Consider the following 72,089-nt stretch of genomic DNA (forward strand, 5'->3'; position numbering starts at 1 on the left):
GATATTTACAGATAATTGCACCATTGATTTGGATAAAAATATTGTGAAAAAGATGGTTTTATATGCTTTCCAATGAACGTCTAGATTGGGGTGTCAAACTCACGTCATCATGGCAGCATCATGAGGCGTATAAGAATATTTTTCCCTTTGCTAAACTGGGCATGAGTGTGGCAGTTTGACAGCCCTGCTCTAGATGGTAAGATTATTTTCACAATGCACAAATCCCAGAATGGCACAACGAACACTGCCATCATATGGTGCATATATATGTGATATTATAACATTTTTCCCTCAAAAACATTATTTTACCTTGCTAACATTTTGTTACTTTCCCCTACTTGTAGATATCTTCTGAAGTTCTGCAGACTCAACTTTTGTTTAACCATTTAAAATACTCTGGTGCCTTTAATATAATTATTAACTTAGACCATTTGTACACACATTTTAAAAAGTCAGTTCTAAAAAGATATTTGTGAAATCTAGATCTATCCATTGTAAGGACGTAGTATTTTAGATATTTTTATTGCAAGAGTGAGTTTGGAGGGGACCCACTTCTTTTTTTTTTAATTATTAAATGTTTTTTAGTTTTAGTTTAAAACTGGTACAACATCTTTCTTAATATATCAATCAATTACAGATAATACAAAAAAAGACAAAAACAACAATCAGGAAAACAAAACAAAACACAGGTGTCTATTATAAAAAAATAAGAAGTATATCAACTGGTTACAACATGTTTTGGTGCTTCTCTTCCGTTGACTCCTATTAATTCAAATATCTTAGCTCGAATATTTACCATATCAACATCATTATACCTCCGGTTTTAATTATTATAGTTATTTAAACATCCTTCATCCTTAGCTATGCTAAGGAATTAGTCCATAACACATGCTGGCAGTTCATTTACTTATTTGTAAAATCCTCTATTATCATCAAATCCTCATATTCTATTTTAACTAAACATCCATAATATTCAATTATATCATTTATCATAACATTTTCCCAATATTGATTAACATTTAATTATATGGATTTTATTTAGTTTTTTAATAGTGCTAATTATTATAGTTAATACTCTTTATGTATAACCTAAAGGTATTTTCTCATATCCAATTGTTAGTTATCATATCAACTCCACATTATATACATTACTATCAATATCAATTATTATTCAGCAATATCTGTTACACGAAAAAGCAATTAGGTTTAGCTAGTTTTCAATTGTATTCATCAATCTATCAACCAATTCCAAATTATATGTATTGCTATCTATATCAGTCATTATTCAGCTATATCTATTACAAATTGAAGTAATCCGATCTAGATTCTATTTTAGCTAAACATCCATAATATTCAATTATATCATATATCATAACATTTTCCCAGTATTGATTAACATTTGATTGTATGGATTTTATTTAGTTTTTTAATAGTGCTAATTATTATAGTTAATACTCTTTATGTATAATCTAAAGGTATTTTCTCATATCCAATTGTTAGTTATCATATCAACTCCACATTATATACATTGCTATCAATATCAATTATTATTCAGCAATATTTGTTACACAAAAAAGCAATTAGATTTAACTAGTTTTCAATTGTATTCATCAATCTATCAGCCAGTTCCAAATTATATATATTGCTATCCATATCAGTCATTATTCAGCTATATCTATTACAAATTGAAGTAATCCGATCTAGCTAATTTTAAATTGTATTATCCCATCTGTCAGCCTGTGTCCCTCCAACTGCAAGATTTCCTCCGTCCAGTAGCCATTCGTTGGATAAATTTACCAAATGTTTCCATAAGCAAGTCCAAACAAAAGTATTTCGGCACCTTTGGATTCTGAATGTCGGTGATGAAATAATAAAGTTGTCCTAGGCTTATAAAATTTCCCAATTTAACTTTAATTCTCAAGGGTGGATTCTCCATTCCTTCTGCACACTGTCTCTTTAAATGAGTCGTCTTTATAGCTTCCCCCCTCCTCTCTTCCTCTGAGATAGACCAGACACCATTTCTCACATTTTCCGTTTGTGTTTCAGGAACATTTAAGCATTCAATGATCTCAGTTTTAACTTCATATTTTAGAATCAATTGATCCAGTTTTCTTTCCAGTTTTTGGTAAGAATGAAAAAGTCCTCTACACGCAGAGAAAAGAGTCTGAAATGAAATCTTAGAGGTATCTTGGGACGCCATGATGTGTCGTAGTTAAAATAGAAGCTCTCTTTTTTTTCCCCACAGGCTTCGAAGCACTTTTTACTTTTTTTTTTTAGTCTCTTACCGGCTGTCAATCTTATCTAGTTGTAAACAGAACTAGATAGTAAAGTAATAAAAATGTCGAATCGTGACGGGCTAATTAGTAGGAGATAAGTTTTACGATCCACTTAGGGAGATTCAGAGGGGGGAGGGTGTCGCGGAGTTTCTTGTAGCATTTAAGAAGTAAAGTAACCACCAGTCATAAATCCATTAGAAAAGCCATTTCGCCGCTAAATCTTCTTGTTGTTTGGTTTTCAATTAGCTTAATTTTTAATACGAACAGTCTCTCTTGGATAATAAAATCAGCTTACCAGATGACATCACTTCTTCCATTCTTAGGGGCAACCTGCAGTTTCAGTTAGCACACAGCTAATCCAAAAAGGAATTGGCACGAGGAGTTAATACCCCCCCCAGAGATTTGCGAATATCTCTGGGGTCCTGGGTCCCTCCCCACCTTCACTGTCGTCTCCGGGACAGCTAGGGTTCAAAGAACCCGTCCAAAAATCCTTTGGTATAGAGGAATTTCAGGAGTAGCCTAAAACTCCATCTTCTCACTGCTAAGCCCCGCCTTCTTCCTGGAGGGGACCCACTTCTTACATGTGTTATTAAAAGATGCATCTTCTTTAGCACTTATTCTGTGTTTTCTTAGTTTACTTTGGTATACATTTTGATTAAAGAACATGCAAAAAATACCTCTCATAAGCATGCCAATTGGCACCCTCAAGGAACTTAGATCTTTGCAGAAAGTACAGTATCTGGTTTGTTAATATCTCTCCTGTTATATAACTTATAATTTTGTACCTAATAATATTTACCTCCCATTTACCCAACCTGTTTTCTATGAACTCCCCTTGTCTTTTCTGAAATATTGCATTACATTGGCTATTTTCCAATCCTTTACTGTAGGGGCCAGTTCTACAGATAACGTGCATATTTTTATTCAAAGATCAACACGTTCACATTAGAGTTCCTTAAGATCTCTCAGCTGGGCTGCCTACTCATTGCCAATGCTGTCAGCAATCATATCTCCTTTACATAAAAGGTAACTAATGATTAATTAATCTTGGTTGGTCAGTTTTTAACAAGCTCCATAAAAGTTCAGGTAGAATCAGCTAGTAATATACAAATTAATAAAAGGCTTATGTGCCTTCTAAAGTACCCTTCCTGTGCTGTTTCTTGAGTAATTGACTTGTTGCTTGTTCACATGATACTAACATGAGAAGAATAATTACATAATTATGAAGTGTTTTTCAATCATGTTATTATTAAACAGCAAGAACACAATCAAGAAAAGAGTGGGATTATTTGTTTGTGAAATTAACTTCCTGTAGCATAGTTGCATTTCCCTGGTTGTGTGTAATTGCTTTAAGGTCTATGAGTGACATTCTGACATTCCCCCTATCTTCAGCCATTAAAAAAAAAACAGACAATATTCCTCAAAATAAACAGTGGCCTTTCCCTTGAAGTTCAGAAATATGCTTCATTGTTAAGGTTTGCAACTGGCCATCTCTGCTTTTTCCTTCAAAAAGCCATACCATATATTGAATGATCATGGTTTGTTTAAACATACTTTATTGAATAAATTATGACATGCACTACAAACCATTGTTTAAGAATAAGCAATAGACTAAGCAATAGACTAAGTCTAATTCATACAAACCACAATGTGACTTAATGTTATGTTATTCTATTTACACTTTAAATAGAGATACCTAAGGGAGTCAAAAAAGTCAAGGTGGCAGGCTCAACTGTGCAATGGAAACCCCATCTCCTTTTTGATATGTGTGCGATGACATACATACAGTATAAGATGGCTGACACTTCCCTGATTCTGATTTATTGTTTTACTTTATGGTATTCTGCTACTACCATAAAATCAAGCTTTTAGTGTATTATATTTATTTTTTTTCTATCTCTATTTCTACAGAAAAATAATGTATTTAACAATTACAGTTATCCAAAGGAAATATGAAAAAGATATGTTTATATATGTGTGAAAGTCAGTTTGGCTTACTGGTTAGAACAGCAGGCTAGAAACCAAGAGACTTGGAGTTCCAGTTCCACCTTATGAATGAAAGCCCATTGGATGACTTTGAGCCAGTCACACACCCTAATCCCATAACATCAGGCTCAGGCCTCAAGCCATTGGATCAATTCCTGTTGCAACCAATGGATTGGTACTTGATTAGGGTAACCAGACGTCCCGCATTTGGCGGGACAGGCACGCCTTTTCATAAATTTTCCCGCATCATGCGCCGTTCTTAAAAAAACGTGCTTTTTTCGGCGCTCGCAGCTCCCTCGCTCCCCCGCCCATCAGCTGCTAGCTCGCTGGGCTGGCTCATCATTCCGTTCTATCCTACAAATTTAAGCGAGCCCAGCCTGCCACTTACTGATTGGATTGGCCTGGACTCCAGCCAATCAGCGAGCTGGCTGGGATGGAAAATTTTCAGCACGCCGCATGCTGAAAATTTTGCATCCCAACCAGCTCACTGATTGGCTGGACTCCGCTTAGCTTAGCACACCTGCGTAAGTCTCCATTTCATTTCGTCTTTTGTTTTGGTTGCAGCTGCGCTTACTCACTGGTGAGTAATCATGGAATGGATTGGTACTGGTGGGAATCGGGAGGCGCTGGGGGGAGGAGACAGCCCTCCTCTCCTCCTTCTCCCCCTTTGCGGAGTTCATTTCACCTCCTCGCGTCACAGCCAGCCCCTGTGCTGCGCAGCCACAGGCGGCAGAAGATCCGGAACCGAGTGGAAGTTCTCTGCACGAGTGAAACAGCCCCCGCCGCTCGCGCAGAGAACTTCCACTCAGTCACGGACTCATGGAGCTTCTGCCGGTGTGGCGGCACCTGTGCTGCGTGGTTCCCAGTGACCACGCCGCGAGTCCACGAGGCGTGGTCGCATCCCGCCACCCTCCCCTGCGGCTCTCCTGCGACGGCATCCGTTTCAGTCGCGCAGAGAACTTCCACTCGGTTCCAGGGCTTCTGCCGCCGGACAGAAGCCCCGGAACCGAGTGGAAGTTCTCTGCACAAGGTGAAACAGCCGGCAGCCACCTCACTCTCCTGCGGCCGGCGGCCGTTTCAGTCGCGCAGAGAACTTCCACTCAGTTCCAGGGCTCCTGCCGCTGGGCAGAAGCCCCGGAACCGAGTGGAAGTTCTCTGAGCGAGGTGAAACGGCCGGCAGCCGCCTTGCTCTCCTGTGGCCAGCGTCTGTTTCAGTCGCACAGAAAACTTCCACTCAGTTCCGGGGCTTCTGCCGCCGGTCAGAAGCCCCGGAACCGAGTGGAAGTTCTCTGAGCGAGGTGAAACGGCCGGCAGCCGCCTTGCTCTCCTGTGGCCGGCAGCCGTTTCAGTCACTTCCCTCCTCCATCTCGATTGCTGGAAGCAGTAACAAATGGCGCGTCCGCTCCGCCGTCCCTGGCGACTACCGGGCCTTGCTGGAGTCAATTGCAAAACCGCATTCAGCGCTTTGAGGACCTGAGGCATCTTGGAAAATGTAGTTCCCTATTGGAAAGAATGGAGTAACTGCGAATTTGTAACAACAACAGAAGATAATAACTTGGTGCTTCGCAGGTTACGAAAATCTTGTTTGATTTGCACACTGTTTTTTAAAAGTTAGATAAAGAAATTATGCTGTGAAAGCGACTAGAAAGCCCCCCCTCCCCTTCCTGTGTGTGAGAAAGGGAAGGAGAGGAAGGAAGGAGGGAGGGGAGAGGAAAAGCAGAAGGGAGGGGGGTAAGATGGAAGGAGAAAAGATGGATGAAAGGAGAAAGAATGGAAGGAGAAGGAGGAAGATGGAAGAAGAAAGGCAGAAAAAGAAGAAGGGAGGGAGAAAAGAGGGAAGGAGGTAGGAAGAAAAGGGGAAGAGAAGGAAAGAGCAGAAAGACATAGAGGATGAAGTTGATAGGCAAGAGGAAGGAGGAAGGAAGGAAAAAAGAAAAAGGGAGGGAGAGAGGAAAGAAGAAAAGATGGAACTAGAAAGGAAAGAAGGGAGGGAGGAAAGGGGAAGACAGGGAAAGAGCAGAAAGACAGAGAAGGTAAAGGTAGATAGTCAGAACGAAGGAAGAAGGAAGAAATAGGAGAGGAGGGAAGGAGGAAGGAACAGAAGCGAAGAGGAAGAGAGAAATGGAAAGAGCAGAAAGACAGAGAAGGTAGATAGGCAAAAGAAATGAAGCTGAAAGAATGGAAGGAGGAAGGAAGAGAAAAGGAGGAAGGGAGTGAGTGAGGAAAGAAGAGAGGATGGAAGGAGAAAGGAAGGAAGAGAGGGAAAGAGCAGAAGACGGATCAGGTGAAGGTAGATAAGCAAGAGGAATGAAGGAAGAAGTGAGGTGTCTCGAGGAGGGGGAAAACATTTAGTGACCAAAGTTACAGTGGCATTGAAAAAAAGTGACTGATGACCATTTTTCACACTTAGCGACCGTTGCAACCATTTTTCACACTTAGCGACCGTTGCAGCATCCTCATGGTCACGTGATCAAAATTTTGTTTGGCAACAGATTCGTATTTATGCTGGTTTCAGTGTCCTGGGGTGACCTTTTGACAAAAATAAAATTTTTAATCAAGCCCCCTCCCCCCCCCTGGTCAATGGTGTCCCTCTTTACCAATCTGAAAATCTGGTCACCTTCTACTTGATTGATTCTGAGGGTGGGAATGCAGATTTTCCATTTGTGGGAAAATGTTGGATATTTGGATGTTTATTATACTTGTATGCCGCCCTATTCCCGAGGGACTCAGGGCGGCTAACAAACAAGTGGGGAAGGGGAAAATACAAAAAACAAACAAGACAGAAACAAGATACACAAAACAGATTAAAAACAACACAACAGTCACAGCAATTCAAGTGGGGCTGGGAACTCATCAGCCCCAGGCCTGCCGGAATAGCCAGGTCTTCACAGCTTTGCGGAAAGCCAGAAGGGTGGTGAGGGTCCGAATCTCCACGGGAAGATCGTTCCAAAGGGCCGGAGCAGCCACAGAGAAGGCCCTCCCCCGAGGGGCTGACAGTCGACATTGGCTAGCTGATGGAATTCGGAGGAGGCCTAATCTGTGGGATATAATTGGTCATAGGGAGGTAATTGGCAGGAGGCGGTCTCTCAAGTACCCAGGTCCGACACCAAAACACTAGGAAGGGGGAAAATATGTTTATGTTTATGCCTTATTTTCATTAATCCTTATTTCTTTACTTGTCCTGAACATGCATGAACCTGAGCATACATAGAATTGTGCTGACTGATATATGAGAAGTGTAAATTTGCTCTAAATTTGCTCTAAATATTAGAATTGAACAGAGGCTAAGAATATAGTTAACAATTCAAGATAGGTGAGATTCAGGGGTGGGTTGCATTACGGCATTTGTACCTAAAAAGTTCTGTGCATGCGCACAACATTAGAAAAGGGGAAAAAATTGTGATGAAGATTGTTCTGCTCATGCATAGAACCAAAAATCAAGATGGCGCCCCTGCAGTTAGTATCGGTTCAGGGGCATGGCTAGCCAAGTTACTACCTATTCGGCCGGACCAGACCGAACCAATCCGAACCGGTAGGAACCCACCTCTGGTGAGATTTTACATCATGTTTTTTATTAAGCCATATTGATTTGTTACATTCAGCCATAAATAGGTTTACACATCATGCTGGGTACAAACAACATGCTAAATCAAAATTGAATAAACTACATTGTAACACTGTAGTTTACTACATTGAAGTACACTATCAAACCATGCTACCATTCTTGGTCATGAATCATTACCTAGCTCTGCAAAGCTCTAGATCTACGTTCTGCCTATTTCTTCCCCAGGACACTCCCAGACATAAATCCAAGTCTACAGTTCTTTCAGAAGTTCTTAAATCATTATGAAACAATATCCTTTCCCATTCATTTATAACAATGTGTAGAAATGTGGGCTGCCTCCCCAAATTGTAGAATGGGTGGTTTCATTGTTCCACAAGCTCTTGATGCTCATAGGTAAGTATTAATCGTCATCTGTCAAATTTCACAAGCTTGGAGTTTTACAGTTTTGAGTTGGAGAATGACTGCTCAGAGAGACACAGGAAAGTGGAGCAATGATCTTAGTGTAAGGACTGTCGGTGTGAGTCAGATAAACATCAAGAGAGAACACCCAGCTTAACTGGATGTTGCTGCTGACTGGGTAGGACCCTAGTTACAGCTCTGCCAGCAGGAAAGGTGTCTGTTTCTTTAAATACTTTTGTGGGATTAAGTCTACAGCTATGTCCACGGTTAACCGTACTTCTTCCAATAGCTACCAGAATCCAGGATTTGAGGTAAGTCTAAAATGTTTTTGTTGCTGTTGTTGTGGTTCTAGAAAGAGTTTAAATATGTTAACACAGTTTCTGGGAAGCATACGGTCACCTGTTTCTTAACAAGCAACTATTATTTACCGTAATAACAAATAAAGTTGCTAAGAAAAACCCTGTCAGTGCAAGTTTTCTCTTTTCTCAAAGACTGGATACAATTACGCCATTGTGAAGAGATTTGCCATTTACTGTTTGTTTTTTTCCGCCTTCCTGGATTATTATATCAGTAGAACAAATTACTCCTACACCTGTTTGACTTGGGAATTGAATTAGTTGCAAATACAACTTTTAGATACATTCTGAACTTATTTAACTTATTTGGGGGATCAGACTGCCAGTCTAGATCACATTGCACATTGTAATGATTGTGGTAGCAGTGTTTGTTGCACAGCGCGATTGTTTTGCAACACGTATTTATGTGTAATTGCATCTTTAAGCATCATGTGCCATTGCAGCTATGTTATCAACACTAATTAGTATTTCCTACAATAGTACCCGTAGGGACAGAAAATATTTACATCTAAAATAGTGAGGAATAGTGAGGTTGAGGAAGTAGTGTAACTTCCTCAACCTGGCACTTTCCAGGTTGGTTAAGATTACAACACCCCAAATTTCCCAAATAGCACAATCAAAAGAATTCTTTGAGTTGCAGCTCATCACATTTGGATGACACCTGAATGGGAGAGTCTGATTGATTAAATAACTCCAATAGGTTAAAAAAAAACAGTCTTCCTTACTTTGAAGGCACACTGTCATAGCTGAGGACATTATTTTTAGATTTAGCATATCTACAACATACACACAGTTGGGGGGAAACCTATATCGGAATTTCAGTTAAATATTTGTATCTATATTTGCTACCATCTAATGGTTACCTGGAGTTTTGCAACTCAGATATACTAGCTCAACTTTTTTTTTTACTCTTTCTAAATTTCAGACTTGAGTTGTCAAAAGCTGGCTGCTATGGGTTATAAAATGCTCTGTTATTTTATATAGCACTTTATAACCCACAACAGTTCAACTTTTTGAATTAATTCACACATGCACCCAATCCTTGGTTTTTCCTCCAACAGAAAGGCAATCTTTATGAGAAAGTCCTTCTCTGTGTAAATTTTTCCTCTTTAAAATGCATTCTTAGTGCATCCATAAAGATCAGTGTTCAGTCTCAACATTTAATCTCAACTCGATCTTGATAGATTTAATCAATCTATGTGTGATTTTAAATGAATATTCAAGTTGTATGAATGCTTCTCAAAATTATTAGCAGCTCTAGAGGGGCCATCATAGTCAGCACTGTAGCTTGCAGGTGTAAAGGTTCATTCACAGTTTTAGCAAACTGATACTTGATTTGGGGCAGAAGCTCTCAGGGGTTTCTTAAGACCAACTATTGTCCTGAGTGTGAAAAATTGGCACATGCACGTTCCCACCCATGTACCATATGCAGATAAATTTTCTTTGGCTACAATGAACCTATAGGTTCTCACTTTATACATGATTGCTTTCTAAGTGGCTGTCAGTACTTTATAATTGTTACTTAATTATCTGTAGCAACTTGCATCTTGGGAAATCTTGGGAAGCTCTCACACTATGTATCTCCATGCCAATATTTTCTTATATATCATTATTTTAACCAAAAAAAAAAGTTTGATTCAAAACCCAGTTTATACTTACCATTTCTTAGAATAACTTCAAATATTTTTTAACTTTTTTTGTCAATGGAAAGAAAGAAAAAGTAGCGCACACTAGACACTATTGAAATTGTAAAATAATTGTGATTTGAAAATACTCCTAAAGTATAGCCTGATGAATTAACTAGAATATATGTCAAAATTAATTTTTAAACAACTTGTAGAAAATCAAGAGGCTCAGATTTTGATGGGAACAAGTGCATTTAGGAAGGAAGTTTTCTCCTGAAATCTCATTCAAATCTAAATTGCCTTTCCCCCCCCCCCCCACTCCCCACTCTTCACTCCCAGCCTGACTGGTTCCTACATCTAGTAAGAGTTTGGAGTTAGGATACTTCCTAAATGTTTCGACTGCAATTCCAATCAGCTAGAATTCTGGCTGTTTTATTTCACAATATCTGGAAGAGATGAGGCCAGATGGGAGAAGACTGAAATAACCCCATCATAAGAAAGTGGGAGGGGGAAGCAAAGATACCCATATTATGCTTCAATTTAAATCATGCTCGTTAAAAAGAAGAAAAATAATAGGTTAGCATCCCAGCTTGATAGAACCTTTACTCTGAAGTAAGGGAAAATGTTTTCCTTAGATCTCCCATATCCTTTTGGCACCAAGTTAATTTCTTTGATTTTCAGAGACGCATAGATTAATCATTAAACTTAAAACAAAGAACACAAATATAAATGTCTTCCAATTTATTTATTTATTCTAAAAAATAAGTAAAAGATTTCTCAATCTATATCAATCATCCAGTGGCACTTAGCTGTTTTCTCGTGGTCAAAATATCATATTAACAGCCCCTGGCAGAGGTGGTATTCTACCAGTTCGGACCGGTTCACCCAAACCCATAGTGGAGGCAATTGCGAGGGGCACATCCACCTGCCCTGGCTCTACGGCATCCCATTAAGGCCCCATTTTTGCCAAAAGTGCATGCACTAAAGCTGTGCACAAGTGCTCTTTAACAATATTTATAAACTGAGCCAGCCTACAATACCCCAAAAGCAAGATTGGGAGGTTTCCTTGGGAGGAAAATCTTGTTGAAAGAGCAGGCTGTATTTGTTTATGAAATAGCAGCAGGGTTGAGGTCACACTCAGGGAGAGTCTGTTGCAAAGAGAAGGTGCTTTCACAAGGAACATGTTTTTGATGGGCCCTCCTTAGATGATTAATAGGATGATGTTGTACGTGGCAAGATGTTGCTGGATATATTCATTTTCTTCTTTTTTTAGTATTTTGAGTAAAATGTATGTCATCCTTAGGTTCCTCCATGTTCTGATATATTCCTTTTCTGTGCTGTAAATGTATTTAAAGATGATTTCAGCTTTAGGTAGCCCAACACAGAATACCCTGCAACCAGACAGAGGTAATCAAAAGTATGAGTCATGGTAAAGAGCCCTGGTGGTGTAGTGGTTAGAATGCAGTATTGCAAGCTAACTCTGCCCACGGCCCTGACAGGGATCACAGTTGACTCAGCCTTCCATCCTTCCGAGATTGGTAAATGAGAACCCAGATTGTTAGGAGCAATATGCTGACATTTGTATATAAGTCTAAGTGCTATAATTATTGCTCTTGCTTACTGCTCTTGCTCTTGCTATGAGCGGCTGATATCATGGCATCCTGGTCCAGCTATAGTTATTCTTCTTTTAAAGCAGCGTCTAACAGGATGACCCTCATTTTATCTTCACAACCCTGTTGAAATATGCCTAAAGGTAAACTGAGAGGTCCACAGTGAAATGATTACTTAACCTGACCCCATTCCATTTCTCTAACCATTATACCACAGTGCAATTTCTATAGCACCCTTGGATGGTACCCAGGTGGGATACATCATTCTCTGCCTAATTGACCTGTTTCCAAATGTAGAACCTAACTTTAAGATAAAGCTATTATAGAAAGCACTCACACATGCATATATCACTTAAATCAAATAACCAACAACACAGCAAACTAGATATGGGTCTTCAGCCCTCATGTCATAACTTTTAACTAAGAGAGAATGCTTAAAAGAAAGTATTTACTAACGCGAGCACAAGATTGGAATAAAACTCTTACGATTTTCTAAGAGGCACTTTTGTGGCAAACAAAACTTTGATGGGATAATGGGAACAAACCATCTATTAACAAAAAAAAATCTCCTCCCATTCTGCTCAGTAAGGTCAGATGAGGATAAGAAAGTAGAAAAGATCTTGAGGAAGCAGCAGAATTTTCCCCAGAATGCAAGAGGAAAACGCTCTTTGCAATCTCTTTTGCAAGATGTCCAATTTCACCTCTTTCCTCTGCAAGATTTGTAGGAAGTCTTTCACTTGTAGGAAGCTTTTTTTTTTTTAAAGGAAAAAGAAACTCTTTTACAACAAAAACTTAAGAGCTTGCAGACAACAGGTGTTGTTTAAACAAACAAAATGAAAACTTTATGGAATTAAGGAATTGAAAGAGGCTTTGCCTCTTTCTTCTATTCCTTCAGGAAGCAGAATTTGTGTTTGTGTGTGTTTAGATCTCTATTTGTGTATCTCCTGCATTTTGTCTTCACATTATCCTCCCTGAAATGAGTTACATGAGTATCTAAGGACCAGTGGTGGGTTTCAAAAATTGTTTGAACCTACTCTGTGGGTGTGGCCTCCTTTGTGGGAGTGGCTTGTCGCTCATGTGACCGAATGGGAGTGGCTTGCCACCCATGTGACCGGATATGAAGATGCCGACGACACTTGTCAGAACCACCTTAAGTTACCTCACACACAGCACTGGCATGCATAAGAATATGATGTAAACTTATTTTTTAAAAGGCATCTTTGGTTTGCGTTAAAACAACTTCAACACACGCAATGTTCTGATTGCACCACAAACGCAGTAGTCATCCTTACCTTTCACAGAGGCACTGAGTTTTATAAATATGAGCGTGATAGTGTAGAATAATCATATCCAAGGACCAGTGGTGGGTTTCAAAATTTTTGGAACCTCTTCTGTAGGTGTGGCCTGCTTTCCGGGTCCACTGGTGGAACCTCTTCTAACCGGTTCGGTAGATTTGACAAACCGGTTCTACCGAATAGGTGCGAACTGGTAGGAACCCAACTCTGCCAAGGACACTCAAAAACCTTCATGCCTTTGCAGACATTTGAATCTGGATTTCCCTCAATGCTTAAGTAATATATGTATATCAAGAAGTTAAATATTTGACTGAGACTGAGAGTGAATAATTGGCCCAAAGTCATATAGATGGGTTCATAAGACAGGGCTGGAACGAATGGTGGTATTCAGCCAGATTGGACCGGTTCAGGCGAACCGGTAGTGGCGACCTTCAGGTGGACCTGCCCACCTGCCATGGCTCTATGACATCCTATTTAGCCATGTTTTCCTAGCTTCCTGCAAGTGTGCGTTGTGATACACCGGCAGCCTATGGAGCCGGCAGCAGAGTCAGACAGTGAGGAGTTTGGGGAGGAATATGGCCCAGTCCTGGAGTCAGGGGAAGGTTCTGATGAGGGTTCTACATTGGAAGCAGAGATGGGGCCAAGGCCATCTGGTAGTTATGTGCTGCCTCAGAAGCCTTCAAAGCCTGACATCAGTAAGGCAGAAGAACAGCAGGAGCCTGTTCCCAGGGTGTGCATGCGCAGAGATGCCAAAAGGCAAGAACAATTAAGAAAACAGAGTAATAGGGTCGACTCGGAAGTAAGGCTTGGATTGGCCCCTCCCATAAGACAAATGGGATGTGAGCTTTTGCAGGAAGCAATTAGTTCATCTGGTCGGTTCACACTTTGAAAAGTTCTGTTTGACTCTGTGCTAAGTTTGGCCTTGCTCTGCGTTTGGCAATTAGATCTCTGGCAGCATTCTAAGGGAGATAAGGTGGGTGTTTATCAACGTGCCCCTGAAAGACTGTGGCAACTCAAGTGGACATCTGTTGGAATCTTCACAGACTGTTTGTGAAGCCTTGTGGCCTGGGAATGACTATAATTCACAGCCGTTTAAATAAAAGTTGGTTTTTGGGACTAAGATTGTGATTTCTGCTTTCTCAGGAAGCCTAGGTCAGAACAGAGTGCAAGCCACACATGCAAGCAAAGCGCATGCAGAGAAGTGTGCATTCGTGGAAGGTGCACATGATCACATTTTTGGTGCATAGTGAACTGGTGGTAAAATTATGTGAAACCCACCTCTGACTAGAACTCATGGTTTCTTCATTTCTGACCTTTTACTTTAACCACTACACCAAACTGGTTCTCCTTATTATATTATTAAGATTTAAATTTGTCCATTTGTTGTTTGAGAAGTAAGTTTAACAAAGGACTATCATTATCATATGGAAGATAAATTTACAGTCCACAAGATTTCTCACATTTTAATACTCTTACATAAAGATACTTGATTCTATTTAATACAGATACAAAAAAATGTGGCTTTTAATAGCTTTAAAATGTGCCTCTTTGGATTTAGCTAAATAATTTATTAAGCTTAAAAGCCATCCTTTTTTAAAATTTTAAAATGCCAATGGGACCATTTGTAGTCAGTAGAGGTCAGCTAAAAAGCAGCATGTGGCCTCCAGTTTTAGCAGAAGCTCCCAACACATCTTAAAGTGGAAGAAGCACCCTACAATCCTCATAGCACCCCAAGATCCCATTACAAATATTCAGTGGCAAAATGGCAAAATGTCAACCCCTAATCACAGATGTCAAAGTTGTACGCACTGTGGGCCGGATCATGACATATCACGACTTCTTTGCCTTTGCGGAGCCTGGGTGGGTGTGGCCTGCATGTGATGTATCCGGCCCCATGAGCCACCAGTTTGACCTGCATGAGATCATCTTTTGGATCCAATGTTGGATTCTTTAGGGAAGAAATAAAGGGTGGGAATGGAGAAGGAAGATTCTGGAAGGCAAGGTATTTCCAATTCCACTTCTAAAATTTCAAAGAATCTACTACCAAGGCCCCAAACCAGTTGTGGGTTGCAGGTGGTTCGCCCTGGTCCATAATTATTATATGACTCAATGACTAAGACACCGAGCTTGTCAATCAGAAAGGTTGGCAGTTTGGTGGTTCAAATCCCTAGTGCTGTGTAAGTGAGTGAGCTCCTGTTATTTGTCCCAGCTTTTGCCAACCTAACAGTTCGAAAGCACGTAAAATGCAAGTAGAAAAAATAGGAACCACCTTTGATGGGGAGGTAACAGCATTCCGTGCCCCTTCAGCATTTAGTCATGGTGGTCACATGACCACAGAGATGTCTTAGGACAGCGCTGGCTCTTCGGCTTTGAAACGGAGATGAGCACCGCCACCTAGAGTCGGGAACAACTAGCACAAATGTGCAAGGGGAACCTTTACCTTTTCCCTTATTATGCATTTCTCTACAGTTTCCAGGGGATGAAAAAAATCTAAAGTCCAGGACAATGAGATAACATTCAGAAATGGCTCAGGCAAAGATGCCTGCCTAATTCGCTAAATGATAAGGAAGATGAGCTCAATCAGATTTGCAAGATTTTGGTATTACAGGCAGTCTCAGGAAAAGTATTTGTAACCTGCAGGTGGAATTTTCTTTATTGGATTGATCTACCTAGCAGGATGAACATCACCCCTGTTGTCCCATGTGCTAACTAAAGTCTATTCATCTCAAGTCATGTCATCTTCAACTGTTGTGTCTTGCAGGAAGATACTGATATTTCAAAGACAAGCGGTACTGAATTACGAAACAGGAACTTAGAAAGAAGTAACTCCCTTCCACATGATGAGGTAAGAGGAAAATGAGTAGGTTCATAGGTCGCACTCAGTCATGATAAGTTTTGTTTATGTTGGCTTTGTGTGCTGATTTAATACACTGTGGTTTACTCTGGCTGGTAGTGTTCATGCCACAGGTGTTTTAAATAAGCAGTTTTGGGAACTGGGAAGAAGCCAGAATATGATTATGGCATGGGGAAGTAAAGTTATAAGCTTTGGGTAACAATACCCCACCCTTTCAATTAAACATACTTAAAGATTATTAAGATAACTGAGGTAATGTTAGTTGGTTAATAAAGAACAGACAGCTTGAGAGTCACTGAGAACTAGAAGGAGAGTTTTCTTTGTACCTGGCCTTTGAAAGAGAATCAAGGAAATAAAAACAGAGGATTAATAACCCATTTTGCTTTATTTTCTCCTAGCATGAGACAAACATTGATATTGACAGCGAGCCACATGGAAGCCAACCTGAATCAGAAGAAAATAAGAATCTTGGGTGCAAGGGGTAATAATTTCATTTGGAATTCTCCACCAATTAATTTCTCCATCAAGTGAAATTTTAGTGCATTCAGAAACACTGAGTTCAGTTTTTGGTTACAGGGTTCTTTTCAATACATAAATAGCAAAGACTTGCTCTTCAGGTCACTCTGTCATACTTCGCTCCTTTTCTAATAAAAGAGCAGGGGTCTCCAAACTTGGCAACTTTAACACTTGTGGAATTCAACTCCCAGAGTGTGGGAGTTAAGGTTCACAAGTCTTAAAGTTGCCAAGGTTGGAGACCCCTGCTATAGACCCCTGTTCTAACTTATTGGCATTTAATTATTATTTATTGAAATCACATCCCATTTTTCTTCTAAGAACTCAAGTTGTCTTACATAAGATTCTCTCCCCTATTCTTTTCCCATAGCAACAGCCTTTTGGGGTAGTTTGGATTAAGAGATACCTTTTAGAACATCTAATCCCTCCAGGGTAAAATCTCCTCCTATCCTCCTGACCTTCTGAAAACCTGATTCTGCCACTTGGCTTGTGGCCCCAGTGGGGGAGTGTCACCCTGGAGGTAGTTGATGGACTAAAATCAGATCCCATCACATCCCCTGCACACCTTGTTCCCACTCGCCCCACATTTTTACCATAACGTATGGTTTCATTATATATATATATATATATATATATATATATATATATATATATATATATATATATATATATATATATATATATATATATATATATATATATATATATATATATATATATATATATATATATATATATATATATATATATATATATATATATATACTTAAAGTCACAACCCCTGGTATGCCCAAGTGTGGGAGGAAGGTCACACTTCCACTCTCTGTCATTAGGCTCGTCACAAGAGTCCATCCAGACAGAAACCCAATATTTTTACTGTTGCCTTTGTTATATTTGTGTTTTTATTTGTGCTGATAAATAAATAAAGGAAGATTAGTATAGATCTATTTCAAGCTATTTAGCTCTCATCAGCTAGCCATATCCTTCGAATCCCAGTAAGGATATGGCTAGCTGATGAGAGCTAAATAGCTTGAAATAGATCTATACTAGTCTTCCTTTATTTATTTATCAGCACAAATAAAAACATATATATATATATATATATATATATATATATATATATATATATATATATATATATATATATATATATATATATATATATATATATATATATATATATATATATATATATTTGTGTTGTTGATTGCTTTTAACTTTGTAAGCCACCTAGATTCACCTGGGGATGAGATTAATTAATTAATTAAATTGGCCCAAAACTTACTCACTTAGGTAGCCAAGGATGCACTAGAACCTGGGTCTCCTTGATTTCCAACTACTACACAAAGTCTAATCACATCACATTGAATCTTAGGCTTGCTTCACACATGTCACTAAGATCATGAGGTTTGGTGACACAGTGGTTAGAATGCAGTACTACAGGCTAATTCACTGCTAGGAATTCAGTTCTGACCTGCACAGGGTTGACTCAGCCTTCCATTCTTCTGGGGTTGGTAAACTGAGGACCCAGATTGTTGGGATCCATAATGCTGTAAAATGCTTAGAGAGGACCGTAAAACACTGTGAAGTGGTATATACCACTAATAAGTCTCAGTGCTATTGCTATCATGAGGATTGTTTGCTATTTGGCTTCATATGATATCTAAAATAAAATTACTATAGTTTTCTCCTTTAAACATGATTGTAAAAATCTTTATTGACATGAGGAAGACATGTGAAAACATGTTAAATTCTTGTATAATTAACATGTACTGTTCATTTTAATTATAATATGTTGGATAATGCATACTTATCTACTTACACTACAAAATAGTCTGTTTTTAAATTATCCTGTTTATTTATTTATCCTTCTAGGAAACTTGCAAGGAAATATGATATGGTCCTTCAATTTTGCAGGAAACATAAAACTACAATACAATACATAATTTATGGAATACTAATTACAGGTATGTATTATACATTCTGAAAAATAGCAATTTTATGTAGAATTTGGGGTCTATAAGTGTGAGACTAATAGCATAAAATAAAATCCATCTCTTGGTTATATTCCAGTCTAATTACTGCAATCTTCTCCTGCCATAAGGCTATCTTTGCAAAAAGCCTGTAAGCTCTAATTTATGTAAAACATGTCCGCTAAGGTGTAGAACAGTAGAACAGATATTGGAATTATACAGTGGCTATTTTGAAAGTTCTGTTCAACAAATTGCTTCTTGGGACAATTTAATATGTTAGTGTTCAAGTTCTTAAATGAATTACAACCTGACTACCTGAATATACAGCCAATGTTAATGTGCTTACCTCCAGTCTTATGTTAATAGAAAAGTAAGGCTGCATAAATTGTACTGTCCTGACTGCTGAGCCTTATGTTGTCTCTGGAATGGAGCTCAAAAAGCTGTACTCTTCTTATAGTTTTAACTAGCTGATAACCCGCTGTTGCCCGGGTATTTATTTATAGGGAGGAAATGTCTGGACCAAACATAATTTCTAATGTTGGATTTTCCTCCTTACCAGAGGGAGACCCATTGTGGAGTACTGAGAAGCCATTACAATGGCAACTCCACTACATAGAAGTCATTTTATGGCAGTACAGTAGAAACCATTTTAAGGCACAACAGGCTGTATCTTAACAGAACACCCCACAAGGGGTTTTAGGGGTGCCTTACCCTCACAGTATTTGTTTCCAGAAAGAAGGTCATCTGTGTACCAAGTTTGGTTGAAATTGCTTCATTCATTTCATTTTCATTTTATTTGTCTTGTATGCCGCCCACTCCCGGAGGACTCCGGGCGGCTCACAACAGACAAGGGAAAGGGGATAAATAGACAAGACAACACTTTAAAAAAAGATGCAACATTCACAATTTCCATGGGGCTGGGTGTTTCACAAGCCCCCCGGCCTGCTGGAGCAGCCAGGACTTGGTGGCTTTGCGGAAGGCCAGGAGGGTAGTAAGGGTCTGGATCTCCACGGGGAGGTCATTCCAGAGGGCTGGAGCTGCAACAGAGAAGGCTCTCCCCTGGGGAGTTGCCAGCCAACATTGGCTGGCAGATGGAATCCGGAGGAGACCTAACCTGTGAGATCTTATCGGTCTGAGGGAGGTAATCGGCAGGAGGCGGTCTCTCAGGTGCCCAGATCCGATGCCATGTAGGGCTTTATAGGTAGCGACCAGCACCTTGAAGCGGATTCGGAGACTAATGGGTAGCCAGTGCAGCTTGCGGAGGATAGGTGAGACGTGGGTGTACCTAGGTGCACCCACAATCGCTCGCACGGCTGCATTCTGGACTAACTGAAGTCTTCGAACACTCTTCAAGGGCAGCCCCATGTAGAGTGCGTTACAATAATCCAGTCTTGAGGTCACAAGGGCGTGAGTGACTGTCTGAAGAGCCTCCCGATCCAGGTAGGGTCGCAATTGGTGCACCAGGCAAACCTGGGCAAAGGTCTCCCTGGTCACAGCTGACAGATGGTGTTCTAAAGTCAGCTGGGGATCCAGGGGGACTCCCAAATTGCAAACCCTCTCTGAGGGGCGTATAATTTCACCCCCCAGCCTGAGAGATGGAATAGTTGGACAATCTTTGGGAGGGAACATCAGAAGCCACTCGGTCTTGTCTGGATTGAGTGCCAACTGGTTTGCTCCCATCCAGATCCTAACAGCCTCCAGGCACTGGCACATCACTTCTACTGCTTCGCTGAGTTGGCACGGGACGGACAGATACAGCTGCGTATCGTCCGCGTATTGGTGGTATTTAATCCCGTGCCGGCGTATGATCTCACCCAGTGGCTTCATGTAGATGTTAAATAGGAGGGGGGGACAGGACCAAACCCTGCAGCACCCCATAATTGAGGGGCCTTAGGGTCGACCTCTGCCCTCCGACCAACACCGACTGCGACCTGCCCGAGAGGTAGGAGGAGAACCACCAGAGGACGGTGCCTCCCACTCCCACCTCTCACATCCGTCGCAGAAGGATACCATGGTCGATGGTATCGAAGGTCGCTGAGAGGTCAAGGAGCACAAGGATAGAGGGGTGACCCCCATCCCTGGCTCGCCAGAGATCATCGATCAGCGCGACCAAAGCAGTTTCCATGCTGTAACCAGGCCTGAAACCCGACTGATAGGAATCTAGATAATCGGTTTCATCCAAGGACCATCGGAGTTGAGAGGCCACCACTTTCTCAACAACCTTCCCAATGAAGGGAAGGTTGGAGACTGGATGATAGTTGCTCAAAATGGCTGGGTCCAGAGACGGTTTCTTCAGGAGGGGTCTCATCACCGCATCCTTTAGGAGGGGCAGGAAGATTCCCTCCTGGAGAGAGGTGTTAACTATCATCTGGATCCAGCCGCGTGTCACCTCTCTGCTGGTCGAGACCAGCCAGGAGGGGCACGGGTCCAGTATACAAGTGGAGGCACTCACCGCTCCCATGGCCATGTCCACTTCCTCAGGAGAAGCAAGTTGAAACTAAATCCATAAAGTATGCTCAAGACCTTCCCCCGGTACCTCGGCTGGTACCGTGCAATTGGAGTCCAGCTCTGTCCGAATCCGAGCGACTTTATCCGTTAAATACTGAACAAATTCCTCAGCTCTACCTTGTAAAGGGTCATCCACATCCCTCCCTTTCAAGAGGGAGCGGGTTATTCTAAACAAGGTGGCTGGGCGCAATTCAGAGGATGCAATAAGGGCGGCAAAATGCGAACATTTCGCCGCCCGTATTGCCACAAGATAGGCTCTGATAAAGGCTCTCATCAGTGCTCGGTCTGACTCAGATTTACTGGCCCTCCAGCGGCGCTCTAGGCGTCTCTTTTGGCGCTTCATCTCCCGGAGTTCCTCGGTGAACCAAGGGGCCCTCCTTGATCCGCTGCCTCGGAGAGGTCGCAAAGGCGCAATCCGGTTTAGAGCCCCTGCCACTGCTGCATTCCAGGCAGCGACTAAGGACTCCACCGGATTGTGGACTATAGTGTCAGGTATTTCCCCAAGTGCCGTCTGAAATCCCATAGGGTCCATCAGGCGCCTGGGGCGGAACCACCTAATCGGTTCCCCCTCCCTACAGTGGGGGATTGGTGTCCGAAAGTCGAGCCTCAGTTGGAAGTGATCAGACCATGACAAGGACAAGGTTTTAATGCCCTTCAACTCTAGATCACATCTCCACTGCTCCGAAAGGAATACGAGGTCAAGCGTGTGACCTGCTGAATGAGTCGAACCCTGAATTACTTGGGTCAAGTCCATGGCTGTCATGGAAGCCATGAACTCCTGCGCCCCGTCAGAGCGTTCGCCAAGTGTAGGCAGGTTGAAATCCCCCAGAACCATAAGCCTGGGGAACTCTACCGCCAACTCGGCTACTGACTCGAGGAGCGAGGGGACGGCTGTTGCAACGCTGTTGGGAGGTAGGTATGTTAGCAACAAACCCACTTGACCACCAAGGTCCAACTTCATCAACAGGGACTCACACCCGACAAGCTCCGGAGCAGGGATCCTATGAGGAACTAAAGACCTTCGGACGATGACAGCCACTCCCCCACCCCTTTTCTGGGGTCGCGGCTGATGAAGCACCTGAAATCCTTCTGGGCACATTTCAGTGAGGGGGACTCCTCCCTCTGGGCCCAGCCAGGTTTCAGTAATACATGCCAGGTCTGCCCCCTCATCTAAAATTAGATCCCGGACAAGGGGAGCTTTGTGAACCACAGACCTGGCATTTAGCAACAACAACCTGAGACCAGGGCCCTGAAAGTTCTCGCCATCTGGCCCTGGAGTGGAACTAGCGGGGCCGGAAGGAGGGATCTCTGTGATGAAGCGAACCCTCCTTCCCCGGTATTTGCTTGCTTGCATTTTACGTGCTTTCGAACTGTTAGGTTGGCAAAAGCTGGGACACACACACACACACACACACACTCACTCATGACATATTAAGAAAAGTGGTTAATAGATTCCAGATAGATAGATAGATAGATAGATAGATAGATAGATAGATAGATAGATGATAGATAGATAGATAGATAGATAGATAGATAGATAGATAGATAGATAGATAGATAGATAGATGACATATTAAGAAAAGTGATTGATAGATTCCTCTGCTTTGGTTTCTCTTCCCATTGAGCATCACTTGCTAGCAGATAAAATAATGTTTGTTCTCCTAAGCATGTGGTGGGACAGGATTAGACAAGTTACAAAGAGTTACTGTGGAAGAACTTGTCTCCTGGAGACAAGGATACTCATTAGAGGTTTCCAAGCAAAGTTTGGGCAGCATTTTTTGCCTGGATATTATGGAGATTCTTACCTCGGACAAAGAATTGAATTAGAAGACTTCCAAGATCAAGAGACACCTTCTTGTTTCAAGTTTGAATCTCTCTCTGTAAAGCTTCCATGACAAATATTAAGAGAAGAAGGGAAACATTATTTTAAAACTGGAAAAATTAGACAAACGTCTCTGCTATGGGATGGGAATGAGACAATGGTAATGTCATGAGGGCATCTTTACTTGTGATTTGAGGGACAGGTGGATAAGATCTGAGGGACCATCTCTTCTTTTAATACTCTCTCCCGCTATTACTATTGAGTGAAATCTTTGCACTTTTATTATTTACTTCTTTGATGGGGTTTTTTTTTTGTTGATTCAAATAATTAGATTGCATTGAAATAACTGACTCTTTCTTGGAATAGGTGGTGATATCAAAATTGCTTTGACCTAGTTGTGCTTAGCTTCCTGTAGCAATTATAATTTTCCCAAGGCAAAAGTAAGATTAAGTAGTCACCATATCAGTTTCATTAACCGCTGTTATGTCTGCTTGGGTAAAACATAATAATTTGCATCTTGCCCCTCCCTCTTCCAGCAGGGAGCATATAGGTATTCCGTGACTTACGACCACAGCCAAGCTCAACATTTCCACACAGGAGATGGAGATATTGGGTATGCAGTGTGGGCAGCTGACACGATCTTGCTTTTTCTCCATTACAGCTTATCTGGCAGTGGTGATTGCCGCCTGCATCTTGAATTTTCACAGAGCCTTAGCGCTCTTCATCCTCACTCTCCTCGCCATTTTTTTCATCTGTTGGGACTTTTTCATAGCCAGATATGAGAATAAAATTGCAGAGTTGCTGTCTCCTTTGGGAACATTTCTGAAAGCTCAATGGTTTTGGCTGAAATGGTAATTAATCAGGATTCCTTTTTTAAAAAGTAAAAATGAGAGTATGCAGTTGTGATTTTCAGTACTGTATAAATGCTATAAAATATGTTACATTTCCTCCTAGCTATTAAAAAAATAATGGGACTTTGGGATATTAACTCAGGATAAAATTTCAGTTTTCTGTGTCCTAAAGAAGTGCTTTTCATTCTCTTCTTAAGGGATGTACTAGTAAAACATCAAATATTGCCAGTTATTAAAGTAGTTCCCATGGCTATGTTTTTAACAAGAGTTTGGTAACAATTAGCAGATGAAAAGTTTAGCCTAATGTTAGTTAATACATCATCGAACTTATCATATAGGTATACTACCAAATCTATCTGGTTTAATTATAGCTATTAGCCTTTGTAAGGAAGGGGAGATTGAGTAGTTTTAAACATTTATTGGAGCTAAATTAACCCGATAATATATAATCATATATTATTGAAAGCTTGTCTTCAGACAAAAATCCCAGTGGTCATTTGATATGATCATACACTTGCATATTTGGGAGTAGGGCCCAAACATCTTTCAGACTTAAACAACTTAAATTGTATCAGGTTTGACTAGTTATAAGAGCCCAAAATATTGACTCTACTCTTTTAATGATATTTTAAGGGCATTTGCTTGGTTCTTTAACTTTGGGGGGTGAGGGGTGGGAATGCCTTGAAATTAAAAACTTTACAACAGAGTAATCTAATCCAAATACCAGAATTGACATATATATTTGGTAAACTTCATACCTTTTCTTGCAGAATGTTTATACCTGGTGATCCAACTTTCTTGTCACACCCACATACAGGCAGTCTTCACATAATGACAGGTCATTTAATGACTGTTCAAGATTATGACTGATCTGCCCTGAGCTACTTTTGAAGTTCCAATGACTGTAGCCTACCCCTCACCACTCCTCACTGTCATGGGATTCTATTTTGGGCACTGGCAATTGGCTTGCACTGATGGCTGTTTGCAGTGTCCCATGGTCACACTTTTAATATTTTTTTGCCATTTCTGGTGTTTACTTTCAGTTTTTGGCAAACACCCATCGGAGAAAACCGACTCACTTAATGACCATGGTATTCACTCAATATGTGGCATTCACTAAACAGTGGTTTTTGTCTAACAAATGTTACAAAATATTGAGTGCACAATATGTGTCAAAAAAAGAACTGTTCTATGTCTTTCTGGCTACCTCCCCCCCACCGCCATTCATTTTAGTATTTGAAAATTAATTTTAATCAAACTCTTGTAAAGCAGTCTCTTAATTTACATTTAATAACAATTAGATATAGAAGTAAATTCAGAAGGTTGGGTTCTCTCCATTAATGGAAGTCAAGTGATTTTCTTTTCTTTTTTTTCTTTCTTCCTTCCTTCCTTCTTTCTCTCAAGCAAAACACAATAAAAAAGAAAGAGAAAGAAAACCCGTTATTATTTGTCAGATTTATACAGCCACATTTTTGTTAAGGATACACACAAAAAGAAACAATCCAAAAATTCAAGGAAGTAGAGATTACTTAACTCTCTAATGGCTTTTACCAGAAATCATTTTTCATCATCAATTGCTGCCGCTGACAACTTCTCCAATTGAAGTCAGTACTTCCAGTTTGACAACTAAGAGTTTGACAAATGTTCTCTTTTTACAGTCCAAGGCCAACAGAAGAAGGTTATGACTTATCCAAAGGGAAGCAATATGTGGCCAGTGTGTTTTTAGCAATAAATAGATGTGAGGATGTGCGTATTGAATAGTCTGTGTGGGCGAGGGGGGGGACAAAGATACAGCCTAAAATAATGGGATGATCTTTCCCATAAGTCATTCACTGCAATGTTTGAATACCTTTTCTCTAGGGTAGTGTGGGTCATCTTAATAGTCGCTGTTCTATGTTGGTTAATTTTCGATACTGCCAAGCAAGGGACCAATCAGCTTATTTCCTTTGGTGGGCTTCTTATGTATATTCTCTTGATGCTGATCTTCTCCAAGTACCCAACTAAAGTGAGTGTGTTTACAATCTTTCATTTATATCTTTTCTGACATTTAATGTCTATTTGCAACAAATTGAAGAGATGTCCGATAACATAGCTTATTCACTGTCTTGTATTAGTATATTTGTTTTACCTGATTCAGCCATTTATTTATTTGTTTGTTTGTTGGTATCCTGCCTTTAATATTTTTATAAATAACTCATGATGATGAACATATCCAATGAACTGTTCCCCTCCAATTTCCTCCACAACAACAATCCTGCCAGATGAATTGGGCAGAGAGAGTGACTGGCCTAAGGTCATCCAGTTGTCTTTCATGGCTAAGGCAGGACGTGAATGCATCAGGGTTGTACTTGACCTTGGGGGGACACGGGGGACATGGCCAGCTCAATGTCACTCATATTGGGGGCATCTGTGGTGGCCCAAGCACTCTGCCAGTAAAAACAGGCTTCCAAATTCCATTTTTGTCTGCGACTCTCTCCTCCAACCCTCTGCCAGTGAAAACATGTGGCCCTCCCAAGTTCCTTTTGTGCAGGCAGTGGCACCATGGGCCAGTCCTTCACTTTTTCTAGGGTGGGCCCGCAGATGAGATCTAAGCACCCCACGGGCTAAATCTGGCCTGTTTGACACCCCTGTTATAAACTATAATTTAACCTCTCCATCCTTTCCAGAAGTATGGATCAGTTCCCACTATTCCTTAACCAGCCTGGTCTTTATCAATAATTTTGATATTGAACCTTGCTTGAAAATCAACCAGATTGGGGAAGGTTACTGGAAGAAATCAAACATGCATAATTTTTCTGTCTTAGTTTTAAATTTAGTGCATTATTAAAAAAAAAACCCTTCCCTTCTTTTGTAAACATTTACATACTTGGAAGAAATATGCAAATATATTTCCCACTCATTTCAGGGAAACTTATTTGGAATCACCATCTGCATTTACTACAGTATTTAGTGCAATATTGTCAAATTCGAGCTGATTTTAAATCTGATAGTTTTGTTTTTCTTTACGTACGCATAGGTTGTATGGAGGCCAGTAATCTGGGGTGTTGCAATGCAGTTTGTTCTTGGACTTATAACCTTGAGGACCAAAGTAGGATTTGATGCATTCAACTGGCTTGGTAATCAAGTGCAGGTAAGGGTTAAATAAAGGAGATCCTATTTATAATCTTTGTGACAGGTGATCTATTTATACCTGTTGGAATCAAGGAGGGGTGCCTTGGTGATGCATTTTTTAACTCGGTCATTCATGCCTCTGCTTAAAGCATCATTTAGTAAGTAGTGTTTCTTGAAATGTTGATGAATTTTGTCAGAGGTCAAGATAATTTTAAACTAGACAGATAATTAAACTCACTGAGTAAAATAGCAGCTATAATATTTTGCTAATACCTCATTCCTGTGCATGTTCACTTAACAATTAAATTTTGAATTCTGATTTCATATGGAATCACTCTCAAGAACAGCTAAGACTGCTTGTCTGCTTCAAAAAATATCAGAGAAATAGTCAGATGTCCTCACTTGTGATGAAGTTTCACTAAATTGAATGGATTTGCTTATAATTAGCCTGCAATAGGCAATTTGATTTACCTGTGCATCTTAAATTATAAAATGTTCAGGCTGCATGTAGAAAATCACTTATAAAGCAAAAAATGTGATTTTTAAAACAATCTTTTTTAATCTTAAAAAGGATAGAGATGAGCAGACTTTATCTTCATAAAGGAATACCTTAAAAGTGCAGTCCCCTTCTTTAATCAACTTAAAGCCATACAGTTTGTAAATAGCACTTTCAATCACCACTTACAGCTCAGCTTGTCTTCTAGGTAAGTGGTGGTTTACTTAAGAAACCATATTTGGCTGGGTTCACAGATAGCATTAAACTAAAACAACATAATGCAATTCTGGCAAACCAAAGAAGTACGAATCACACAGATTATATAAATGCATTCATAATATGGGTCGACAACTGTAAGAGGAGATTTGTTTCCCATGGCTCTTATATCCAGACTGTGTTATCCTTCCTATGGTTTCTCACAACTAAACTGATTGATTGGGCCACATTCACTTGAAAAAATGCACAATGTTATTATCCAAACATTGTTCTGTTTAATATTTAAAAGTCCAACCCAATGCTATTGGATTACAGTGTGATCCTCCAGTCAGTAGAAAAATATTCCAACATAAATTGTACTTCCCACATTGTTGATCTGCCACAGAAACACAGCCAGAAATTGTGCTAGTCTTAGTATTTCAAGGTGGGACATGTTAAGGAAGTCTCCCAGTTTGATATCCCCTCTTGCTAATCATTGCTAGTCAATGGGTAAACAGTCACCTATTACTTTACCTTCAGTGGGATAGGGAATGGATGAACAAATATAGGTACATGATTGGAACTGTGTGTTGAACTGCTTGTCAAGATTCCCCATCAGCAGGTCTTCAGGGCATAGTTCATAGTTCAGCTTTTTCTAAACACAGATTTGGTATTCTTCTAGTGCGGAAGTGGGGGAGGTAAATCCCTATTCAAAGAAAGCCTGATTGATAGATAACAGGTCCATACCTGTTATAGAGGGACGTGTGATGAAGCAGGAAGGAGCAATTGATAACAGATGAGCTCTATGACTTCATGGTTGATCACACCCATTGAGACCAGCAGTTTTGTTTGACTTGCACATAATAACAGCAATCCTCTTCATGGCAACCAATGCATCAACACTGGAATGGAATAGAGGAGATGGCACTGCTCCCATCAACCACCATTGCCAAAGTAAAAAAAACAATAACAATATTGCTAAGCAAAACACCTGGTCAATAGAAGCAGCAGGCATCTCTAACAAAGATTAGCAATAGAGCAATAGAATTATTTTCAAACATAAGTCTAGCACTCCTTCTGTTTTAAAAACCCTTCCTAAGACCTAACAATCGGCTTTCATAGGTGCCAGTCAAGCATTACTTGGACAAACGCCTCTATAGAAATAGGTCTTTCCTACAGCACAAAACAAAATAGCCAAGAGAGTTCCCAGTGACCAGAGAGAAGGTGTTCCTTGCAATCATATAAAATTGCTGAAATTGCTTAGCAGATCTTAAACCTTGATTCTGTCAATGGCTGCATCATCGTGAGGTGTGCCATATTTCAACCATGTCAGAAGTTGAACTGGGGTAAAAGGAAAAACTAGAAAAGCTATTGAAAACTTTAAATTGCATCAGCTGGCAATGATAGAGCGTCACACAGTCACGGAAGAATATAAAGCAGTTATTGGAAGCTATTCATGCCAAGAGTGGAGGGTGTGAGGATGAACACCAAGAGCAGAAAAATGTTCTCTTTCATGCCAATTAACAAGGAAATATTGTTGATGGTAGAAGCAGCAAAAAACTCTTGTCTTAATCATACCTAAAGCAAAACCAGAGGATTACAAAACCATATTGATTGAGCCTTAATCTAAGTCTTGCATCCTTTGAAATCATGATTCAGTCATTGTCTTCCTCTTCCCCATGTCAATACAAGTAGCAGCTGTAACTGTCAGTGAAGAATTTTTAAATATAGCCTTTTCTTTTAAATATTCTTCTACTACCATTGCTACAATGCCCAAAGTCCCTCTCTGAGGGGAGAGGGGTGGGGTGTTAAGAAATGTGATTGACAAATAAATAAATAAATAAATTTCCCAATTCTTTCCTTATAGAAGTGTCCTTTATTTCTAAATAATCCCATAATGTTTCCTTTGCAAGTTTGCATTGATCTGCACAAATTATAAAATAATTTTGCCATTAACATGTGCAAAGCAGAGGTGGGTTTCTCCCTGATCCAATGAACCAGTAGTGGTGGCAGGAGGCTCCACCCACCCACCCAGATGCTTCTGCACATGCACAGAAGTATCGCACATACACATGGCTTTGCACATGAGCATGAGCAAACTGGTAGTGCCGGGATTTGCAACCCACCTCTGGTGCAAAGGACAGAGTTATAAGATCTCCCAATTTTATTTCACTCAGGTCATTATTAAAATGGCACATTTCCTTGTTAGTTTTGGTTTTTGAAATTCAGAATCAGTCTGAAGGGTCCCATTTTTATTATAGAAGAACCTTGAGGTCCCAAAGGTGCTTTTTCAGGAGGCAACTGGACTTTCTTGTTTTTTCTTTAGAAGATGTTTTGCTTCTCATCCAAGAAACATCTTCAAAAGAACAGAAAAAAGTCCAGTTGCCTCTGTATGAAAAAGCACTTTTGGGACAATCATGACCTGGATAACTGAGACTCTCCATAGTCTTTTAAGAATGCTGCAGCATTTATATGCCCCTAGCTTTTTTTTAAGTCCCAGAAATAATTGTCCTCTTTTTGTAGAACAATATATTGGTTTTTTCCCCTCATGAAATTGCAGAAAACACCAACTGTGACCACTGATCAGTCACAATCATGAATCTCTCAATTACCTTGAGACATTTCATTTACCTATTATCTTGGGTTAGGCAGGAGGAAGCAATTACAGTTCCTTGTAGCATTAAAGTGTGGGACATTAATCCTGTGTGATGACAAATAAAACTAGATCAGCAGCTAAGAACCAGGAAGGAGAAAGATAACTGCCACTCCCACATAGCTTATTCTTTTGCTTAACTTGAAGCACTGAAAAGTTTGTCTTTCGCTCCTGGGAAATCTATTTATGCAGTGAGTGGTCTGTATGAAAATAAAACCAAGGCAGCAATCTTAATTTCCATTTAATGAAAAAAAAAAGTTGCCTGTGTCATGGGGGAAAAAAGAAAAAAAAAGATGCCTCACATCCAGTTTTTGACAATGTCCTAAATCAGAGAGGAACGTGTATTTTTTTAATCAAAGGACTTCCCCTTGATTCACGAGTTCATGATTCACTAGTTCTTATTTTCAATTGACCTCATCATACTTGAACTACTTGAACATTGAATGTTGAGATGGTGGGGGTTTCCCCTTGAAACAACTTATTTTTCCTCTTTCTCTTCTCTTTAAGATTTTCTTAGGATACACTGATGCTGGTGCTAAATTTGTGTTTGGTGAAAAGTATACCGATCACTTCTTTGCCTTCAAGGTAAATAGCCATTGTTTTTGTTGTCCGTGGCTTACACCGACCAAATTATAGTGGGTAAGTTTACAAAATAAATCAGTAAAGCACAGAACATTTCGTATGTACAATATTCTCCTAAAAGACATATTCCTGTTTAAAGTACCAGTCAGTTTCAGCCAGTTCTTTGATGGGAAAAGTATTATTCGGCACTGTCTGAAATACTATAATATACTGACTAGTTTCTTTTATCTTTTTCTTTCTTTCTTTCTTTCTTTCTTTCTTATTTTTCAAAAAAATCATTTTCTTGTACTTTTTACCTTCTCTTTTATTTCTTCTTCTTTTTCTTCCTTACTTCATATAAATTTTGATTAGTTTGTATCTTTTTCTTTAAAACTTTCTATAAAATCATGTTTTTTAAAGAAATAAAGGATAGATGCTCTTTCTTTGGTGGTACTCAGGCTTTAAAATTCCTTCTCCAGGCATCTTTGATATACAAGAATGCTTCTGGAATTATTTTAATTTATTTCAGCTTATGAATGCTGGCAAACTGTAGGTCTTTGATTTCAGGATTGATGTACAGTATTTCAGGGTTGATCTGTTTGAAATTTATAACATAGGAAAGCATTTAGATAACTTGGAAATAATTATTGACAATAGATGTTTTGTCTTCAACTAGGTGCTGCCTATTATCATTTTCTTCAGTACAGTGATGTCTGTGCTATACTATGTTGGATTCATGCAGTGGCTTATTAAAAAGGTAACAGTGCCCTGGGTACTTTGAGAAATGGGATGGGATGGGACGGGATGGGACGGAATAGAATAGAATACTTTATTGGTCAAGTGCGATGGGACACACAAGGACTTTGTCTCTGTTTATAAAATTATAATTGGTCTCTGGCCATAAAATTATAATTATAAAAGCATATGCAGTATATGGAACAGACGATTCTTCTTAATTTTCTTTTTTTTTAAGTATATAGCATTTTTCTTTCCTAAGTCTAATGCATCTTGCAAACTATCATAAACTAGCTTTATTTAACCTGAAGCATTCTACATGCCTTGAGTTCGTGATTCCCAATCCACTGAGTTTAAGTGGGTATAAGGGATAATGCTAGCAAAGGTGGGAACAGAGGTCCTCAGATCACATAGAACTAGTGTGTAAATCTGAGTAGGTACCTTCCAATTGGCTGAGCAGAGAATTATCATTTATTGAGAAAGGTCAGAGGGACTTAGAATTTAAAACCTGAGACTCACAGTGTGTGAGTGTATGAATGTATGCATGGGTGCATGTATAAGAGGGAGAATTATTTCACAGTGATGAGTCTATGAAGCTTCTTCCATTAACTAGACATTAAATGTGGGATTAAGTTTATGGAAGAGTAGATGTATTGCCTATGAAACCTGATAATAAGTAAAATTCCATTTTCCATACTGGCTGGCATGCTAACTGGAAGTTGTAGTCCACACATCTCAAAGTTGAGAAACACTGGTCAGAAGAACGTTTCAGGGAAGCTCTGAATATAAAAACAAAGCCTATCACTAACTGTCACTTCTAGAATATAATTTCTTCCTTCCACCTGACACAAAAGTTGATCAGAACTTCAAACTGCAATAAAACTAGAATAAGATGTGCAAAGTAAGAGAGCATGGACCAGGTGCTTTATGAATAAATATCAATCTTCATAGGATATCACCATCTCTTTATCAGTTTCTAGAACCAGTACTAGGATATCATCTTGTTATATGGCCTTAGCCCTGAATTACAAAATTTCAACCCATGGCCTGGATCTAGGTCTCCTCTTTTGAATACAAGTTGAATTATTCTCATGGAAGGGAATTGGAAATGATTACATCCTTTGTATGTACTCTGTCACTCTTCTCACTGGAAGAAACATTGCTGGAAGTTTGTAGAAAGAATTTGGGGAGACAAAGGGGCTTCCCATCTCTCAAATCTTACCTCGATAGTATCAAGTCATTGGTTCAACTTTGAGTTGATTCTGTTTTAAGTGCTGCCTTAGCTCTATACTTTACAATTATCCAAATTATTATTATTATTATTATTATTATTATTATTATTATTGTCATTATCATTATCATTATTGATTAGCCTATAGGCCATATCAAAGCACAAGGTTCAAACACATATCACCAATAAAATCCTATACAAACAATTTAAAATAAGAGGAGGGTAAAATACAATAATTGTAGGATATGATACGATATAATTTAATACATAAATATGTGAAATACAATAAAATGACATAAAATTATATTTTGGTGTCACCCTTACAATCTACCCCAATCGGTCCCACGTATGCAGATCTCAACTGAACCATTTCGTTTAAGTACTGTGCTGTGTTAAATGTTATTTTCAGGTTCTGGCTGCACATAAAGTAAGTTGTTTTGATATGGGGATCCCAATGGGTCCTTCGTTTGGTATATAGACCAAGGTACCTGTCTCTCACCCCCTTTTACCGGCAACAATCAAATAGGATGTGAGCCAGGTCTTCCACTGCTGCTGTTCTGCAAAGGCAAAGATGCTCATTATAGGATATAGAATGGAATCTCCCATATCTGACCATTATTCAAATTAAAAAAAACTACTAGATAGTCCAAATGTTTTAATTTCATTCCCGCACTAAAAGCTTCCCTGATCTACTATTTCTTTGCCTTCTGTTCTCCGAAATTCTTCCAATTGACAAACAGCTATCTAAACTGTTCAACAGATTTAGGAAGATTGTGGTTATTAAAAGTTGCATCTCTATGTTTAGTAAGTTACAATTTTGGACAAGTTGGCGGGGAAAAAACCCAGGCATGGTAGAATTACATTAACTTGATGCTGCAATGGAGCTATGGTTAAATTCCTGGTTTCTGGAGGGACTGGAAAATGTAGGTCCCTGTAATTTTGCCAAAGTATTCATAAACTGTACAATTTACACTATCCAAGCTCTGTTAGTCTTATGCAAATTCTGCAATTTAGAGTTTATGTAGCCAATAAGGCAGATTAAACTGATCTATTCATAGATTTGTTATGAAAGCTCAAAGGAACTTGATATGTTCCAGTTTATAACATTTTGTCTAAATCAAGATACGCATCGATGTTTCTGGCAGTGATTCTACACTGGCAGACCTGACTGAGTTAGGGATTCACGTATTGTAATAAATTGGCATATACAATTGATATATTCCAAAGAGCTTCCTAAAGAAAATTGCTGACATGGGAGAAGTCTTTGAGGAGTTTACACATATACTTTAACTCAATTAAGATGTTTGTTGAATTCTATGTACACGAAACAGCTGGAATGTGGCCAAAAAATTAATTTTGTGCATTGTAACTTTCATAGGTTGGATGGATCATGCAAATTACCTTACAGACAAGTCCAGTTGAATCTTTAGTTGCAGCTGGCAATATATTTGTGGGAATGGTAAGTTTCTGAAGCAGAGAAGTAAGCTACTAGGCTAAGGACAAATCTTTTTGACAGAAAATAGTCCATCAGGCAAGACAAGAACATGTACTTGAATGCTGAGTGAAGAGCCAAGGTGGCACAGTGGTTAGAATGCAGTATTGCAAGCTACTTCAGCTGACTGCTAGCTGCAGTTCAGCAGTTCAAATCCCACCAGGCTCAAGATTGACTCAGCCTTCCATCCTTCTGAGGTGGGTAAAATGAAGACCCACATTGTTGGGGGCAATATGCTGACTCTGTAAAATGCTTAGAGAGAGCTGTAAAGGCATTATGAAGCGGTATCTAAGTCTAAGTGCTATTGCTACTTTAACTAAGCTTCCATAATATTTTTCTTACATTTTACTGTGTAAATATTAATAGCCATGAAATCTTCTACTTAAAATGCCATTGCACAACTCAGTACCATTCCCAAGACACAAAGCAATACAAATATTTAGTTTCCAGGCATGAAGGAAGATCCAGCATTTCTAATAATAGGTCGGTCAACAATTGTACTGCCTTAGCAGAGTAGACATTCTTACATGGGGAGTAAAGTTTAACAATTATCTCATTCTTTTTTTCTTTTCTTGTTTGTTTGTTTTTCATGGTTCTAGACAACTCAGAAGTAAGATAAATTGGTTATGAATTCCACCTAGAGCAGAGATTCTGCCTGATATACTGTATGAGAACATTGCAGGCTCATGCTTTTGCAGTAGTCTAATATTCAGATCTGGATTTGCATTAGATTATATGAGAAAGGGCATCAAAAATCCATGCAACAATGTCCAAAATAGGCAGATGCTTTCTGTCAAGAGTTCCTCCTAAAACAGAAACCTATACTATTCTATTTTTTGACCATTTTTTTTACCAGAAGAATAACCTCGTTCAAACTGCAAAAAGCCAAGGAAGAAGTTATTCAAAATGTTCATAAAGGCTCTTCTTTTACAAGCTCACTAATAAATGAGGAATGGAGGATTCTGTTAAGTTTCAGAGATTCTGATCTTTATCCCTAATTCTTTGCATCAAAACTCCTTGCTGTAGTCTATATGATTTTTGCTTCCTGAATAAGGGGTCCCAAATCTCTGGTCTGTGGACAGCTGCCGAGCCTCAGCCCTTTGGCAACTGGGCCACACAAATGGTGGGTGAGCACAGGAAGCTCCATTTGCACAAGGGGTATGTGCATGTGCAACACCATCCCCTCCGCCCCTCACTGCCAGTCCACAGGGCCAGAAACTTTGGGGACCAATGGTGTATTAACCATTAAGCAGACTAAGCACATGCTTAAGGCACCAAGCCCAAGGGGACATCACAAAGTTGAGAAATAAAAAAAAAACAATAAAGATTTGTACAGTATGTACAAAGGAGGGGGCACCAAGATTTGTCAGTGCTTAGAGCACCAGTGAGCCTTAATCTGCCACTGTAGGGGACCCTGTCCTGGATCATATCTGTAGGTAAAGAATAGGCACAGCTTGGGGAAGGAGTTAAACGCATCATCATTTAAGAGTCCTTACATTGCCACAAGTCTACCTCCCCCTTTTGAATTTGTTGATCCTTATCTAGCTCCAATTTAGTGCTGACCATTTCTTGACCAGATTCTTGTTCATAGGCTTAAATAATAAATCTTCTGTGTTGCAACTTAGCATGTGATCCTTTGCGCCTGGCAATACCCTATGGCACGGTGCTTGATGGATCATTCTAACGTAGAAGAGGAATATATCACTAAAATCCACTTACTTTATTTCTCTTCCTTGCAGTCGGAGTCTCCTCTCATGGTAAAGCCGTATCTGCCCTATGTTACCAAGTCTGAACTCCATGCTATCATGACCGCTGGATTTGCCACCATTGCTGGAAGTGTTTTAGGAGCATATATTTCCTTTGGGGTAAGAATGGAAGCACAGTAATTGATGGTGATTACTTGATCTTGCTTGTACTCAGGAGTTTGTGCTGTTAAACATGATTGGTTTTCAATAGGCTGTTTTGCCTCATTAGGGAGTGTGTGTGTGCATTTGTGTTTCCTCATTCCTTGAAGCTATCCTAACACTAATGATACCACTCTCTTCTGTCAGGTTGTCTTTTCCCTACTGAGAGTTAGCTCTGTGGCCATTGAATTTGCTCCTGTTGTCTATGATTTCCAGAGCTTTTCTAGACTTCTTTCTCTAGTTAAAATTCCCCTTTCTCGTACAAAATTCTGCCTGTCCTTTAAAGTCCTGTTGGCCTCCATTTTTACATGGACCTATATAGAGGTAAGTGAGAAGAAGAAGAGATACATTCATATTATTCCAATATTCCAATAAATATTTTATTACAGCTCGTAAAACAACATTTTTTTCAACTGTTCCCTAAAGAATGCTGACTGGGAAATTCTGAGTAGTAAAACCCACACTGACTTCAAGCCGCTGAAGTTGGAATACACTGTCCTAATGTAAAAAAAAATGTTTTCATTTGTCAGGTTTCAGCTTCTCATTTATTAACTGCTTCCGTGATGTCAGCACCAGCAGCTTTAGCTATTGCTAAACTCTTCTGGCCTGAGACTGAAAATCCCCAGATAAATGCCCAAGAGGATACAAAAATGGAAAAAGGGTAAGCAATGTATATGTTTGTATTATATTTTCATGGCTGCTGGACTTAGTAATGCTTTGAAAAACCAGAGAAATAGATGCTCATCTATGGATTCAGTTAACTGAAACTTGAGGAAACATACCTGGGGAACACAAAGTTGCTTTTGATTGATTTGAGCAAAGTCATCTGTAATGAAAAGGACTTACTGAGGTAATATTGCCATCATTCCCATGCCAATGAGACCCTGCCGCCTCAGACAGAAGCTCAAATATCAACTGAAATTTATTCCCATTAGTGCTCGACTGTAAGAAGAAAAAAGAGCAGCTGCTGAATTGCTAGTTTTCACGTAGCCATTTGAAAACACAAAGCATAAGTCAGAAAGAATTAAAGCTCATATCTCTCATAATCTGAGCACTTTTAAATAAGGAAAAATGTAACTGGCCATTTCAGCTCTCTGGTAGCGGTAAGCTCCCTTAGCACAAATGTGATTCACCTCCTAATTCACAGGCAATGAGTATGATTAAATAATTCATCAACATCTAATAATTAATGATATTCAATTATTAATTAACATTAAATTAATTAACAGCTACTTGAGGTTATTTATTCTGTTCCCTTCACTGTAGGATCAACAGACACTAAAGATCAGCATTCTTGTTTAATGCCCTCATAAGGGCTTTTTACATTCACAAAAACATTATTCTGATTGCTGGCCCTCCTGATATTTTAAAAAGGATGAATACTGTTATTGTAAGGCAGTGGTTCCCAAACTTGGCAACTTTAAGACTTGTGGAGCTCTGCTGGCTGGAGAATTCTGGGAGTTGAAGTCCACAAGTCTTAAAGTTGCCAAGTTTGGGAACCACTGTTGTAAGGGAAAGATTGTTTTGACTGTTTGGTTGTTTAAGTTTGTACTTTGATCCATAGAAATATCATATTAATGTGCACTTTTTCTTTTGCTGCTGAAGAGAAGCTAGGAACCTGCTGGAAGCTGCTAGCCAAGGTGCCAGTGCTGCCATCCCGCTGATAGCCAACATTGCTGTGAATCTGATTGCCTTCCTTGCTTTGCTGGCCTTCTTTAATGCAGTCCTGTCTTGGCTGGGGAATATGTTTGACTACCCACAACTGAGCTTTGAGGTATTGTTCTGTTAGCTGTTAGCTCAAGCTGCCAACTTGTAAAGCGTTTCCATGACTATTATCAAGTTGACATAAAAAAGAGAGAAAAGGGAAGAGAATGCCATGCATACCTTTGGCCAGAGTCAGGTCTCATATTTCTATGGCTAGTGTGTGAAATGCGCACATTCATACCCTGCCGCAGCACCTTGTTGGTGGATGTGATTTATGACACAGACCGAAGGGAGGGGAGACAGGGGTAAAGCCATAAAGCAGAAATCAGTTTCAGCTCCGCAGAAGAACATGCCAAAATGCTGATCCTAATAAATGAATGGATTTCTTTTGAACTTTGTCTCGAGGCTAGTAAATTAATTAGGTCACCTTTTGGAAACTTCACACAAGCAAGAGGCATGGGCGATGCAGCCTAGATCTCATTTCAGCCTACTATTGGAATGGAATGGAATGGAATGGAATGGAATGGAATAGAATAGAATAGAATAGAATAGAATAGAATAGAATAGAATAGACCAAGTATGATTGGACACACAAGGAATTTGTCTTTGATGCATAAGCTCTCGGTTTATACAAGATATAAGTGATAAATCATGATCATAGTCATCATAAATACATTCATCGTGAATCATAAGATACAAGCATCCAAATTTTGATCATTTGACCATGGGGATGATACAACAGTTGTAAGTTTGAAAAAAAGTCATAAGTCACTTTTTTCAGTGCCATTGTGACTTAGAACAGTCACTAAACAAATAGTTGTAAGTCGAAGACTACCTGTACACCTTAAAGAAAAAAAATTCTGCTTGTGTCCAGGTGGTCATGACAAATAAGTCACACAAATGCTATATCCTGCAGTTTACAGATAAAGGCACTACTTCTATGATATTGTCTGTTTGAATAATATCCTCAGATCATTTGTATGAAAATTGGGTGCACAACTTGAGGCTTCAAAGTCACAGCCCGAGTAACCTTCACAGGTTTTTTCTACAATCATTTGATGTCATCATTATTATGATTAAGCTTACAGACACATATGACTAAAGCTGTTGCCAAACTTAGCTTTTCTAAGCCACATAAGGATACTAATTTTAAATATATAAGTAGAATGGAATTATATTATTAAAACATATATTTAATTAAATTTGCACCTACATGAAATAAAACCTGACTCCACCTCCATGCCCAACTATAACCGCTCAAAACCATGAAAAATCTGCTACAAGCCTAGAAAAAAAGGTTCCCACTTCAGTTAAAAACGGCTGATTAATCTAAACAATCAGTTAACATATTCACAATGAGCAAGAAATGATCAGATGGAAAGCAAGGGAAAAGAACGGGATGACTGTCCCTGCTTTAACTGTGCACTATGAGCAGATGGATCTAAAATGCAAGTATAAATAAATAAAAAAGGGAAATGATCACATGGAAGAAAAAGGCAGAATTAATTCATTACAGGTTGAGCCAATTATTTATGTCTTATTAGGGCATGCATGAATGCAGAAGCTTCTGCATTAAAGTGCTTCCGCTTAATGTAGCATATGGTACCGTGGAAATGATAAATGGGTGGGAAAAACAATATTTAGAATGGCAAAAAAGGAAAGAAGGGGTTCAATTCCCGTCGAGAGCAAAAAGAATATCACTTTAAGCATAGAAGAAAAATATGGCAAGCTACGTGCAGATGCTTACCTTGGAAGCAGCCGCAGTCCTGATGCAGTTAAAGAAAAGAGTAATGGATTGCTTAACAATCTAATGATGCTTCATCTATCTAGCTACAAGGGACCATTTATAAAAGCACTCAGTGAGGAGGTTATTAAGGCAGTAAACAAAAGGGATACAGCTGGCCTGAACAGTTTCCCAAGAGAAATTTTTTTCCTGCTTTCTAATGGAGCATAAAGGGAACAAAAATACTTTTTGAGCACAATATTCAACCTAGTTGAGAGTAGGCGCAATGGCAAAGATATCCTAATTAGTTAAAACATGGCTCCTTCCTGTCTTTCTGCTTCACTTTGAATATTCATTTGAAAAAAGGATGTTCAACTGCAATTCACAGACTCCAGGTAGGGTAGAAAGAGAATTGAGCCTGCATCTCATGTCCCAAGCGATGTTACAGAGTTTATTCTCCTGCGTAAGTTTTTAATGCTTATTTAACAGCCTAGATTAATTTTATTTTCCAGTGGCTCAGAAATATCAAATCATTTTACCTTTGAGCAAAAGGCTATGAATGAATTCAGTGGGTATTTGCTATTTGCCAATCTGAAGGAAAATAATGCCTTCAAATCTACTGAAGCAGATTTTGAGGTTTCAAAAATGTGGTGAGTTAAGCAATGCTGTGACCGCCCTTTCTCAGTGCTTGGAGATCTGGTTAGGGAGGAATATGCTAAAATTGAGCCCTGGCAAGATAGAGTGCCTTTGAGTGCCACTTTGGGTGGTATTTTTGGTACCATCTTTGGTCATGAATGAGGTTGCACTGCCCCTGGCAGTTGTACGTCCCATCTGTTAGTCTAATGCCATCCTATCAATAGGATAAAAGTTCAACAGTAGATGCTCTGAGAGCTGCACCTACCATTAACACTTATCTGGTATCTTTTTCTCAAATGTCTCAGGCCAGAAAGAAAAGACTTTAGCATAGGAATCATCATCATCTTCTTTAAAACGACCCCATCTTTAAAACGAATCCCTTGCATAGAGGAATCTGGGCAGCTGAAGGGAGCTGGAAAAGTGTTTTGCTGGCCGGATGCCCTTCCTGTCGCCAATGCCGAGTGTTCTTCAATATTCTCGTGCCCAGAGAGAGAAATATCTGCCTCTACCTAGGATCGAACTCACAATCTCCTGATTGTGGGACGAGAGCTCCACCTCTAGGCCACCACGCCACTCTACTTTAGCATAGTACTGACTAAATTAAATTAAACTAAACTAAATTGGCAGGACAGAATTAAGGTTTTTTTCCCTCTAAATTAGGATCTCTTTCACTTTTTTTGACAAAACAGCTGAGTTTGAGATGTAGAATTCCACAGTGTGGTTTGACTTTCTGGAAATCCATTTTATTTTATAATCTTGCGAGTAGTATTCTTGTGATATATTATTGATGTAATAATGTTTTGCTATTCATTTTCTCCACTCAATGTACAATTTTGCCAATTCAATCATCAATCTCCTGAAAATAGGGGACAGTTTTATGTTATTCTTGGATCTAAACCAATTCCTAGGGCCATTTAAAAGGTTTTATTTTTTTTTATTTCAGTTATATTTTTCTCTTTCTGGACTAAAGATGTAGTGTCCATAATAAATAGGCTGTTTAACCTTGAGACTACATTGCTAGATAAAAGTTTTAGCTGATAATAATACATTTTAGGCATACATACTGTATTTATTGCCTCTACTACCCTGCTCCAAGAAACTGCTTGTGTGATCAGTAAGTCAGTAGGTACTTAATACGGTTTATGGTTCATATTTCTCTTTGTTCTTGTTTTTTCCCTTATAGATAATCTGTTCATATCTGTTCATGCCATTATCTTTTATGATGGGAGTAGATTGGGAAGACAGCTTTATTGTTGGTAGGCTCCTTGGTTATAAGACTTTCTTCAATGAATTTGTGGCTTATGAACATCTTGCAAACTTTATTAAACTACGAAAGGAAGGCAGACAAATGTACGTCAATGGTATGAAACAGTACTTGAGTGTAAGTATTCCTGTACAACTCTGTTTCATTAGCTCTAATGCTTCATAGATTTTTGTCCAGTGGACTTTCCTAGAACATATTTCTGAATTAAAGTGACTATGTCAGGCATGTGTTCCTACAGATGTGAAGCCACAATTGGTGTAAATACTTTTGTAATGCTATTTTCTTGTGGTTCATAATCCAAATTATGATGGTATTTAATAATGTTGCCTATCAACCAAATGAACATTTGGGGGTGTATGACTGTGTATGACTTTAGCACTGAAGCAATGTACAAGTCAAAGAGAAGGAGAATTCTGATTTATCAGTAATTTGCTACAGACACAACATTGGACGTAACGTAAAGGGTTTTTTTTTTTTTTTTGAGAACCATTGTAAAGAAGGAATGGGATAAAACAGCATCACCTTAGTCCTATTTTTTTTTTTTTTTACATTACTTTAAAAGGACCTTTGGCACAGATGGGGAAATTTTCATATTTGGTTTGAAGGCATCAGAATAGACTTTTCTGGGAATTTACATGTGACGTCTTCAACAGTTATGGATAAAATTGTAACTTCAGTTCTTGGACCTGTGTTGTGGCAAAACAGGAGACCAACGACACATTTTTTCAGTAATATTTCCTAATTCAAAGATAGAAAAAAAAGATCTTTGGAATTTAAACTAGGTTTAAACGTAAATCTAGCTATTTGTAGTCACATTCTGCTGCATTCAGCATGAAGCACAAGTTGCAAATGTGTTTTCCTGATAATATATAATGTGTTATAAATTGGTGATCAGGGGCTGAAGGTGGGGAGGGGGGAATTGTTGGTAGATTTTTTTTTTCAGACACTGTTGCAAAACTGCAAATATAATCAGGAATTCATGCTCATACAATCTCACGTCATCAATTCATCAGCTAAGCTAATTAATTTCCATTGCATCTAAAGTTCAAGAAGAGAACACATTGAAATCAGTTTTGTAGAATAATCTCTGTTGCTCTGAAGTATTAGGAACAGGCAGTTTTACCATTGGTTTTAGTTTTTAGTTTTCAGTCAGTTCCTAGGCCCTCCTATTCCCTTATCAAGTTTTAAGTACTTTTAATTAATAGAAGAGACCCAAGCTCATTGTGAATAACACCCTTAACAAGCCCTAGTTATATGTCAGTTTGTGCATCCTGTTATAATCAGTTGGGAGGGTACACTGCTATGAATGACATCTCTGTGGTTTAAGTTCAAGCAAAGTGCAGATCATGGGTCAGCTTAAAACTTTCTGGGGTATTGATGGAAGTATGAAAGGACCAAATTGCTAAGGCTGCAGTTCTACTACTGTGTATTTAGCTAACATATTGAGAACAGCAGGGAAGAGAAGTGAGAATTTGCTCTCATGCATTTGCTGTCCTTGAATTAAGATGACACTATTAGATGAATTCATTGATGGGGGAAGCAAATTTGCTACTAGTAATACAGCTTTTGTAATATGGATTTTATATTAGGTTTTGGAGAAAATAATGAAACTAAAATATTTATTATGTTTACAAAACAAAATCTGGCTACTATATTAACTCATTTTTTGGATTCACACAGTTTGTTGAATCAGACACTTAGTAAACCGTCTGGGATACAACATACAAACACACACACCCAATCTTAACCAAGTTTAATACTTTGTAGAAATACAACTGCTAGGCCATTAAACCTAAATTCTAATCCATTAGGAATTTTGTTCCTAATAATTTAGCCCTAATCATGAGAGTTGTGTGGTGTAATTGGAGGAAACGTTCAGGAAAATATTTTGCATTTTATTGTTTGAAAAACATGCAAGGTCTTTTTACACATGACCACAGGATAATGAAAATCTATTCACTAAGGGAAGCTGTGCTTCTCTCAGACAATTTCATTTTTTAAATATTTTTTCTTTACGATATCATATATACTACTAAGCCTACTCATTCTTTTGAAAACCATATGCAGAATGACATTGATGTGCATAACATTCAAATGTGTGCGTGTTCCATTTTCTACTAAGAAATGTTTTTGATGCAAAATAGCTGGCACATCTGAAACAACCCTTGGCAATTAAGTATTACATGTGTTTGCTAATGGATTAAGACATGCCAGTGTTGAAATTAGCTACATTCTGAGAAATTCTAGTCACTCTCAGGAAACCATCAACATGGCTACAAAAAAAAATGAAATTTGATTTTTTTTTTTTTACTGGAAGTTCAAGTTCTCTATTTCAGCACTGTGTGTGTGTGGGTGTGGGTGGATGTGCATCAGATAAAACATCTCGTTCCCATGACTAGATTCTCTCTCTCTCTCTCACACACACACACACACAAATCTAGTCATGGGAATCAAATGTTCTATCTGATAAATATATAAAGGGTATAAAAATATTCTATTTCTGTTTTTTTCTAATATGCAATTCTTTGTAGCGGGGAAGGGAGGTGTGTGGAGAAAGTTCAAATTTATTCTCATTCCAAAACCATGCACTGACATTATATCCTTATTGTATGTTCAAATGCCATTAGCCATAAACTAAAAACTATTTTATTTCTCAAACAAAGAGGAAGTAATTGGTCTTCTATTTGCTTTATTTCAGATACGATCTGAAACAATTGCCACTTACGCGCTTTGTGGATTTGCAAATTTTGGTTCAGTGGGAATGGTACTTGGAGCACTATGTAAGAATCATGTATACCTCATATATTATAGAGAAGAGCAGCTGGGGGTGGCATTAAGCACAAAATTAGCTTAGAGTAATTGCCTTGCCACAAATGGTCTAAATCCAACCACTCTTGAATTCTGAGACCTCTATCTGGTGCCAATATAGTATTGAACTTTAGCTGACTAGAGAGTTGTGTATAGCAATAAATCTTTTTGAACTTCAACTTAATGTATGATCCTGATCCTTTGCACACAGCAATTTGAAAGACTAATGACTATTTTTAAAACAAGGTATTCTGCTGGGATGAGCAATTGCTCAACCCTCACTTTTGGAGATTGTAGAATGATCAAAATTACTGACATTTTTTGGCACTGCAAAAGCGTTCCAAGCATTCTGCAACTCATCAGTTGTTGGAAAGAGCTGTTGATACACACTGATTTTTTTTAACTATGTTTCCCCTGTCTTATTTTGTTTTGACTCCTGAAATAAGCACTTGGCCTTATTTTTGGGGAGGTCTTATTATTTTTTAGGTGCAGGAGGCTCATGGCTGCTGCTGTTTTGCAATATTTTCAGGGAGGGTTTATTTTTGGGGAGGACTTATTTTAGCACATGCGCTCAAAATCCCAATTGGGCTTATTATCCAGGGAGGTCTTATTTTTGGGGAAACAGGGTAAATAACAAAGCCATTCAAACATTTCAATGCACAAAAACTTATTAATCTGCCTCTAGTGCTTCATGTAAACTTGGGCAAACCTCTCATCACAGAATTAATGCAAAAATAGCAGATCTGCTCAGGAATTAAGCAGGCTTTTCCTGTTTGTATGTAATTGTATCCATGAAATAAACTTGGAAATGGTTTCAGTGAAATGGTTTCAGTATGGATAACATTCCAAATATTCTGTTTTATATGCTATGAAGCAGAAATAAATGATTCCTGGATTAACATTTAATGTAATTATGTTTCAAGATGATCACTTGATCTAATATTAGTGCTTTGAGGCTGAGGAACTCTTACTAAAATGCACTTCAATCTTTAAAAAATAATTTAGTCTTAAGCCTGTGTTTTTAGCCTCTGTTGGGCTCAATCCATATTTGGTAAATTCAGCATCTAAAGCACTTCAGATCTGCAAAGCAGCAACAGCCCTTGCCTAGATAATATTGGACACTGAGAAACAGTGTCCATGCTTATCTAGAGTTGATATTATTTGGAATTATACTTCATAATATTTTGAATTGTTTTAAAGAATGAGATGTGTCCCGTTTCAGCAGCAAATCTGCTGCCTCATATGAGCTCCTCCAAGTCAATTCAAAGTTTTTGAGTATTCTCTCAAAACTGTAGTTTTGCCCAACCTATGCAGATCTTCATTATCCTTATCTGTGCTGGGGGCAAAGATCTGTATTGTATCTTCACTTTCTGATAGTTCAGGATGTTCAAAAGACTGTTCTATTGCCTTTCTCTGTGTTTCTTCCACGTGAAGTTTCACTTTGTATTCTCCCAAAACATAGATAGTAAAATAGATTCAAACTGATGCCCTCAAACGAAACTGTAGATATTCATACTAGCTTCAGTGAACTAAAAAAGGGAAGTGTTAAGAAAATAAAACAGAAATTTCATACAGTTTCATCAAAAACTTAGTATAAACAGTAGCTTGTTAGTAAATAAAGAATACCATATCATCTTTAAAGAAGATGAACGGAAGGCAATTGCACAGACTTTGAAGAGGCTATACTATAGGAACACAGAAAGAAATGTACTTTCTATTATGTCAATATACTATACAAAATTTATGTGAATGTATGTGAACTTGACTAATTATTGTATTAATTTGGAGATGGAAATTAAAGGCAAGGAAAACCTTTGTAGATTCAGGGACAGAGAATTGGTTTAAATTCTGTACAATTTTATTGAGCGAACTTTCTTTTTAAAAGATATTGCCAATGTTATTTATGGTTATCTAACCATATCTATTCTAGGTAGAAAGAATATTTACTGAAGCTGCTCCAGAGATTATAAAAGTGTTAGAAAAGCACTGAACAGATGTCTCAACATTATATATTGCTCATGTGTTTCTTTTCTTCTATTCACATCTTTAGCATCCTTGGCTCCCTCCAGGAAGAGAGACATTGCAGGAGGAGCCTTCAGGGCCATGATTGCTGGTACTGTGGCCTGCTTCATGACAGCTTGCGTTGCAGGTATTGTAACTTTACACACCACCATTTACATTTGACATGATCCAGATCCTTTATACTGCATGGAGAAAATTGAACTTTCCCATTGAAATCAGTGGGGTTTCTGTTGTTGTTATTAATTCATTTATTTTGTCAAACATGTATGAGATAACAGGCATAAGTATAAACATGGACATGAACACAGGAAATTTATTTATTTTTTATTTTTTATTTTACTTTATTATTTGTATGCCACCCTTCTCCGGGAGGACTCAGGGCGGCGAACAATTGAAGGGGGAAAAAGGGGAACATAAAAAGACAAAATACAAATAATAAAAGTAGACAACAGTCACACAACCATACATGTCGAGAGGGGAGGGAACTCATCACCCCCAGGCCTGCCGGCAAAGCCAGGTTTTGACGGCTTTTCGGAAGGCCTGGAGAGAGGTGAGGGTCCGAATCCCTGTGGGAAGTTCATTCCAGAGGGCCGGAGCTACCACAGAGAAGGCCCTCCCCCGGTTAATAGCCAGGTGGCATTGGCTGGTAGATGGCACCCGGAGGAGGCAAACCCTGTGAGATCTAATGGGTCTGTGGGAGGTAATTGGCAGCAGGCGGTCTCTCAAGTACCCAGATCCAATACCATGAAGGGCTTTATAAGTTACGACTAGCACCTTGAAGCGTATCCGGAGACTGATCGGTAACCAGTGCAGCTCACGGAGGATAGGTGTAACGTGGGTGTACCGAGGTGCACCCACAATCGCTCGCGCGGCTGCGTTCTGGACGAGTTGAAGTCTCCGAATACTCTTCAAGGGCTGCCCCATGGGTACAAATAAATGGGACAGTAGGATAGGGATGATAGGCACACAGGTGCCCTTATCCAAAGTCGTGTCTGACCCATCGTGACCCCATGGACAATGTTTTTCCATGGACCAGAAGGGGCATGGTTTCATGTGCTGCCTGCATCCCATGGATGAGGCTTTGCTTGTTTGGGCAGTCCTGTTTCTGACATGCCACAGACTGGGAGTTGGGGATCTCTGATCTAATATGCAATGGGTCTTGCCTTTGAGATATTTTTCAATTCTGTAAAAAAACATTACAGACTTCTGGTGAGTCGCGTTTGCACACAAGGATTCTCTGAAGAGACAAAAAATATAGGTGGTATGCAGTGGTGGGATTCAATTTTTTTACTACCAGTTCTGTGGGTGTGGCTTGGTGGGTGTGGCATGGTTTGGTGGGCGTGGCTTGGTGGGCATGGTGGGGAAAGATACTGTAAAATCTCCATTCTCACCCCACTCCAGGGGAAGGTTACTGCAAAATCTCCATTTCCTTCTGATCAGCTGGGACAATAGATGGGGGTGGGGCCAGTCAGAAGTGGTATTTACCAGTTCCCCAAACTACTCAAAATTTCCGCTACCGGTTCTCCAGAACTGGTCAGAATCTGCTGAATACCACCTGTGGTGGTATGATAGATTATGCACAGTCCCTGAGATGGATTCTGAAAACCACAATCCAGCTCCTGTGCAAACCAATCCATTCAATGTCAGTTTAACTAAAATCAAAAAACCTTATGAAAAACAAAAATGAAGTACAAGGCAGTGTCTCAGTGAATTTGTTTCCATAACCCAGAGTTACTATTTCTTAATACAAATATCTGTTCTGATCCTTTTTCAGGTATACTATCTGAAAATCCATGTACAACATTATTACAAGGTGACTTCAGTATGAATGACAATAGCACAGAAATCGTTGCCTGCTGTTTAAACCTCTTTAACAGGTAACTACAGTAGATCAGAATCTTGTGTCATAGAGATCATACGTGAAGTCAAACTGCTTATTGCCAGTAAATACTCCAAGAATATCGTATGTGAAATGAACTATAATATATAAAGGTATGACATAATAATATTTCAGAAGTTCCTGGAGAGTTCCTAATTAAACGGCTATAAAAGGCTGGTTTTTTTCATACTTCTCTGCTGTTCAAGACAGCACAGTAATTTATATTTGAATACTTGTTTAGTTTGACTGTACACTTTTTGAAGATTTATGGCAATTTTTTTATCTTCAGTGATGCATTTGCAATACATTAAGAGTTCTCTTAGCTGATGTATATATTTGGAAATCTTATAGATGTATGATCAGGAGCAGAAATATTAGTGAGAAATGCAGTTTACATCTTTTCTTTTTTCCAGTTAATATCCTTACTCTAAGCAGGATGCTAATACACCAGTGGTTACTCTAAGCAGAATGCTAATACACCAGTGGTAGTCAACCTTGTCCCTACTGCCCACTAGTGGGCGTTACAGCTTTCATGGTGGGCGGTAGGGATTTGCTGTAACTCTGCTTTATAAATTTTATAAAGTAAAGTTACTTCCCTACTTTATAAATCACCATTACTGTGGAACCGGTGGGCGGTTAGAAAATTTTACTACTATCAGAGATACAAAAGTGGGCGGTAAGTATAAAAAGATTGGCTACCCTGTAATACACAAACAAAGACTCCTGCATACACAGAATTTTTCCCACTGGCCAAATGCTAATTTAGGGAGAATGGGAGCCTCTCAAAGAAATCTGGGGAGTTTTGTTACATTTGCTAAATTTATTATTCTGTTCTAGCTAGTCTGAAATAATCATACCAATTCATTGCCAATAACACAATCTGTTGGTTGCGCAAGAACATTTTGAAAATATTATTCATAATGGACATTTTATCCATTGTATCTTCTGTTTTACAGTTTATAATAATGTTGTAATCCACTGATGAAATGTTAAGTATGATAAGTAACTTTATTATTCTTTCTTATTCTTATTTTGTAAATCATTTTCTATTTTTATCAAACAGTGGCAACAGTTCTGCAGAGATTTTCCCAAAGTCTAACAGCGGTTTAAGATCCTTGCACCAATGCTGTCAACTTCTGGGCCCATCCAAGGTTAATTGCAGCTCAGTTGCGCCATTATCTTAAGCTGCTGTATAGAATTCAAATTCATGGTGGATGAACAAAATGAAGACAAAATGAAAAGGGGGTGATCTTGTTGCTAACATAGACAGGAAAAAAAACTATTTTAACTTAAACTGTAGTGTTAGCTATCTGCACCCTCTATTTTCATAATGTTGCTGATGAAGGGCATATTGATATATTTGTAAGGAAAAAAACTTGCACACACATATATCACAATACACATTTAAAATTTAGAATGACATTGGAATCTGAAATGGCTTCCATCTTGGATTTATGGAAATAACTTGACAACACATTGTAGATTAAAGGTCTGGTTTGCACCCCATTCCCAGTAATGCCTATTTGGATCACATTGATGCAATAAACTACTAACCTTGGTTAAAATGCAGCCTGTGATGGGGACACATTCAGTCGCATGAATTCAATTTGAACCAATCAGAAAAATATTCAACAATTATTTAAAATGACTCTAAATTTGCTTGATTTACACCTTTCATTTTCTGTTTAGATACCTATCAAAACCCCTGTTTTGTTCTACTGAGAGAAGATTGTTATTTTAATGTGATCCTAAGTATGTCTGCTCAGAATTAAGCTGCTTCTTTTTCCCATATGGAGCTTCTTTCCAAATCCAAGTCAGAAACCAGGAAACTCACAAACTTATGGAATTCCGCTTTGGTATTATAGGGTATAATAATGAAATCCTGCCAGAGTTTCCCTCTTGGCCATCTTCTGCCAAACAAAATCAAAGGGCTATCTTTTCTACACCTTCTTCTTTCTCAGAACTGAGTTGTTGTTTACTTTAACAGTTACATACTGTATATCAGTTGATGTAAGAACAAATTGTTATAAGATGGGAATATTTTCATTCACTAATCAAGGAAAACCAGTTCCACTTGAAAATCAGTTTCCCATCATCACCACCATCCAAAAATATATAGAAAAGCTTTTGTTCTTACAATGCAGGGTCATGGGTATAAATTAATGAAATTTATAGGCACATAGGCACTTTTGTTGCTAGAATGTTCACAAAATATCAATTTAAGTACTTTTATATGATCTATAAAAGAAAACATTCTACTATTAGAATTTGTTCTACCAGATTCTTAATGAGCTGAGTGGGTAATATTAACAGGTATAATGCCAAATAATTAAATAAATATGCTCTCTTTTAATTACTTTTATATATTTATCAATTTGTATTGCTGCCAATCTTACAAAAAAGCAAGGATAGATGCATAACCCCCATCATACCCGCTAGAGATCATCCAAAAGTACAATCAATGCCATTACCATCCTATTACCGGATTTGAATCCTGACTGAAAAGGATCCAAATAATCCATTTCATCCATGGTCCACTGAAATGACAATCTAACTAACCACCTTCTCAATCACCTTCCCCAAAAGGGGGAGGTTAAATATTGAATGAAAGTTGTCCAGCATGGAGGGATCTAATAAGGCAAAGAGAGGGCAAACCAAGGCTTATTTAAGAGATAAAAAGACAATCCCCCTCATTCAAAGAAGTACTTTAAATTGTGAAGACTTGACTTCCCAGGATTCCAGACCCAGCATGCTGGGGAATTCTGGGAGCTGAAGTCCACATAATTTCAAGTTGTTGAATTTGAAAAACATTGCAATGAAGATTTTGATAGATCATAGTATCTATCCTGTTATTTCATGAATAAATACATGGGAATTGCCACACATCAATAGATATCTTTGAGCCTTTATTTTCCTTTTTTTAATGAAGAAGAAAAAAGAGAAAAAGAAAAGAATTATTAATAGAAAAGAACAGAGAGAGAGAAATGTTTTTAAATAAAAGTCTGGGTTTTTTAAATTATGGGGTGTTGCAATAGAGCTTTGTCAAATTTCTGTGTTTTAAAAAAATGATAAATGATAATAATATTTAAGCAGTCATTTTTTTTTACTTTCAAAATATTTTCCAAGGGTATTTTGTACATTATTTCTGGAAAACATGTTGATAAAATATATCATTCTGAAATTTGTATATATTCTAATGGTAACATTTAATTTTTAATAAAATGAATAAACTCTTTTCTACATGCATAGTTCTTTCTGGTCATATAAAATTGCTGATCTCATTCTTCAAAAAAATCTAACAGAATTATTGTGTGTTTTTAAAATGTAAGTTTAAGCTCCTGTAGTTTAGTTGTGTAACACAAAAATATGCTGTATATGAGTTCGTGTGTGTGTGAGAAAGGGGGAGGAGTTCTTGTGGGATCAGAATATATATATTTTCTACTCGGATAATCACAAGAACATGGTGGCAATAGAATTTGCTGTTCTGCAGCTGCTGATATGTTGTTTCTGATCCTGGAAATGTATAATAATTATTCCAGAGCCAAGGTGGCGCAGTGGTTAGAGTGCAGTACTGCAGGCTATTTCAGCTGACCGCTAGCTGCAGTTCAGTTCAAATCCCACCAGGCTCAAGGTTGACTCAGCCTTCCATCCTTCCAAGGTGGATAAAATGAGGACCCAGATTGTTGGGGGCAATATGCTGACTCTGTAAACTGCTTAAAGAGGGCTGAAAAGCACTATGAAGCAGTATATAAGTCTAATATATTATATATAATATGTAACATTGATATTCTTGACATTCTGGTATTTGTCTGATCTCAGTGCAGTACTCTTCAGGTATGATAAATTTCAGTTCTAGTAATTTTAAAATCTATGCTGCATTGTGGAAGTAGAACTTCAGTACATCTAGAAAACATGTAGAAGGAAAGGTCGTCTAATCTTGGTAAATATAAGTTTAGCCCATGTCAATTCTTCAAGGTAGGCCAGGTCAAGAAAGAGACTTCACAAGAACTACTGTTATAGAGTATAGTAAAAGAAGCATGAAAGCCTGACAATTTTCTTTCTCTTCCCCTTCCCATTTTATACTATAAAGAGAATCAAGATGGTGCAGTCTTGAGCTTCTTCCTTACCCCATACTCCCATTCGAGGCTTTTTTGTGGCTGGATGTTGTTGTTGTGTTGTTGTTGTAGTTAAATGTAATGACCAGGATTGTACATGATTGCAGAAATGGAGGCACTTTAGATTTCCTTAAAGTTATTACAAATTCATTTGTTTAATTTTCCTGATGTTTCCTAACATGGAATTTGCCTTTTTCAAACCTAATAAAGAAGTGAACCATGAACTGAATTCACCAAAATTGTATTTTTATACAGGTGAAGAGAATTTTCCCAACCAACAAAACTTTTTATCAGTCAAATTTTTGAAATAATGTTTTTCTACCCAGGGCTGCTATATGAAAGCATAGATGAAATGTTACCTTAGTAATGAATACTAAGAAAATATCATAGTTTATCTGGGGAATGAACTAGTTTTAATTAAAATTAATGCTCAACTTTCAAGTACAGCTACATGATGTTTTTCAATTTCTCACTGGTTTTGGAAAGATCTGAGCAATATTGTTAGAAACCTGGACTTTAAAACCATTTTCTGATACGTGTTACACTTCCTCACAACAAAATAATTCATTATATCAACAAAAATGCATATCATTCTATGCATATTCCCTCAGTAAATACAAAACCAAATAATCTTGCTAGTTATTTTACGGCAAGTAACTAAAGATACATAAGGAAGAACAGTCCATAATTACAGTGCAGGTGGCTAGATTCTCCACAGCAGCACTGGGGATTCATCGGAAACACATGTCTAATCTACAATAGTTATGTTGTATAACAAATGTGGCAAACCTTTTGCACTGCTTATTCCTTTCCCTTTTAGTATTAAGCTGACAACAGGCCAAGCTGGATAAGGTGACCAGATGTTCCGCATCTGGTAGGACAGGCACGCCTTTTCATAATTTTTCCCACATCCCAGGCCGTTCTAGAAAAACCCCGCTTTATTTTGGGGCTTGCTCACTCCCCTGCCCATCAGCTGCCGCTAGCTCACTCGTTCGTTCCCCCATCTATTTCTAAAAATCTAAGCCAGCCCAGCCTGCCGCTTACTAATTGGCCTGGACTCCAGCCAATCAGTGAGCTGGCTGGGATGGAAAACTTTGAGCATGCACGTGGCGTGCTTAAAGTTTTCCATCCCAGCCAGCTCACTGATTGGCTGGAGTCCGCTTAGCACGCCGCATGAGTCGCAGTAGTCTCCATTTCATTTCGCCTTCACTTCGCAGCCGTTTGCTTTGTTTTGCTGCTTCAGCTTCACTGGTGAGTAACCGGTGGGAATTAGTAACTTGCACTGGGTTAGTGAAACAGCAGCCGCCATCCTCCCCTTCCTTGTGTGCGAGAAAGGCGCCCGCTCGCCAGCCCACCCACCCTTGGGCTCCGGGGGCAGCACCTTCCCAGTGCCGCCGCTGCCGCGCTGGTTCCTTCGTGCCCCTCCCACCCCTCTGCCTCCTCAGACCTCCACACAAGAGCGGCGGAGCGAACAAGTGGCCATGGCCGTCGTTGCTTTTAAACGAGGCTCCGCTCGCTGCTCATCCCACTCCTTCAGGGCCAGCGAGCGCCAAAATACAGCCGAATCCTTTTGAGAGGGGATGGGCGCGATTGGCAATGGCGGAGGCCGTGCCGACGCTTCCCAGGTCGCGCCCTCCCCTCTCAAAAGGATTCCGCTCGGCCACTGCTTCCTCCTCTTCTTCTTCCTCCTCCTCCTCTTCCCCGTCCAAGGCCCTCAGCAGCAGCAGCCGACGACGACGACAACATCGCACGGCGGTCCTTGGGGGCACTGCGGAAGCCCTGCCAAAGCGCCCCTTTCCCGGCTCAGCGGCTGCAGGGGACTGCGCTGCCGCTTCTTCTTCCTCCTCCTCCTCCTGCCCATCCAAGGCCCTCAGCAGCAGCAGCTGCCACCGCCGACCTCGTGCGGCGGTCCTGGGGGCGCTGCGGAAGTCCTGCCAAAGCACCCCTTTCCCGGCTCGGCGGCTGTAGGTGACCGCGCCGCCGCTTCTTCTTCCTCCTCCTCCTCCTGCCCGTCCAAGGCCCTTAGCAGCAGCAGCAGCAGCCGACCTCACATGGTGGTCCTTGGGGGCACTGCAGAAGCCCTGCCAAAGCACCCCTTTCCTGGCTCGGCACCTGCAGGGGACTGCGCCGCCGCTTCTTCTTCCCCGCCCTTCCCAGTTAGCTTGCTTGAAGCTCCAAGGAGGCGGGAGGAGGGTCGTGGGAGTGGAAGTGGGGGGAGGTCTCCCCAGCCGGGAAGGGCTGAGAGGCTGCCAGCCCCTTTCGCAGGAAAGTTAACTTTTCTTGGTGAAATCCTGCCCCCCCCCCCACATGGGTAAGTGGTCGGCTGTCCTCTTCACGTAAGCCGCCCGGAGTTACCTGTGTGTGAGGTGGGCTGCCCTATGCATTTGCGTGTGTGCGCTGGAGAGAGAGTGAAAAAGAGAGGGAGAAATAATTATATTAATTAGATAGATCAGTGTTTCTCCACCTTGGAGACTTGAAAGTATGTGGACTTCAACTCCCAGAAAGGGAGTTGGGAGAAAGGGAGAAAGGAGGAGAGAATGAAAGGAAGATGGGGGAAAGAAGAAAGAGGTAAGGAGAGGAGGATGGAAAGGAGAGAAAGAGGAGGAGAGAGGGTAGAAAGGGGAAGAGGAAGAACAGGAGTAGGAGAAAGCTACGGGAAGAAGGAAGGGGAAGGAGGAAGGAGGAAAGTAGAGAAGGGAGGTAGGGAGAAAGGAAAGGGAAAGGAAAGGAAAGGGAGAGAGGGTAGGAAGGGAAAGAGGAAGAGTAGGAGTAAAGGAGAGGTAAGGGAAGAAGGAAGGGGAAGGAGAGGAGGAAGGAAGAAAGTAGAGAAGGGAGAGAGGGTGAAAAGAAAGAGGTAAGGAGAGGAGGATGGAAAGGAGAGAAAGAGGAGGAGTGAAGGTAGGAAGGGGATGAGGAAGAGCAGGAGTAGGAGAAAGGTACAGGAAGAAGGAAGGGAAAGGAGAGCAGGAAGGAAGAAAGGAGAGAAGGGAGGAAGGGAGAAAAGAAAGGGAAAATAAGGTGGTGTTATAACAGGAGGAAGGGATGGTAAACAAATCAACCCAAACTGTATATTTTAACCTATTAAATGAAATAATAAATGTATAAGAATGATAAATGTTAAAATACTTGTAACCAACCGACATGCTATATGTGATGATGGGTTTTTTTTATTGTGGGTATGTGTCATCTATGTAACAAAAAAATTTTTAAAAAAATATTTTTTTAAAAAAGTTGGAGAAACACTGAGATAGATGATAATGAGATGAGGGAGGGAGAGGGAAAGGGAGAGAGAGAGAGAGAGAGAGACCATAACTAGAAAGACAGATAGGCAGGCAGATAGACAGATGGATAGAGAAAAAGAGAGAGAGATAGGTAGGCAAGCAGATAGATGGATGGCGAAAGAGAGGGGTAAAGAGGGAGAGGGATACCATAACTAGATAGGCAGGCATATAGACAGACAGACGGATGGATGGGTAGAGAGAGAGGGGGGATGTGTATAATTAAGGTGACCAGACGTCCCTAGCGAGGCCGCGGGATGGCAGTAACCGCCGCGGCCTAGCTCCCCTCCCCCCCGGTCAATGGTGTCCCTCTTTACCAATCTGAAAATCTGGTCACCTTATTTATGGATTGTAATTTTAGTATAGTTAGGCCATGTTAGAACAGATTGGATTTTATCATAGATTTTAATTGTTATTTATTATTTTATCCTAGAATTTTTACTTGTATATTCACTAGGTGTTTCTATTTGTTCCGGTCTCTGGACTATGACTTCAATAACTAAATTGAATTGACACAGATAAAGAACATATGACATGAATGAGCTCAGTTTGTTCTACTCATTTTCCCTGTTTAGAAAAAAAAAACAATAGGAAGCTGCCAATTTGATAAAGGAAATAGAGGTATGGCTTTTAATTATAAATGTAATGACTTGAACGAGGAAAATAAAATTACTTAGATTGGAACAATAGTTCATGAACCAGGGATTCCTCTGTTTACTTAATCTCCAGGTATTTTTTAAAAAAAGACTTTGGATGATCCAAAGTGATTCCACAAAGGTTTTCTGGGACAAGAAGTAATTTCTCTCTACTGCGAGGAAATCCAGAATGAAGCTTCCCCTGTTTACGTATAACTTCCAACTAAATCACAGCAGATGCCTCTCTTTTTTTGCCCATCTGTGTTCAAATTTCACTTTGTTCAAATGTTAATTTGGAGAGATCTTTTTCAGTGTGTATTTTGCCAAGACATAGAGCTGTAAACAGAAACCTGTAAGTAAATAAGAATTTTTATAGGAAAAACTGATCTAACAGCTTTTCTTTTTTAAGGTCTCAATGAAAAACTTTCTTGTTTTGTTAAAGAACAGAAATGTTGACACAAGATTGATTTTTATTTTTGCACAATGTAATGTAAATAATTTTATTAACTAGCTTAGGGAAAAGAGAGCTACAAGTCAAATTTATTTATTAATCAAATTTATATAGGTACCTATTTTACCAAAAGCAACTCTGGGTGACACACAATAGATTAAAAATATTTAAACACTGAGTAAAATGTAAAAAAAAATAGTAGTAAATGTCCTGTTTGAAGAAATAACCATCTGGTTCAGTTTCAAGTGGGGAGAAAGACACTGGAAACATGAAGGCTGATTGGAAAGATGGTTTATTGATGGACAGGACCACATGGATTTGAAGTCCTGAGCAGCTGAACACATGGAGGAGAGAGAAAGAGGTATTTATACCCTCTATTGGGCTTTGAACTTGAGCTTCCTGGTCCTGTGCAAGAAATGTATTATATTGGTTGTCAGACTCAAGGGGAGCTATGCAGGGGTCATAGCTGAGGTCTGAGATACATTTGGTTGAACTTTGCTGGGTGATGCAATGAAGGGGCTTGTTGTGCCATGTGGTGAGTTCTGTTGATAGATAATCCTATTATATTCTGGAAGGTCATGTCTTAATCCTATCGTCCTGGAGCTGAAGATCTAATTGTAGGTAGGCTGGCCCAGTCCTGCTTGATGGTACCAAATATCTGCTGGGGCAGGGAGCTTCAGGGAGCTGCTCTTTAAAAACATGTTTCTCCATTTCCCATCCAGGGAAATATAATATTCTGCCTTTTTAATATTTCCTGGAATATTTCATTCTTCTAGGAGAGGGGTGGGTGCCAACTTTCTACAGTCCTCAAAGTACAATCAAAGTAAGGGGAAATTTTATGCGCCCCCCCCCGCCAATAGTGGAGTCATCTAGTCAAGTCTCCAGTTGACCAGGCCTGGTCACATAACTAGATCTTGAAATCCCCGAGGTGCTTTTTCAGAAGGCAACTGGGCTTTCTTGTTATTCTTTGAAGATGTTTTGCTTCTCATCCAAAAAGCTTCTTGGATGAGAAGTGCAACATCTTCAAAGAGTAACAAGAAAGCCCAGTTGACTCCTAAAAAGCACTTTTAGAATGCCCTCAGACCCATGACTGAGAATCTCCAATGACATCCAGATTTTCAGGTTTTGGAGAATGACTAAAGGGATGGGGCCTATCTGTTTTTGGTGGGAAGGATGTTCCATAAGGCAGGTGCTAAAGCAGAGAAGGCACATCTCTGGAATCCACCAAATTTAGGTCCCTGGTCAGTGATACTCACGGCATGCCTTCCCTGCAAGATCTGATGGGACAGGTTGATGTAAGTGGGGAAAACAGTCCCTCTGATAGCCTGGTCCCACGCCATACAGGGTTTTAAAAGTTAATACTAGTACCTTCAATTGGACCCAGAAACAATCTGGCAACCAGGCAGGTTGTAGAGCAGAATTGTAACATGTGCTGTTCATGAAGAATGCATTGAGAGACCGCCTTCTGCCGATTACCTCCCTGCGTCCCATCAGATCGCATAGAGTTGGCCTCCTCCGTATTCCATCCGCCAGTCAGTGCCGACTGGCGACTACTCGGAGGAGAGCCTTCTCTGTTGCGGCTCCGACACTATGGAACAATCTCCCCGTGGAGATTCGTACCCTCACCACCGTCCAGGCCTTCCGTACAGCCCTCAAGAACTGGCTAACCCGTCAGGCCTGGGGATAATCTTATTTTGCCCCTCCCGAATGCTGAGTGAATGTTGAGTTTTATAGTTTACTTTACTTTGTGCACATTTCTTTTTTTGTATTGTCCTACACTCCCCTTCCTTTTTTTTGATTGTAAGCCGCCCTGAGTCCCCTCAGGGAAAAGGGCGGCCTATAAATAAACTAACAATAACAATTGCAGTCGTCAAACTTGAAGGTGGCCAAGGCACAAGTGAGTGTAAACAGGACCCACTAATCCAAGAACTAATACAGCTGGTACACAAAACAAAATTGTGGAATGGCCCTCCAGCCATGACTGTCAGGGGTCAAGCAGGAGTCATAAGTCCAGGACGACCTCCAGATTGCACAGGCAAATAATTAAGTGCATACATTTTTTGGTCTTACATAGAATATAAAAGTAGCCATGGCATACCAATTACTTGCAACCTAGATACAACAATCTGAGTTGTATCAGTAGGGTTTTTTGAGGGTTTTTTGATACTAACAAATCTACAATGAGATAATCTGAAAGAAAAAAACGGTGTCTAAAAGATCACTTGTGAGGTCCATATTTTAAGTGTGGAAAACATTGCATTATATTCGTTGTTTTAAAAAATTGTTGCTAAACATGGGAGACCACATGATTTTGGCTAGCAGCTGGCTCTTTTACCATCCTAATCGGGGGTGGGTTCCTGCTTCTACTACTTCCAGTTCACTCAAGGATGTTCTTCGGGTGTGCGTGTGCTTGATGCGCGCTATGCATGCATGCACAGTAGTAAAAGAATGCTTCTGCACATGCCTTCCCTGCAAGATCTTTTACTACTGCATGTGCAATAGTAAAAGAATGCTTCTGCGCAAGCAAAAAACAAGATGGTGGCGCCTATGGCGCCCCTGATAGAAATGGTTTAGAGGCATGGCAGGCTGAGTTACTACCTACTACCTACCTCCCACCGGTCTGAATGGTAGGAACCCACCTCCAATCCTAATCCTTTAAAAATTACTCATCTATCCTTGTCAAATGCCTATGCCCAAAGAATTCATAGCTACTTTTCTTAATGTTTTGAGATGGAAACTGATTTCCTGTCAAATATAGTAGTCAGGGTAGTAATAATATCAGAGGGGAAATCCAGGCTGAGTTTTGTAACATAGAGACCTAATTCGGAACTGTGTGTCTGTTCCCTTACCTCCCACCCTTCATCTGCTGCAATGCTTTGTTCTTTTGAGAGAGAGATAAAAGAAATCATACAGCATCCTTGTTGCAAATCCAGAGTTGTTAAATATTAGGCTGATGAAGCACAATGATGAGTTTTAAGAAACTCAGTTTCTGTTTGGGTAAAATAAAGCACATCACTGTTTCTTCTTTTCTAATTCTTGAAAAAGTAACACTAGATGGCAGGGTTTCATCAGGGAAGTTCTTTTTTTAAAAAAATCACATTCTTCCTCCCTTCATGGTTCATGTATTGTTGAATCCAGGATGCAACCTACACATTTTAAAAGAAAGTTTCTATCCAAGATTAATCGACACATGTACATTTATTAGGACCTCTAAGAAGAAGCCAGCTTTGGTATATTGTATATGCTGTTTGAGGGTGATACTGGCACTTGGACAAATTAGCTGAATATCATTTAGAAGCCGTTTTCCTTGTCTCTTTGTAAGGAAAAAAAATGGAAAAAGTTGAAAACAATACAAATTAGGGAGAGAGTGTTCCTTCCTTTGTAATATGTTTTATGATAAAACCCTCAATTCTGGATTCCAAATTCTATACAATGTAGCCCCGAAAAACAAGACTATTTATTTCAATCCAGAATGTGACAATAATATATCTTATCCAAAATGAGCAAATGTTCCAGTTTCTAAGTTCCATTCTCATCAGCATGTCAACTGCAACCATCTTAAACATTCCCTAAGGTGTTCAATATATTTGAAACAAAATTTTAAATTAACCTAATTTTAATGCCATAGAATTTCATACTATTTAAAACAATCTTCCACTAGTTGACAGGATTGGAACATGTAAATGCATCATTGTAGAAATTATGTGACTAACTAGTATTGGTTTCATCAGCTTCATTTCACTTTGTGTGAAAGAGAATTACTGCCTTAGGAGTTACATTTTGAGGAATTAAGAGTTAATTCCTCAAGCACTTCCCATGATGCAGACTTTCAGAAACAACAATAATATCTGAACTAAGGTTCGCCTGGTGCGCCAGTTGCGGCCCTACCTGAATCGGGAGGCTCTCACAACAGTCACTCGGGCCCTTGTGACCTCTAGGCTGGAATACTGCAATGTGCTCTACATGGGGCTGCCCTTGAAGAGCATCCGGCGACTTCAGCTAGTCCAGAACACGGCCACGCGAGTGATTGTGGGTGCACCTCGGTTCACCCACACAACACCTATCCTCCGCGAGCTGCGCTGGCTACCTGTCGATCTCCGGGTGCGCTTCAAGGTGCTACTAGTCACCCATAAAGCCCTTCATGGTAGTGGATCTGCGTACTTGAGAGACCACCTTCTGCCAATTACCTCCCTGCGACCAATTAGATCTCACAGATTGGGCCTCCTCCGAATTCCATCTGCCAGCCAGTGCCGGCTGGCAACTACAAGGAGGAGAGCCTTTTCAGTAGTAGCTCCGACCCTTTGGAACAAGCTCCCCGTGGAGATTCGTACCCTCACCACCGTCCAGGCCTTCCGCATAGCCCTTAAGACCTGGCTAGCCCGTCAGGCCTGGGGACAAAGATAGCCGCCCCTCCCGAATGATGAATGAATGTTGCTCATTATTTTTACTCTATGTGTGTCTACGTCATTGTTTGTATTCCCCCCTCCTGATTTTATGTAAGCCGCCCTGAGTCCCCTCAGGGAAAAGGGCGGCCTATAAATGTTAATAAACTCTCAAACTCTCAAACTCTCTGAAATTCTTTTTTTAAGAATTATAACAGAAGAAACAAAATAGTGTGTTTTATTTTACACAAATACAAATGCTTAAATTGAATCACCTACCCAAGAATATTCTGAGGAACTTCAGATTCGTTTCTTAATTCTTCAATGTTTTAGAAATATGTTTTTAAAGCTGAAGAAGCTTCTTGGATGAGAAGCGGAATGTCTTCAAAGAAAAATCAGGAAGTCCAGTTGCCTCTTGAAAAAGCACCTTTGGGATGTTTTTAAAATTTTAATTGACCCAAAGTAATAATAAGCAAACTTATATTGTTAAAAGGATACCAAGTAGGAACTGTAAACATAAGAGGAATGTGATCTCTAGAAAAAAAACCTGAATCATTATAATTCACTCAAAAATATTAGCCTAACTTTGTCAAATTAAAATATTGAGAAATGCTAACAGGATGGAAAACTTATCATTTGCCAAAAGGATATACTCTTTTAGTAAATGAAGCATTGAAAGGTTCCATTAATTGAAAAGTTCTACTTATCACTTAAGTCAACTTTCTATGGAAAATGACAGCCTCAGGCTACATACTATAAGCAAACTACTATAAGCAAACAGTGGCCATTCCTCAGGATGCCTATTTACAAGCATCCTAGTACTGAAACGTAGAGGACATCTTCATTGCATTTTAATTGCTAGTGAAATAATCCCATTTGTGATTACATGTACAGAAGCATTAAGATAATACAGGTAGTCCTTGATTTATGAACACAATTGAGTCCAAAATTTTTGTTGCTCAGTGATACAATTGTTAAGGGAGTTTTGTTTCATTTTATGACTTTTCTTCCCACAGTTGTTAAGTGAATCACTGCAGTTGTTAAGTTAGTAACATGGTTGTTAAGTGAATCTGGCTTCCCCATTGACTTTGCTCGTCAGAAGGTCACAAAAGGTGATCACATGACCCTGGGACATTGCTACCATCATAAATATGAGTCAGTTACCTAGTGTTTGAATATTGGCCATCGGTCACTTATTTCAGTGTTGTTGTAACTTTGAACAGTCACTAAATGAATTATCATGTCAAGAACTACCTATACATGATAATCCATTAAATGAAATATATAAGAAATACAAACTTTTGGAATGATTGAACAAAGAACTTGATTTGAACCACATCAAAAGCTTTTTCCACAAAATAACCTGATTGGCTTGTGGTTATTAAATTTTTTAAAATAAAGATGAGTCTATTATCCGAAAATGATACACCAACATGGACCAAGATTGTGCTGGATCAGTTATTGCAATACTTTGATCACCATCTTAACAATGTAATTATTAAAATATTACTATCATCACAGTAAGATTGTTACTGTACATATGCTGCCTTAAGATTGTTACCTGTAAAAGAGAGACTGGGTGATAAATTGTAGATACTTGATCTCTCCCAACCTTCAAAGTGATTCAAGCTTCATTGTTTGAAGGTAGCAGGGTTTATTTTCATAAGACACCTGAAAAAAATACCCAATGGTATAGGAGTTATTTCCATCTTTAAAAGTTTATTTCATTCTATAGTTAGTTACTTCAGCATCTAATATCATAGATTTCTTGTAAGGTTAGGGTACAGTCAAATCATTCTACATCTAATATTTCTGGAATAATTGTTACCATTCAAAAAGCATTTTTCTGTTTACTAGAATATCCACGTGTGGAATACAATCTTCATTGTTAAAAAAATAAAAAATAAATTGTAATGACTATAATTGTTCCTGAGGAATATTTCATTTGTTTATTTGTCCATTAATTATTGGGTTTATATGATGCTCCCAATTACAAGCCATTGAGCAGCAAGTATTAGTCTACAGAAAATGAAAAGCCAATAATTTATCAGGTTATTCTCCTATTCCCTTTTTCTATAGTAAAAATAAAACTAATACAACCTTTAAAGAAAAGAAAAGAAAAAAAGAAAAAAGATGATGAAAACAAACACAAAAAAACAAAAAATAAAGTGAAAAGAAATAAAAATATAGTAAAGAAAAAGAAAAGAAACATAAAGAAGACTTCTCACATTTATCATGAGTATGAACAATTTTAGTAACTTATCACCTTCTCTTAAAATGAAAAAATTGATCTTTGTTAGATACCAGAAACATTGGTAATGGTTTACACTAAGGTCCTCTGTTCCGGTGGGAACAGAGATTCAATCTGATTGGTCGAAGAGTCTGACAGCTCACTCTAAAAGGGCTGCTGTCAGACTGAACCTTCGCTGGATTGTACATAGTTGACTTGTAGTAATAAAGAGCTGTTTGTTACTCTGAAGCCTGAATGTGCCTTCATTCACTCGATCTAACACTGGCAATGAGGATGAGATCGGAAAGCAACTAGGCAGGCAAAAAGAGCACGACAATCCAGCAAGTCAATCCAGCCTGGAGCACAGCGCGGCATTGAGCAACCATCTTTGAGTGGCAAATTCAAACGCGCTCATGAACACAAGATGACAACGCATGCCCGACCAACTCCGTACAACCCAGCCACCGAACACTGGGAATCCTACATGATGAGGTTCGATTGCTACCTCGAAGCCAACAACCTCATGGGCCTTTCTGAAGGCCAGAAAAAGAATGTGTTCCTGAGCTACTGCGGACCAGTTTGAGATGGCAAAGGATTTGTCCAAGCCAATGCCACTCCAATCGGTCGCTTGGTCGGTTCTACAACAGACATTGAGGACACACTACGCTCCCAGATGGTCTAAATATGTCTGGAGGCACAAATTTAACATCCGTAACCAAAAAGAAGGGGAATCCATCAACAAATACGTTGCAGCACTCAGAAAGGCTGCGACGTACTGCGAGTTTAGATATCTTGATGAACTACTACTTGACCGTATCATATGCGGTGTTAGTGACATTAGCCTGCAGAGGAGGTTATTAGCAAAAACTAATCTTACTCTCCAAATTGCTCTAGACGAAGCCAGGGCTACTGAGTCTTCAATTAAATCAATGGAAACCCTGCAGCGCCAAAATAGTCCAAAGAGCGCACGGAAAAGCGCAGGTGTGCATCATGAGGTCACAGAGCCTGAAGGCTCGGAGAGCGAAGATGACAGCTACTGCATGCGCAGTGATCGCACCAAGCTGGCATGAAAATTTGAACCGCGTTTCCCACCTTGCGCCAGCTGCGGAGAAAACCACCTCAGAACACATTGCCGTTTCTGCGATGACATCTGTCAATGCTGCGAACTCAAGGGGCACATCGTCAAGGTCTGCAGAAGCGATCACCCCGCTACAACCTGGAAGCCCAGAAACATACCTAACGGCAGCAGAGGCCCAACCAAGGGGCATGGTAGCCGCCACCACAGCAAACAGAAGACAATATCAGAGTCACCTACCACACTCCCACAGGCCAAGTCCACACGAAGCGGCCAAGTCACAGTCCTCATTCACTCAATCTAACAATCTTATTCTGATATCCATCTTTATCTATAAATAAGTCCATTAAGCATCATTATTTCAGTCTTGATGTCACCAAAAGTCACTTAAAGATTATCAGCAATAACAATATATCTGTGTTAACACTGAACAAATAAACTCCTAGTGTCCAAATTTTTTTTTATAAAATACTTTTTTAATTTTCCATTTTCATAACATATAATCACATATGTACTATTACATAGCCAATATCATATTGTATTAATTAATAATTATATCAGTTCATCTTGCCATCAACTCCCAGAAAAAGAAAAAAAACTAAAAAAGATAGAAACCAATTATTGGCTCTTCTAGTGTCCAAATTTTAAAGTCTTGTCTTTTTTATCAAAATTAATAATTTATTATTTTGAATTAAATAAAAATATTTTAAAAGTTAAAAAAATTCCAACATGGATTCTTTATAAATAATTCCAAAATCTTATTTCAGCTCTATCTGGAGCCTTAATCTGTTTGTAGCTTTCTAAAATTGAAGTTTTAATCACCTTTTTTCTGTTTATTAAAAAACATTTTTTTTAAGTTCTAAAAATTATAATTAAAACTTTTATTACAGATTGAAGGAAACTCACTTAATGCTACTAAACTTGTTCATCTAAAGGTTCCTAATAGCTGAAAAACAGTTAAGTAATTTATGAAGGTGGTTAAGGAAATATGAAAACCTATTGTCCTTTTAAAGGCACTGACCATAATTTGAGCAAGGTGGCTATACCCTCATCTTTCAGAGTGTGAAACCTGTCAGAGACAAGTTATCTCTGATGAACAGCTGGCTGGAGCACTTGTGAATGATCTCAAGTCCTTTCCTTGTTCATTTTTTTTAAATTATGTATCTTTGGTACAGAATGCCAGGGAAATTATATAGAATGTATAAAAACGCTTCAAAGTCATATTAGCAGGAAGATGAGTAGCATATAAATTTAATGAATCCAAGGCCTTGTGAAGCTGCTGCACAACCAATTTCTAAATCACTTTCTCCAAAAAGTGGAAATTGTATACTGGATGAAAATTATCCAGTATTGTGAGGTCCAGAAATGGCTTCTTGGGTAGCAGGCAGATCAAATCCTCCTTAAAAGGTAAAGGAACAACCTTGTGACTCAAGGAATTCACCAAACCTAGAGTCTACTCAAATGCCAATCCTGGGTTTGTCTTAAAAAGTCAGGAGAGGCATGGTTGTAAAGAGAAGGATGAGCTAGCAGTCCTCAGGAACCTGTCCACTTCCTTAGGCTCAACAGGTTCAAACCATTCTCAGATATCTGGGGCTAATCTTCACCCCAGGCAGTTCCCTCAGAACTACAAGACCATAGTCAACTGTGAGCGAATGCAAGTGACTAACTTATTATTATGACTTGATTCCTAAGATTAATAAAACAATACAACTTACAAGAAATAAATATAAAATAACTACTAATAAACTCTAATAAACAATGTTTATAGAAATATACCTCATTCTAATTTACAATAACATTATATTATTCCCATTTCCATTTGTGCTTTTTCTCTCTCAGGAATTAAGTGCCAGTTCCATTTGCAATATCTCAAGGACCATATCCTGGTTTTATATATATATAGAAACTACAAGAAAATATACTCTCTAAAGATTATAGGAATTATAATAATTCTCCAGTTTTACCTCATACAGGGACTCAGTAATTTGTTTGGGCCATTCAAAAATAAGAAGAGAATAACAGGTATTTTTAGAGCAAAAATTTGTTTTAATTAAATTGACCACATGGAGTACTTTGTTTATTATTGTAAACATTTTTAGCTATGCTTTTCAATTGATAAATCCCACAGGAAGCTTTCATAAGAACATACTGGGCAGCTGCAACAGGCAATTCAAAGAATTAGTAATAATACACATTTATTTATTCATCTTCTACACACAAGACAGTTAGATTTGATTATCTAGATTTGATTATCTCAAAAAGAAGAAACAGTAAGTGCCAAATACATTAATAGCTATGAATTTGTTTTTCTTTTCTTTTTTTCTATCAGCCATATTTGCCTGACTGAGATATTTCTAAATTGTTCCAAATTTAAAGAACCTGTATTTTTTCTGAAATTCTTTGAGGAAATAAAATTAGGCTAATTCACGATCAGAAAATAATGTACAAACCTTTTATGACAAAGTGAGAGTAAATGTAGGGTTTGTGAATGTTGAACTTGAAAATAAATATGAAAAACCATTATTGTATATTGTAACTATGGCAAGATTATTGTAAGCATAAAAATAGAAGAATAACAAAATACCCACAGTAGAGGGTTTAAAAATTGGATTTAAAAATTTACACAGCTTGCAGAAATGGCGAAGTCAGAGAAAAACAATTATAAAGACTAGAAGCCTTATATGAACTTTTTGCTAAAACAAGAAAAGACAAAACTGATTATTTATGGATTGGAGATTAGAAAGGGTTAACGAAGAAGGAGAAAAAGTAAGATGCCAATAACTTAATAGAAAGAAGAGTTGAAGTCAAACTTCAATGTTTTCTTTCTTTTCTTTACTTATTTTCTTTTTTCTAATATTTATTTTTCTTTTCATTGTTATTTCTTTTCATTCTTTTTCACTTCGTTGTACAATATTTCTTAAAAAGAAAGGAAATAATTTGTGAATGTTGGAACTCTTCATTAGGCGGGTTAACATGGACAATAAAAGAAGCGGGGAAATGCTACCTTTTGAGCACTTTGTAAGTGCCTAAAATGGAATGGGAGAAGAGAGGACAAGATCCTGTGGCCATTTCTGTTTGCAAACAGAACTGAACTATTAGATTTGCAGGCAGCAATTGGGGCTTTGCATCTTTAATAAGTATAAATCCAGCTGTAACTTAAAACTACCTACATTGTTGGATGAAACATGCAACATCCAAGGGAGTTTAAAAAAAATAAAAGCAAAGGGACTTGAAGCCTGGAACAAAGCAGCCTCAGTCATTGCACTGTGTATCGAACCTTTTTTAAAGAAATTGGTTTCTGCCCAAGTTGAAATTTTAAAAAAATATTGTGCTTGCATTCCCCTCATATTTTGGAGCAAAATCAAATGGAAAGTATTTGATACTCAAATCAATCTTCAAAAGTTTCCACCTCAGCAGGAACAGCCCAAACCCAGATGGGCTGGGTTTTGTGGATTCCAAAGAGCAAACAAACATCAACCTAAAAAGGAAAAAACATAAAACTGAATATATTTTGCACTGAAGACTTGCTTGTTTTAGAATCGTCCACATGATAATTTTCTTCTAAAACCTAATGACCCTTTATTGTTGTGACTTGACTGAGGCTTAAATTTCATTAATATTATAAATCTGACTTTTATCTATGTCCTAGAAAATTAAAAATGGGGTAATATGGTCATTTACCATCTGAATAATATATATTTTTTCCTAGGGATTGAAAGTAATCAATCCATTCCAGTTGCTTAGGCTTATCCTTGTTTGTGTGATAAAAAATGCACAGTTTAATATTTAAAGTGAACTTGTGTTACACTGACACATATATGTTGCAAAAATAAGATACACGGGCTTTGCATATGAATTCCTTTTTAGCTCTAAACTAATACTGCATGTTTTATTTATTATCTATCTATCTATCTATCTATCTATCTATCTATCTATCTATCTATCTATCTATCTATCTATCTATTTATCTACCCAATACTTTTCTGCCAATCTCACTGCTGGATGGCTAAAACCATAAAAGCATAGGACAAATAAGCACCCAAAGTAGGTGGATTGAAAGAAAAACACTGAAGTAAATTTTGTTTCTTTCAAATTTCACCTTGTGCTTGGTGTCACTTACAGGTAGTCCTCAACTTACGGGTACAATTAAGCCCAAAATTTATGTTGCTAAGTGAGACAGTTGTTAAATGAATTTTCTCCATTTTACAACCTTTCTTGCCATAGTTGTTAACTGAATCACTGCAGTTAAGTTAGTAACACGGTTGTTAAGTGAATCTGGCTTCCCCATTGACTTTCCTTGTCAGAAGGTAGCAAAAGATAATCACATGACCCCACTGCAACCATCATAAATGAATCAGTAGCCAAATATCTGGATTTTGATCATGTGACCATGGGCAGAGGAGGTTTTCAGCAGGTTCTGACCAGTTCTGGAAAATGGGTAGCGGAAATGTTAAGTAGTTCAGAGAACCGATAAATACCACCTCTGACTGGCCCCATCTATTTTCTGCCTCCCAACGCCTCTGCGTTTCTATCCTTCCCCTGCCATGCCCACCAAGCCACGCCCACCAAGCCACACCACAGTGACCAAGCCACGCCCACAGAACCGGTAGTAAATAATTTTGAATCCCACCACTGACCATGGGAATGCTACAACGATCGTAAGTTTTTCCCATTGTAACTTTGAATATTCACTAAATGAACTGTTGTAAGTTAAGGACTGTCTGTATTTAAAAGCTTGGGACAAGGCAGTCTATGGGACATTCCCTAAGAACAAAAACATCTTTGTTGGGATCGAAAGCAGAGAGTAAGGAGAACTCTCATCAAATGGGATTGATACTATCAATTTATTATCCTTTATCAATGCAAATTTGATTTCATGAAAAGCTCACAAGGAGAATGTGAGTAGATAAAATAACAGTTGTCAAAAAGATATTACATTAAGTGTATTCCAGTTTAGATGATGCTAGCAGCCATTAAGGCTCATTTTTTGTTATAACTTTTTCTTAAACCTAAGCATCATCCCAAGTGCTGCATAAGTGAAGCCTTTTCTGTAATTTTATCAGATGTGCACGTAACATCATTTTAAAGTTCAATTGATTCCAAGAGAATTTAGCTTTTGCAGTGGAAAATAGACTAGTGTTTTTTAAACGAGTACCGATATCTAACCTTCAAGCCAAAATACATTTACTCATAAATAAGTCTTCCTTTGTTCACTTGAGTTTATTCCCAAGTAAAATGTGTCGTATTGGTATTTCTCTTCTTAAGATCCTTTTGTCTTAGACTGATCAATTAAATCACTCAATGGAGCAGACTAAAAAGTTTCCTTGTATGGGCAAAATGGAAAGGACTAGAAACCTTACGGTTGTATTTTGATGTTTTTTAAACATATAAAATTAAAACATTGAACTGGGGGAGTGGACCCCTACTTGTTAAACAGCAAGAACAGACTTTTCTTTTCATATGGAGTGATCACATTAATATTGGAGTAAGTATTTGCATTATGCAGAAGTCACAATTTCATATTGAAACACAATCTACCCGAAGAACTCACAATTATGGCTAGAAAATGCTAGCCATTCGCCCTTCATATATAATTTTCTGATCTTCAGAACACCCAAAACTATATTTTGATCACAAAGTACATAAAAATGGCATTTTTCAGAAGAAACATGATTTTTATAGGGTAACTCATTTTTTAAAGCATTTAAGCCTTTTTAAGATTTGCAAATCCCAGAATATCATTTTAAACCCACTACAAATAAATTCTCACCCCTTCTACTCTACTCCATCACAATAGATCTCAGCCTCCACCAAAAATTAAGAAGTATGTTTTCCCAGATATTGAAAGTATGTCATTTCCTAATGCTCACCGCAGTGATGTAATATTAACAGTATAACAGAATTGGAAGGGACCTTGGGGGGCTTATAGTCCAACACTCTGCTCAAGCAGAAGACCCTATACCATTCTGGACAAATAACTGTCCAATCTCTTCTTAAAACCCTCCAGTGATGGAACACCCACAACTTCTGGAGACAAGCATTTCCAGGGATTAATTTTTCTCACTGATTAATTCTTCTCTAAGGAAATGTCTCCTTAGTTCTAGGTTGAATCTCTATTTGTTAAGTTTCATCTGTTACTTCTTGTCTTCAGGTGCTTTAGAGGGGAGATCAACCCCCCCTTCTCTGTGACAGCGCCTCAAATATTGGAAGACTCCATGTCATCCCTAGTCCTTCTCTTTTCTACACTCGACATACCCAGTTCCTACAACCGTTCATCCTATGTTTTATCCTCCAGTCTCCTACTAATCTTTGTTGTCTTCTCTGCACTCTTTTTAGAGTCTCAACATCTTTTTTGTAGAGGCGCAGTGGCTTAATGACACTGGAGGTGGTTTCTGCTCCAGTGGTTCGAGTCCTAGCACTGTGTGTCCGGGTGAGCTCCCATCACTTGCCTCAGCTTCTGTCCACCTAACAGTTCAAAAGCATGTTCTATGCAAGTAAATAAAATAGATACCACTTTGGTGGGGGAAAGGAGCTGGTATTTCATGCAGACAGTCAGATTCTTGCCCTCCGAAACCAATCCCAGCTGTGGCGCCTGTTTGTGAGGTGGTTCCAGGGAGGGAGAGGTCTTGAATGATGCTTCAGGAAGAGCAGCTTGTCTTTCTTTGTGGTGCGAAGTCAGCTTGCCCTCTTGTGGTGCACCATGGTAAGCACACAAGCATTTCCTACAACACAGCTGGTACCTGGGCAGCCAATCTACTATTCTGCAATTGTCTCCTATAATTATATAACAACATATATATATTTTCTTTTTTATATCCTGATGGCCAGAACTCAACCCAGTATTCCAAATATGATCTTACCAGTGCAGTATAATTTTCATTTGAAGAGATAAAATATTTTCCCTTTTTACATCATGTGAGTAGCGGAGGAGAGGACTGTTCAATGTGTGCTAATTTAAAAATAGTTCATTAGAAAAATATCAGAATAGAGCTATTCCTGGCCTACTGGTTGCTCCATTTGAATTTACAATAGTTGAGAAAAAGCTATTAATCCTCACAGTCACACAGAGGTGGTATTCAGCTGGTTCTGACCAGTTCTGGAGAATCAGTAGCGGAAATTTTGAGTAGTTCGGAGAATCAGTAAATACCACCTCTGACTGGCCCCACCCCCATCTATTCTCTGCCTCCCGAGTCCCAGCTGATCATGAGGGAATGTGGATTTCACAGTATCTTTCCCCTGCCACACCCACCAAACCACATCCACCAAGCCACGCCATGCAGAGGTGAGTTGCTGCAGGTTCAGCCCAATTCAGCCAAACCAGTAGTGCAATTCAGGCCTGGGTTGCAGAACCAGCAGTGACCCAGGCCTGACACATCCCCGAACCGGTTTTCTGGTGTTTTTTGCCATTGCTGGCATGGTTCTGCGCATGTGCAGAGCAATTTTAGTCAAATGTGCATGCACAAGCAAAGTGTGCACACAGTGAACTGGTACTAACTGGTTCAGGAATCCACCCCTGACACTACGCCCACTAAGCCACAGCCACAGAACCGGTAGTAAAAAAATTTGAATCCCACCACTGCAGTCACCTGATTGCCTTTTGCAAGCTTCACAGCCAGCTTCCAACAAGCTGAATTAACAGCAAACACAGAAGTGAAACTGTAGCTCACACTCATGTAATGTCTCACTTGGTGACCATGATGTTTTACTTAACGGCAGTAGAGGTGGCATATGTCTGGTATAGGCACAAGATTTTTCACTTAGAGACTGTGGAGCTTAGCAACAGCAATGCCAATTCCAAATGTGGTTGGTAAGTAAAGATTTAAGATATAAAAAGATATAACTTCATTATTTTCAAAACTCTTTCAATTATTAAACC

The 72,089-nt window shown here is 39.0% G+C and overlaps 1 protein-coding gene and 1 pseudogene across 1 annotated transcript; both read left to right on the top strand.

Annotated features, from left to right (window-relative positions):
• The first annotated feature begins 8,196 nt into the window (after positions 1 to 8,196).
• On the top strand, positions 8,197 to 51,295 carry SLC28A3 (solute carrier family 28 member 3). The gene is made up of 18 exons (XM_014075817.2): positions 8,197 to 8,537; positions 15,874 to 15,957; positions 16,365 to 16,447; positions 18,355 to 18,446; positions 23,444 to 23,633; positions 25,494 to 25,638; positions 26,650 to 26,763; positions 30,596 to 30,673; positions 31,326 to 31,406; positions 33,994 to 34,074; positions 35,847 to 35,972; positions 36,542 to 36,672; positions 37,617 to 37,785; positions 41,258 to 41,455; positions 44,037 to 44,118; positions 46,197 to 46,295; positions 47,943 to 48,045; positions 49,111 to 51,295. Exons 1-18 carry the CDS (start codon positions 8,484 to 8,486, stop codon positions 49,229 to 49,231), a joined length of 2,031 nt encoding a protein of 676 aa, XP_013931292.2. The 5' UTR covers positions 8,197 to 8,483; the 3' UTR covers positions 49,232 to 51,295.
• Positions 51,296 to 63,562: 12,267 nt separating this feature from the next.
• Positions 63,563 to 65,163, top strand: LOC148045406 (uncharacterized; annotated as a pseudogene).
• The last annotated feature ends 6,926 nt before the right edge of the window (positions 65,164 to 72,089 follow it).

This window comes from Thamnophis sirtalis, unplaced genomic scaffold (genome assembly GCF_051295495.1).
Source record: "Thamnophis sirtalis isolate CommonGarterSnake01/CBP01778 unplaced genomic scaffold, rThaSir2_p1.2 scaffold_5, whole genome shotgun sequence".
In the NCBI taxonomy this organism is placed as follows: domain Eukaryota; kingdom Metazoa; phylum Chordata; class Lepidosauria; order Squamata; family Natricidae; genus Thamnophis; species Thamnophis sirtalis.

Coding starts and splice junctions, on each gene's coding strand:
- SLC28A3 (XM_014075817.2), top strand. CDS start 8,484: ATGTCCACGGTTAACCGTACTTCTTCCAATAGCTACCAGAATCCAGGA. Junction 31,407..33,993: donor TGCAGTGGCTTATTAAAAAG/GTAACAGTGCCC, acceptor TAACTTTCATAG/GTTGGATGGATCATGCAAAT. Junction 36,673..37,616: donor GATACAAAAATGGAAAAAGG/GTAAGCAATGTA, acceptor TTGCTGCTGAAG/AGAAGCTAGGAACCTGCTGG.